This window comes from Eschrichtius robustus, unplaced genomic scaffold (genome assembly GCF_028021215.1).
Source record: "Eschrichtius robustus isolate mEscRob2 unplaced genomic scaffold, mEscRob2.pri scaffold_350, whole genome shotgun sequence".
Classification (NCBI taxonomy): domain Eukaryota; kingdom Metazoa; phylum Chordata; class Mammalia; order Artiodactyla; family Eschrichtiidae; genus Eschrichtius; species Eschrichtius robustus.
Window position 1 is genome coordinate 80,400 of NW_027175301.1, and position 72,089 is coordinate 152,488.

The 72,089-nt window shown below is 35.7% G+C and overlaps 1 protein-coding gene across 1 annotated transcript; it reads right to left on the reverse strand.

The window, feature by feature from the left end:
* Window positions 1-33,128: 33,128 nt before the first annotated feature.
* Window positions 33,129-36,012, reverse strand: LOC137757776 (heat shock transcription factor, Y-linked-like). Its single transcript, XM_068534367.1, is given in 4 exon segments — window positions 33,129-33,237; window positions 33,239-33,325; window positions 33,489-33,796; window positions 35,947-36,012. Coding segments are annotated over 4 exon segments (570 nt in total).
* Between the last annotated feature and the right edge of the window lie 36,077 nt (window positions 36,013-72,089).

Here is a 72,089-nt window from a genome sequence, read left to right on the forward strand (position 1 = left end):
TGTGTATGTTTCTTTACGTGATTTATCTGTATACCTTTGTTTTTGCTATTTGTCCTAGGGTTCTGTCTGTCTGTTTTTTGTTTGTTTGTTTTTTAGTAGAGTTTTCAGTGTTTGTTTTCATTGGTAGATTTGTTTCTTGGTTTGGTTGCTCTCTTCTTTCTTTTTTTTCCTTATTTTATTATTTTTTATTCTTAATAATTATTTTTATTTGAATAACTTTATTTTATTTTTTCTTTCTTTCTCCCTTTTTTTCTGAGCCATATGACTGACAGCGTTTTGTGCTCTGGCTGGGAGTTAGGCCTGTGCCTCTGAGGTTGGAGAGACTAGATCAGGACATTGGTCCAACAGAGACTTCCTGTCTCCATGTAATATTAAATGGTGAAAGCTCTCCCAAAGATCTCCATCACAACGCTTATACCCAGCTCCACTCATGACCAGCAAGCTACAGTGATGGACACCCTATGCCAAACAACTAGCAAGATAGGAACACAACCCCACCCATTAGCAGAGAGGTTGCCAAAAATGATAAGGTCCAGACACCCCAAAACTCACCACCAAACGTGGTGATGGACACGAGAAATACAACATCAAACCTTGTTCATTAGAACATGGGCCTGTTCCCGTACACCAGGAAGGCTACAAAACCCAGTGAATTAAGCTCAGCCACTGGGGGCAGACTCCAAAACAATGGAAATTATGTACTGCAGCCTGCAAAGAAAGACCCCAAAGACAGTAATTTAAGCAAAATGAGAAACAGAGAAACCAAAAGCAGATGAAGGAACAAAGAAAAAACCCACCAGATCAAAGATATAAAATGGAAAATGTGAGTCTACCTGAAAAAAGAAGTCAGAGTATTTATAGTAAACATGAGCCAAAATCTTGGAAATAGAATGGAGAAAATACAAGAAATGTTTAACAAGGACCTAGAAGAACTAAAGAGCAAACAAACAATGATGAACAACACAATAAATGAAATTACAAATTCTCTAGAAGGAATCAATAGCAGAATAACAGACAAAAGAACGGAGAAGTGACCTGGAAGATAAAACAGTGGAAATAACTACTGCAGAGCACAATAAAGAAAAAAGAATGAAAAGAATTGAGAACAATCTCAGAGATCTCTGGGACAATATTAAACACACCAACATTCAAAATACAGGGGTCCCAAAAGAAGAAGAGAAAAACAAACGGACTGAGAAAATATTTGAAGAGATTATAGTTGAAAACTTCACTAATATAGGAAAGAAAATAGTTAATCAAGTCCTGGAACGCAGAGAGTCCCATACAGGATAAATCCAAGGAGAAACACGACAAGACATCTATTAATCAAACTATCAAAAATTAAACACAAAGACAAAATTTTAAAAACAGGAAGGGAAAAGGAACAAATAACATACAAGGGAATCCCCATAAGAATAGCAACTGATCTATCAGCAGGAAGTCTGCAAGCAAGATGGGAGTGGTAGGACATAATTAAAGTGATGAAAGGGAAGAAAATAAAACAAAGATTACTCTACCCAGCAAGGATCTCATTCAGATTCGACAGAAAAATTAAATCCTGTACAGACAAGCAAAAGGTAAGAGATTTCAGCACAACCAAAACCAGTTTTACAAAAAATGCTAAAGGAACCTCTCTAGGCAGCAAACACCAGAGAAGTAAAAGACCTAAAATAACAAAAACAAAAGAATTAAGAAAACCATAATAGTAAATATATACTGATAATTACCTTAAATGTAATGGAACAAATGCTCCAACCAAAAGAGGTAAATGGGTGGAATAGATATAAAAGCAAGATTTATATATATGCTGTCTACAAGAGGGCCACTTCAGACCTAGAGACACATACAGACTGAAAATGAGGGGATGGAAAAAGATATTCCATGCAAATGGAAATCGAAGAAACCTGGAGTACCAATTCTCATATCAAAAAAAGAGACTTTAAAATAAATGCTCTTACTAGAGACAAAGAAGGATACTACATAATGATCAAGGGATAAATCCAAGAAGAATGTATAACAATTGTAAATATTTATGCACCCAACATAGGAGCACCTCAATACATAAGGCAAATGCTAACAGCCATAAAAGGGGAAATCAACAGTAACACAATCATATCATGGGAATTTAATACCCCACTTTTGCCAAGGGACAGATCATCCAAAATGAAAATAAATAAGGAAACACAAGCTTTAAATGACACACTAAACAAGATGGACTTCATTGATATTTATACAACATCCCATCTAAACACAACAGAATACACTTTCTTCTCAAGTGCTCATGGAACATTATCCAGGATAGATCATACCTAGGGTCACAAATCAAGCCTTGGTAAATTTATGAAAAATAAAATTGAATCTAGTATCTTTTCCAAAAACCATGCTATGAGATTAGACTTCAATTACAGGAAAATAAATTGTAAGAAAATAACACATGGAGGCTAAACAATAAACTACTTTATAACAAAGAGATCACTGAAGAAATCAAAGATGAAATCAAAATATACTTAGAAACAAATGACAATGAAAACACAATGACCAAAATCCTATGGGATGCAACAAGAGCAGTTCTAAGATATAAGATTATACCCAAACACTCCAAACTCATGAAAAAATAAACCTCTCAAATAAACGAACTAACATTACACCTAAAACAATTAGAGAAAGAAGAACAAAAAAATCCTAAAGTTAGCAGAAGAAAAGAAATCATAAAGATGAGACTAGAAATAAATGAAAAAAAAAAGAAAAAAAGGAATCCAAATCAGAGAAGACGTAAAACTGTCACTTTTTGCAGATGAGATGATATTATACATAGAGAATCCTAAAGACGCTACCAGAAAACTACTAGAGCTAAACAATGAATTTGGTAAATCAGTAGTATACAAAATTAATGCACAGAAATCTCTTGAATACCTATATTCTAAAGATAAAAACTCCAAAAAAGAAATTAATGAAACACCCCCATTTATCATGGCAAAAAATATATATAATAACTAGAAATGAACCAGGCTAAGGAGACAAAAGACTCTATGCAAAAAACTATGAGACTGATGAAAGAACTTAAAGATGATACAAACAGATGGAGAGATATACCATATTCTAGGATTGGAAGAACAAAATAGTGAAAATAACTATACTAACGAAAGCAATCTACATACTCAATGCAATCCCTATCAATCTACCAATGGAATTTTTCACAGGAGTAGAACAAAATATTACCCAATTTGTATGGAAACACAAAGGACCCCAAATAGCCAAAGCATACTGAGAGAGAAAAACAGAGTTGGATGGTGAGACCTTCAAGGTGGCAGAAGAGTGAGATGTGGAGCTTGCCTTCCTCCCCACAAATACAACACAAATACATCTACCTGTGGAACAACTCCTATAGAACACCTACTGAAGACTGGTAGATGACCTCAGAAGTCCCAAAAGACTAGAAACTCCTCACGTACCTGGGTAGGGCAAAAGAAAAAAGAAAAAAAAAAACCTAGACAAAAGAATAGGGATGGGACCTGTACCATTGGGAGGGAGCTGTGAAGTAGGAAAAGTTTCCACACGTAGGAAACCCCTTCACTGGCGGAGACGGGTGTGGCAGTGGGGAAGCTTCAGAAACTCAGAGGAGAGTGCAGAAAAAGGAGTGCAGAGGGTAAAGTGGAGAGATCCCCTCACAGAAGTTCTGTGCTGACCAGCACTCACCAGCCTGAGAGGCTTGTCTGCTCACCCAATGGCTGGGACATTTGGGGGCTACGAGCTGAGGCTTGGGCTTTGGATGTCAGATCCCAGGGACTGGACTGGGTTTGGCTGTATGAACAAGACTGAGAGGGCTAGTGTGCCACAGCTAGGTGCACAGGAGTCCAGGAAAAATTCTGGAACAAGCTAAGAGTAAAGAGACCATTGCTTTGTGTGCATGAGGAGAGGGGATTCAGAACACTGAGTAAACAAGCTCCAGATACGTGCACAAGCCGTAACTATCAATGCGGACACCAGAGCAAGGCATGAGACCCTAAGGTTGCTGTTGCAGCCACCAAGAACCCTGTGTGCAAGCACAGGATACTATCCAGGTCCCACTCCTGGTATCCTGTGCAACCTGCCACTGCCAGTGTCCTGTGATCCAGGGACAAATTCCCTGGGAGAAAACACTGCACACCTTAGGCTGTTGCAACATCATGGTGGCCTCTGCCTCTGCAGGCTCACCCCGCATTTTGTACCCCTCCCTCCCTCCAGCCTGAGTAGCCAGAACCCCCTAATCAGCTCTACTTTTGCCCCGTCCTCTCTGAGTGAATAACAGACACGCTTAGGGGACCTACATGCAGAGGCAGAGCCAAATCCAAAGCTGAACCCCAGGATCTGGGCAAACAAAAAATAGAAAGGGAAATCTCTCTCAGCAGCCACAGCAGCAGTAGATTAAATCTCCTCACTCAAATTAATGTACCCTCCATTTATGCAAAACCTGAATAGACAATGAATTTTCCCAAAATTGAGGTGGTGGGCTTTGAGAGGAAAGATACATATATATATATATATATATATATATATATATATATATATATATATATATATATATATATATATATATATATATATATATATATATTTTTTTTTTTTTTTCCTTCTCTTCTTATGAGTGTGTATGCATATGCTTCTTTATGTGATTTGTCTGTATAGCTTTGCCTTTACCATTTGTCCTGGGTTCTGTCTGTCTGTTTTATTTTATTTTATTTTATTATTTTATTTTATTTAGTATAGATTTAAGTGCTTATCATTGGTCAATTTGTTTTTTTGGCTGGGTTGTTCTCTTCTTTCTTTTTTTATTACTTTAAATTTTTTTATATTTTTAGTAATTATTTATATTTTTTTTATTATAATAAGTTTATTTTATTTACTGTATTTTTCGTTCTTTTTTTCTGCCTTTTCTTATGAGCTGTGTGACTGACAGTGTCTTGGTGTTCCAGCCTGGTGTCAGGCCTGTGCTTCTGAGGTTGGAGAGTGGAGTTCAAGACATTGGTCACCCAGGGACATCCGAGCTCCACATTATATTAAATAGTGAGAGCTGTGTCAGAGATTTCCAACTCAAAGCTAAGACCCAGCTCCACTCATGACCAGCAAGCTACTGTGCTGGACACCCTATACCAAACAACTAACAAGACAGGAACAAAAAGTGACCCATTAGCAGAGAGGCTGCCTAAAATCATAATAATGTCACAGATACCCTAATAAAAACAACTAGATGTGGCCTTGCCCACCAGAAAGACAAGAACCAGCCTCATGCATCGGAATGGAACTAAAAAGCAAACAAACAATGATGAACAACACAATAAATGAAACTAAAACTTCTGTAGAAGTAATCAATAACAGGATAAATGAGGCAGAAGAACGGAGAAGTGACCTGGAAGACAAAATAGAGGAAATAACTTTTTCAGAGTAGAGTAAAGAAAAAAGGATGAAAAGAATTGAGGACAGTTTCAGAGACCTCTAGGACAACATTAAAAGCACCAACATCGAAATATAAGGGTCCAAGATGAAAAAGAGTAAAAGAAAGGGATTAAGAAAATATTTGAAGAGATTATAGTTGAAATCTTCCCTAATATGAAAAAGGAAATAATTAATCAAGTCCAGCAGCACAGAGAGTACTATATGAGATAAATCCAAGGAGAAATATACTGACACATATTAATCACAAGATCAAAAATTAAACACACAAAAAATATTAAAAGCAGTAAGGAAAAAATCATCAAATAACATAAAAAGGAATCCACATAAGTTTAACAGATGGTCTTTGAGGAGAAACGCTATAAGCCAGAAAGGATTGGCAGTATATAATTAAAGTTATAAAAGGGAAGAACCTCCAACAAAGATGACTCTATCCAGCAAGGATCTCATTGAGATTTGTCATGGAAATTAAAACCTTTGCAGACAAGCAAAAGCTAGGGGAATTTAGCACTAACAAAATAGCTTAACAACAAATGTTAAAGGAACTTCTCTAGGCAGAAAACACAAGAGAAGGAAAATCCCTACAATAACAAACAGAAAACAATTAAGCAAATTGTAATAGGAACATATATATTGATAGTTACCTAAAATATAAATGGATCAAATGCTCCAACCAAAAGACATACACTAGCTGAATGGATATAAAAACAAGATCTGTATATATGCTGTCTACAAGAGACCCAGTTCGTACCTAGGGACTCATACAAACTGAAAATGATGGGATGGCAAAAGATATCCCATGCAAATGGAAATCAAAAGAATTAGGCAAATCAAATCAAATTAAATCATAAGGAAAATGTTAACAGCCATAAAAGGGGAAATCGACAGTAACACAAACATAGTAGAGGACTTTAACAACCCACTTTCACAAATGGACTGATCATCCAAAATGAAAATGAATAAGGAAACACAAGCTTTAAATGACAGATTAAACAAGATGTACTTAATTGATATTTAAAAGGCATTCCATCCAAAAACAACATAATACAATTTCTTTTCAAGTGCTCATGGAAGATTCTTCAGGATAGATCATATATTGGGTCACAAATCAAGGCTTGGTAAATTTTAAAAAATTGAAATTGCATCAAGTATCTTTTCTGACCACAACCCTATGAGACAAGATTTCAATTACAGGAAAACATCTGTAAAAAATACAAATCCATGGAGGCTAACAATACACTACTTAATAACCAAGAGATCACTGAAGAAATCAAAGAGGAAATCAAAATACTCCTAGAATCAAATGACAATGACACTTCGACGACCCAAACCATTGGGATGCAGCAGAAGCATTTCTAAGAGGGAAGATTATAGCAATACATTCTTAACTCAATACACAAGAAACATCTCAAATAAACAACCTAATATTACACCTAAAGCAATTAGAGGAAGAAGAACAAAAAAAATCCCAAAGTTAGCAGAAGGAAAGAAATCATAAAGGTCAAATCAGAAATAAATGAAAAAGAAATGAAGGAAAGAATACCAAAGATCAACCAAATTAAAAGCTGGTTCTTTGAGAAGATAAAATTGATAAACCATTAGCCCCACTCGACAGGAAAAAAGGGAGAAAACTCAAATCAATGGAATTAGAGACTCCCTCTTGCGAGAACCCTGGAATCAAATCCACGTGCTGAAGAATCATCAACAGGTGGACACTGGAACAGACAATAAAAGATACCCCACATCCAAAAACAAAGGAGAAGCCACGTGAGTTGGTAGGAAGGGCACAATCACAATAAAATCAAAACCTGTTAATGCTAGCTGGGTGATGCAAAAACTGGAGAACACTTATACCACAGAAGTTCACCCACTGGAGTAAAGGATCTGACCCCACGTCAGACTTCCCAACTTGGGGTTTGGTAACAGCAGGAGGAATTCCTAGAGAATCAGACTTTGAAGGCTAGCAGGATTTGATTGCTGGACTTTGACAGGACTGGGGTAAACAGAGACTCCACTCTTGGAGGGCACACACAAAGTAGTGTCTGTATCAGGACCCAGAAGAAGGAGTGGTGATCCCATAGGAGACAGAACCAGACCTACCTGCTGGTGTTGGAGGGTCTCCTGCAGATGCCAGTGGTGGATGTGGCTCACTGTGAGGACAAGGACACCGGCAGCAGAAGTTCTGGGAAGTACACCTTGGCATGAGCACTCCTAGTGTTGCCATTAGCCCCACCTAAGAGCCCAGGTAGGCTCCAGTGTTGGGTTGCCTCCAGCTAAACAACCAACAGGGAGGGAACCCAGCCCCACCCATCAGCAGACAAGCAGATTAAAGTTTTACTGAGCTCTGGCCAACAGAGCACCACCCCGCTATACCCACCACCAGACCTTCCCATCAGGAAACTTGCACAAACGTTTTAGATAGCCTCATCCACCAGAGAGCAGAGAGCAGAAGGAAGACAAACTAAAATCCTGCAGCCTGTGGAACAAAAGCTATATTCATAGAAAGACAGACAAAATGAAAAGTCAGAGGACTATGTACCAGATGAGGGAACAAGATAAAACCCAGAAAAACAATTAAATGAAGTGGGAATAGGCTACCTTCCAGAAACAGAATTCAGAATAATGATAATGAAGATGATCTAGGATCTCGGAAAAAGAATGGAGACAAATATCGAGAAGATGCAAAGAATGTTTAACAGAGAACTAGTAGAATTAAAGAACAAGCAAACAGAGATGAACAATAAAATAACTGTAATGAAAAATACAATAGAAGAAATCAGTAACAGAATAACTAAGGCAGAATAACGGATAAGTGACCTGGAAGACACAATGCTGGAATTCACTGCCACGGAACAGAATAAAGAAAAAGGAATGAAAGAAATGAAGACAGCATAAGAGACCTCTGGGACAACATTAAATGCACAACATTTACATTAAAGAAGTCCCAGAAAAAGAAGAGAGAGAGGAAAGACCCGAGAAAATATTTGAAGAGATTATACACGAAAACGTACCTAACATGGGAAAGGAAATAGCCACCCAAGTCCAAGAAATGCAGAGAGTCCCAGGCAGGATAATGCCAATGAGAGACATGCTGAGACACATAGTAATCAAATTGACAAAAATTGAAGACAAAGAAAAATTATTGAAAGCAACAAGGGGGAAAATGACCAATAACATACAAGGGAACTCTCTTAAGGTTAAGAGCTGATTTCTCAGCAGAAACCTTACAAGCCAGGTGGGAGTAGCATGATATATTTAAAATGATGCAAGGAAAAACCCTACAGCTACGATTATTCTACATGTTAATGATATTCAGATTCGACGGAGAAATCAAAATCTTTACAGACAAGCAATAGCTAAGAGAATCCAGCACCACCAAACTAGCTCTACAACAAATGCTAAAGGAACTCCTCTAAGTGGGAAACATAAGAGAAGGAAGGACCTACAAATTAAAACCCATTACACTTAAGAAAATGATAATAGGAACATACATATCAATAATTACCTTAAATGTGATTGGATTAAATGATCCATCAAAAAGACAAATGTTCACTGAATGGATACAAAAAGAAGACCCATATATATGCTGTCAAAAAGAGACCCACCACAGACCCATTGACACATACAGATTGAAAGTGATGGGATGGAAAAGGATATTCCATGCAAATGGAAATCAAAAGAAAGGTGAAGTAGCAATAGTCATATCAGATGAAATAGACTTTAAAGTTAAAAAATGTTACAAGAGACAAGGAAGGACAATACATAATGATCAGGGGATCAATCCAAGAAGAAGGTATAACAGTTATAAATATAAATGCACCCAACATAGATGCACCTAAATACATAAGGTTAATGCTAACAGCTATAAAAGGGGAAATCGACAGTAACAAAATATTATTGGTGGACTTTAACATCTCACATACACCAATGGACAGATCATCCAAACAGAAACTTAATAAGGTAACACAAGCTTTACATGAAACAAGAGACCAGATAGATTTAACTGATATTATAGGACATTCCATCCTAAAACAACAGATTACATTTTCTTCTCAAATGTCCATGGAACATTCTCCAGGATAGACTACATCTTGGGTCACAAATCAAGCCTCAGTAGGCTTGATTGTAAAACACAAACACATGGGGGCTAAACAATACGTTACTAAATAACCAAGTGACCACGGAAGAAATCAAAGAGGAAAACAAAAAATACCCAAAGACAAATGACAACAAAAACACGATGATGCAAAACATATGGGATGCAGCAAAAGCAGTTCCAAGAGTGAAGTTTAAAGCAATACAAACCTATGTCAAGAAACCAGAAAACTCTCAAATAAGCAATCTAACCTTACACCTAAAGGAACAAGAGAAAGAAGAAAAAACAGAACCCAAAGTTAGCAGAAGGAAAGAAATCATAAAGATCTGAGCAGAAATAAATGGAAACAAAGAAAATGATATCAAAGATCAATAAAAATAAAGCCAGGTTTTTTGAGACGATAAACAAACTTGATAAACCATTAGCCAGACTCATCAAGAAAAAGAGGGAGAGTACTCAAATCAATAAAATTACAAGTGAAAAAGGAAAAGTTACAACAGACACCACAGGAATACAAAGCTTCCCAAGAGACTACTACAAGCAACACTATGCCAATAAAATGCACACCCTGGAAGAAATGGACAAACTCTTAGAAAGGTATAACCTTCCAAGATTTAATCAGGAAGAAATGGAAAATATGAACAGACCAATCAAAAGTAATGAAATTGAAACTGTGATTAAAAATCTTCCAAAAAACAAAAGTCCAGGACCAGATGGCTTCACAGGTGAAATCTATCAAACTTTTAGAGAAGAGTTAACCTCCATCCATCTCAACTCTTCCAAAAAATTGCACAAGAAGAAACACAGCCATACTCATTCTATGAGGTAAGCATCACCCTGATACCAAAGTCACACAAAGATACTATAAGAAAAGAAAATTACAGAGCAATGCCACTGGTGAATATAGATGCAAAAATCCTCAACAAAACACTAGCAAACAGAATCCAACAACATATAAAAAGAATAATACACCATGATCAAGTGGGGTTTATCCCAGGTATGCCAGGATTCTTCAATATATGCAAAGCAACCAATGTGATACACCATACTAATAAATAGAAGAGGATAAACCATATCATCATCTCAACGATGCAGAAAAAGCTTTTGACAAAATTCAACACCCAATTATGATAAAAATTTTTCAGAAAGTGGGCATACAGGGAACCTAACTCAACCTAATAAAAGTCATATATGATAAACCCACAGCAAACATCATTATCAATGGTGAAAACTGAAAGCATTTCTTCTAAGATCAGGAAAAAGACAAGGATGTCCACTCTCACCACTATTATTCAACATAGTTTTGGAAGTCGTAACCATGGCAATCAGAGAAAACAGAAACAAAAGGAATACAAACTGGAAAAGAAGAAGAAAAACTGTCACTGTTTGCAGATGTCATGATACTCTACATAGAGAATCCTAAAAATGTCACCAGAAAAATACTACAGCTAATCAATGAATTTGGTAAAGTTGCAGAATACAAAATTAATGTACAGAAATCTCTTGCATTCCTATACACTAATGATGAAAAATCTGAAAGTAAAATTACGAAAACACTCCCATTTACCATTGCAACAAAAAGAATAAAATATCTAGGAATAAACATACCTAAGGAGACAAAAGATCTATATGCAGAAAACTATAAGACACTGATGAAAGAAATGAAAGATGATACAAATAGATGGAGAGATATACCATGTTCTTGGATTGGAAGAAATAATATTTTGAAAATGACTACACTGCCAAAAGCAATCTACAGATTCCATGCAATCCCTGTCAAACTACCACTGTCATTTTCCACAGAACTAGAACAAAAAATTTCACAATTTGTATGGAAGCACAAAAGACCCCGAATAGAAAGCAATCTTGAGAACGAAAAGTGGAGCTGGAGGAATCAGACTAGCTGACTTCAGACTATACTACAAAGCTACAGTAATCAAGACAGTATGGTACTGGCACAAAAACAGAAACATAGATCAATGCAACAGGATAGAAAGCCCAGAGATAAGCCCACTCACCTTTAGTCACCTAATACATGACAAAGGAGACAAGGATATACAATGGAAAAAAGACACTCTCTTCAATAAGTGGTTCAAGGAAAATTGGACAGCTACATGTAAAAGAATGAAATTAGAACACTCCCTAACACCATACACAAAAATAAACTCAAAATGGATTAGAAACCTAAAGGCAAGACTGGACACTATAAAACTCTTACAGGAAAACACAGTAAGAACACCCTTTGAAATAAATCACAGCAAGATCTTCTTTGATCCACCTCCAAGACTAATGGAAATGAAAAAATTAAATAACAAATGGGACCTAATGAAACTTAAAATCTTTTGCAAAGCAAAGGAAACTACAAACAAGATGAAGAGTTAACCCTCAGAATGAGAGAAAATATTTGCAATGAATCAACAGACAAAGGATTAATCTCCAAATTACATAAGCAGCTCATGCAGTTTAATATTAAAAAACAAAATATATACACTACCAAACGTAAAATAGATAGCTAGTGGGAAGCAACCACATAGCACAGGAAGATCAGCTCTTTGTGACCACCTAGAGGGGTGGGATAGGGAGGGTGGGAGGGAGGGAGATGTAAGAGGGAAGAGCTATGGGAACATATGTATATGCATAACTGATTCACTTTGCTATAAAGAAGAAACTAACACACCATTGTAAAGCAATTATACTCCAATAAAGGTGTTAAAAACAAAACAAAACAAGAAGGAAAATGTATAATGTGATATGACAAAAGATGGGAGGGGAGACATGGGAGAATACTATTAACAAGGCAAAAACAAGAGAGGCGGTTGGAATTAACTCTCGCCACCCCAATAACCTCAACCACCAGAGGACAGACAGCTGAAGCAAGAAAAACTACAATCCTGAAACCTGTGGACCAAAAACCACATTCACAGAAAGACAGACAAGATGAAAAGGCAGATAACTATATACCAGATGAAGGAAAAAGATAAAACCCCAGAAAAACAACTAAATGAAGTGGAGATAGACAGCCTTCCAGAAAAAGAATTCAGAATAATGATAGTGAAGATGATCCACGACCTCGGAATAAGAATGGAGGCAAAGATCGAGAAGATGCAAGAAATGTTTAACAAAGACCTAGAAGAATTAAAGAAAAAACAGAGATGAACAATACAATCACTGAAATGAAAACTACATTAGAAGGAATTAATAGCAGAATAACTGAGGGAGAAGAAAGGATAAGTGACCTGGAAGACAGAATGATGGAATTCACTGCTGCGGAACAGACTAAAGGAAAAAGAATGAAAAGAAATGAAGACAGAGTAAGTGACCTCTGGGACAACATTAAACGCAACAACATTCACATTACAGGGGTCCCAGAAGGAGAAGAGAGAGAGAAAAGACCCAAGAAAATATTTGAAGAGATTATAGTTAAAAATTTCCCTAACATGGGGAAGGAAATAGCCACCCAAGTCCAGGAAACGAAGAGAGTCCCATACAGGATAAACCCAAGGAGAAACACACTGAGACACATATTAATCAATTTGGCAAAAATTAAAGACAAAGAAAAATTATTGAAAGCAGCAAGAGAAAAACGACAAATAACATACAAGGGAACTCCCATAAGGTTAACAGCTGATTTCTCAGCAGAAACTCTACAAGCCAGAAGGGAGTGGCATGATATTCTTAAAGTGATGAAGGGAAGAACTTACAACCAAGATTACTCTACCCGGCAAGGATCTCATTTAGATTTGATGGAGAAACCAAACCTTTACAGACAAGCAAAAGCTAAGAGAATTCAGCACCACCAAAGAAGTTCTACAACAAATGCTAAAGGAACTTCTCTAAGTGGGAAACACAAGAGAAGAAAAGGACCTACAAAAACAAACCCAAAACAATTAAGAAAATGGTCATAGGAACATACATATCGATAATTACCTTAAACGTGACTGGATTAAATGTTCCAACCAAAAGACATAGGCTTGCTGAATGGATACAAAAAACAATACCCATATATATGCTGTGTACAAGAGACCCACTTCAGAGTTAGGGACACATACAGACTGAAAGTGAGGGTATGGAAAAAGAAATTCCATGCAAATTGAAATCAAAAGAAAGCTGGAGTAGCTATACTCATATCAGATAAAATAGACTTTAAAATAAAGAATGTTACAAGAGACAAGGAAGGACACTACATAATGATCAAGAGATCAATCCAAGAAGAAGATATAACAACTATAAATATATATGCACCCAACATAGGAGCACCTCAGTACATAAGGCAACTGCTAACAGCTATAAAAGAGGAAATCGACAGTAACACAATAATAGTAGGGGACTTTAACAACTCACTTACACCAATGGACAGATCATCCGAAATGAAAATAAATAAGGAAAGAAAAGCTTTAAATGACACAATAGAGCAGATAGATTTAATTGATATTTATAGGACATTCCATCCAAAAACAGCAGATTACACATTCTTCTCAAGTGCGCATGGAACATTCTCCAGGATAGATCACATCTTGGGTCACAAATCAAGCCTCGGTAAATTTAAGAAAATTGAAATCATATCAAGCTTCTTTTCTGACCACAACACTATGAGGTTAGAAATGAATTAGAGAGGAAAAGAAAGTAAAAAACAGAAGTACATGGAGGTTAAACAATATGTTACTAAAGAACAAAGAGATCACTGAAGAAATCAAAGAGGAAATCAAAAAATACCTAGAGACAAATGAGAATGAAAACACGATGATGCAAAACATATGGGATGCAGCAAAAGCAGTTATACGAGGGAAGTTTATAGCTATACAAGCCTACTTAAAGAAACAAGAAAAATCTCAAATAAACAATCTAACCTTACACCTAAAGAAACTAGAGAAAGAAGAACAAACAAAACCCAAAGTTAGCAGAAAGAAAGAAATCATAATGATCAGAGCAGAAATAAATGAAATAGAAACAAAGAAAACAATAGCAAAGATCAATAAAACTAAAAGCTGGTTCTTTGAGAAGACAAACAAAATTCATAAGCCATTAGCCAGACTCATCAAGAAGAAGAGGGAGAGTACTCAAATCAATAAAATTAGAGAAGTAATAAATAGGAGATTAATAAGAAGAGAAGTTACAACAGACACTGCAGAAATATAAAGGATCCTAAGAGACTACTACAAGCAATTCTATGCCAATAAAATGGATATCCTGGAAGAAATGGACAAATTCTTAGAAAGGTATAACCTTCCAAGACTGAACCAGGAAGAAACAGAAAATATGAAAAGACCAATCACAATTAATGAAATTGAAACTGTGATTAAAAATCTTCCAACAAACAAAGTCCAGGACCAGATGGCTTCACCAGTGAATTCTATCAAACATTTAGAGAAAAAATAACACCCATCCTTCTGAAACTCTTCCAAAAATTGCAGAGTAAGGAACACTCCCAAACTCATTCTATGAGGCCACAATCACCCTGACACCAAAACCAGACAAAGATACTACAAAAAAAGGAAAAGTACAGACCAATATCACTGATAAATATACATGCAAAAATCCTCAGCAAAACACTAGCAAACAGAATCCAACAACATATAAAAATAATACTACACCATGATCAAGTGGGATTTATCCCAGGGATGCAAGGATTCTTCAATATATGCAAATCAATCAATGTGATTCACCATATTAAAAATTTGAAGAATAAAATCCATATGATCATCTCAATAGATGCAGAAAAAACATTTGAAAAAATTCAACACCCATGTATGATAAAAACTCTCCAGAAAGTGGGCATAGAGGGAACCTACCTCAACATAATAAAGGCCATATACAACAAAACTCACAACAAACATCATTCTCAATGGTGAAAAACTGAAAGCATTTCCTCTAAGATCAGGAATGAGACAAGGATGTCCACTCTCACCACTATTATTCAACATAGTTTTGGAAGCCCTAGCCATGGTAATCAAAGAAGAAAAAGAAATAAAAGGAATACAAATTGGAAAAGAAGAAGTAAAACTCTCACTGTTTGCAGATGGCATGATACTATGCATAGAGAATCCTAAAAATGCCACCAGAAAACTACTAGAGCTAATCAATGAATTTGGTAAAGTTGCAGGATGCAAAATTAATGCACAGAAATCTCTTGCATTCCTATACACTAATGATGAAAAATCTGAAAGACAAATTATGGAAACACTCCCATTTACCACTGCAACAAAAAGAATAAAATACCTAGGAATAAACCTACCTAGGGAGATAAAAGACCTGTTTGCAGAAAACTATAAGACACTGATGAAAGAAATTAAAGATGATACCAACAGATGGAGAGATTTACCATGTTCTTGGATTGGAAGAATCAATATTGTGAAAATGATTATACTACCCGAAGCAATCTACAGATTCAATGCAATCCTTATCAAATTACCAATGACATTTTTTACCGAACTAGAACAAATCATCTTAAAATTTGTGTGGAGACACAAAAGATCCCGAATAGCCAAAGCAGTCTTCAGGGAAAAAAACAGAGCTGGAGGAATCAGACTCCCTGACTTCAGACTATACTACAAAGCTACAGTAATCCAGACAATATGGTACTGGCGTAAAAACAGAAAAATAGATCTATGGAACAAGATAGAAAGCCCAGAGATAAACCCACGCACCTGCGGTCAACTAATCTATGACAAAGGAGGCAAAGATATACAATGGAGAAAAAGCAGTCTCTTCAATAAGTGGTGCTGGGAAAACTGGACAGCTACATGTAAAAGAATGAAATTAGAATACTCCCTAACACCATACACAAAAATAAACGCAAAATGGATTTGAGACCTAAATGTAAGACCGGACACTATAAAACTCTTAGTGGAAAATATAGGAAGAACATTCTTTGACATAAATCACAGCAAGATCCTTTTTTGATCCACCTACTAGAGTAATGGAAATAAAAACAAAAATAAACAAATGGGACCTAACGAAACTTCAAAGTTTTTGCACAACAAAGGAAACCATAAACAAGATGAAAAGCCAACCCACAGAATGGGAGAAAATATTTGTAAAAGAATCAACGGACAAAGGATTAAGCTCCAAAATATATAAAAAGCTCATTCAGCTCAATATTAAAGAAACAAACAACCCAATCCAAAAATGGGCAGAAGACCTAAATAGACATTTCTCCAAAGAAGACATACAGGTGGCCAAGAAGCACATGAAAAGCTGCTCAACATCACTAATTATTAGAGAAATGCAAATCAAAACTACAATGAGGTATCACCTCACACCAGTTAGAATGGGCAACATCAGAAAATCTACAAACAACAAATGCTGGAGAGGGTGTGGAGAAAAGGGAACACTCTTGCACTGCTGGTGGGAATATAAATTGATACAGCCACTATGGAGAACAATATGGAGGTTCCTTAAAGAACTAAAAATAGAATTACCATATGACCCAGCAATCCCACTACTGGGCATATACCCAGAGAAAACCGTAATTCAAAATCACACATGCACCCCAATATTCATTGCATCACTATTTACAATAGCCAGGTCATGGAAGCTACCTAAATGTCTATCGACAGATGAATGGATAAAGAAGTTGTGGTACATATATACAATGGAATATTATTCAACCCTAAAAAGGAACGAAATTGAGTCACTTTTTGAGACGTGGATGGATCTAAAGACTGTCATATAGAGTGAAGTAAGTCAGAAAGAGAAAAACAAATATCGTATATTAACACATGTATGTGGAACCTAGAAAAATGGTACAGATGAACAAGTTTGCATAGCAGAAGTTGAGACACGGATGTATAGAACAAACGTATGGACACCAAGGGGGAATAACCATGGTGGAGTGGGGATGGTGGTGTGCTGAACTGGGCAATTGGGATTGACATGTATACACTGATGTGTACAAAATTGATGAGTGATTAAAAACAAAAAACAAAAAACAAAAAGACAAAACAAAGGAAGAAAAACTTATTGCCAAACTCCCCCCCCCCCAACAAAGGCGGCAAAAACATGAATAGACACTTCCTAAAAGAATATATATATATAAATATAAATATAAATATATATATATATATATATATATATATATATATATATATATATATATATATATATATATATATATATATAATTTATCACAAGAAACAGTGCTGAATATCATTAGTCATCAGGGATATGCAAAAAAAAAAAAAAAAAAAAAAAATGGGCTTCTGCCCATTTCTCCAAAGAAGACATACAGGTGGCCAAGAAACACATGATAAGCTTCTCAACATTACTAATTATTAGAGAAATGCAAATCAAAATTACAATGAGGTATCACCTCATACTAGTTGTAATGGTTATCATCAGAAAATCTACATACAGCAAATGCTGGAGAGGGTGTGGGGAAAAGGGAACCGTCTTGAACCGTGAGTGGGAATGTAAACTGATACAGCCACTATGGAGAACAGTATGGAGGTTCCTTAAAAAAATAAAAATAGAATTACTATACGCCCCAGCAATCCCACTACTGGACATATACCCAGAGAAAAACATAATTCAAATAGACACATGCACCCCAATGTTCATTGCAGCAATATTTACAATAGCCAGGTCATGGAATCAAACTAAATGCTCATCGACAGACAAATGGATAAAGAAGATGTGGTACACATATACAATGGAATATTACTCAGCCATAAGAAGGAACGAAGTTGAGTCATTTGTAGAGATGTGGATGGATCTAGAGACTGTCATACAGAGAGAAGTAAGTCAGAGAGAGAAAAACAAATATCATATATTAATGCATATATGTGGAACCTAGAAAAGTGGTACAGATTAACTGGTTTTCAGGGCAGAAAGAGACACTGATGTAGAGAACAAACATATTGACACCAAGGGGGGAAAGTAGAGGGGGGTTGGTGGTGTGATGAACTGGTTGATTGGAACTGACATATATACACTAATACATACAAAATGGATGACTAATAAGAAACTGCTGTATAAAAAATAAATAAAATGAAATTCAAAAAGTATTAAAAATAGAAATGAAAAAGGAGAAGTAACAACTGTCACTGCAGAGATAAAAAGAATCATGAGAGATTACTACAAACAACTATATGCCAATAAAATGGACAAGTTGGAAGAAATGAACAAATTCTTAGATAAACATCACTTCCCGAGACGGAACGAGGAAAAAATAAAAAAATATAAACAGATGGATCACAAGCACTGAAATTGAGAGTGTGATTAAAAATCTTCCAAAAAACAAAAGCCCAGGACCAGAAGACTTCACAGGGGAATACTATCAAACATTTAGAGTAGAGCTGACACCTATCCTCCTCAAACTTTTCCAAAATATCACAGAGGGAGGAATTCTCCAAAACTCATTCCATGAGACCACCATTACGCTGATAGCAAAACCAGACAAAGATGTCACAAAGAAAACAACAGGCCAATTTGACTGATGAACATAGATGCAAAAATCCTGAACAAAACACTAGCAAACAAAACCCAACAGCACATTAAAACCATCACACAACATGATAAATAGGGGTTTATCACAGGATTTCAAGGATTCTTCAATATACGCAAATCAATCAATGTGATAAACCATACTAAAAAGTTGAAGGACGAAAACTATTTGATCATCTCAATAGATACAGAAAAAGCTTTCAGTAAAATTCAACAACCATTTAGTATAAAAACTCTCTAGAAAGTAGGCATAGAAGGAACATACCTCAACAAAATAAGGGTCATATATGAAAAAGCCACTGCCAACATCATTCTCAGTGGTGAAAAACTGAAAACATTTCCAATAAATCAGGAACAAGACAAGGTTGCCCACTCCCAACACTATTATTCAGCAGAGTTTTGGAAGTTTTTGTCTCAGCAATCAGAGAAGAAAAAGGAATAAAAGGAATCCAAATTGGAAAAGAAGAAGAAAAACTGTCACTGTTTGGAGATGACATGATATTATACGTAGAGAATCCTAAAGATGATACCAGAAAACTACTGGAGCTAATCAATGAATTTTGTAATGTAGTAGGATACAAAATTAATGCACAAAGATATCTTACATTCCTAAACAACAATGATGTAAAATCTGAAAGTGAAATTAAGGAAACACTTCCATTTACCATTGCAAAAAAAAAAAAAAAAAAACAAAATAAAATACCTAGGAATAAACCTACCTAAGGAGACAAAGACTTTATGCAGAAAACTATAAGAGCCTGATGAAAAAAATTAAAGAAGATACAAACAGATGGAGAGATATACCATGTTCTTGGATTGGAAGAATCAACATTTTGAAAAAGACTATAATAGCTAAAGCAATCTACAGAATCAATGCAATCCCTAACAAACTATCAATGACATTTTTCACAGAAGTAGCACAAAAAAATTCACAATTTGTATGGAAACACAAAAGAACCCTAATAGCCAAAGCAAACTTGAGAGTGAAAAACGGATCTAGAAGGGGAGACTTTCAAGATGGCAGAGGAGTGAGACGTGGATATAGCCTTTCTCCCCACAAATAGATCAGAAATACATCTACATGTGGAACAACTCCTACAGAAATCCTACTGAACGCTGGCAGAAAACCTCACACTTACCAAAAGGCAAAAAACTCCACATGTACCTGGTAGAGCAAAAAAAAAAAAAAAAAATGAAAAGTAAAAACAGAGACAAAAAATAGGGATGGGACCTGCACCACGGATGGCGAGCTGTGAAGGAGGAAAAGTTTCCACACACTAGGAACCCCATATTGGGCAGAGACAGGGGTGGAGAGGGAAGCTTCGGAGCCATGGAAGAGAGCGCAGCAACAGGGGTGTCTAGGGCAAAATTGAGAGATTCCCACACAGAAGATCAGTACCGACTAACATTGACAATCCTGAGAGCCTTGTCAGCTCACCCGCTGACCAGGATGGGTGGGGGTTGGGAGCTGAGGCTTGGACTTCGGAGGTCAGATCCGAGAGAGATTACTGGGTTTAGCTGCATGAACAAATCCTGAGGGGAAGCACAGGTTACTATCTACACCTCCCTTTCCAGGAGCCTGGGGAGCACGCCACTGCCAGGGTCCTGTGAACCAGGGACAACTTCCCCTAGAAAAAACACGGCATGGCTCAGGCTGTTGCAATGTGATATTGGCCTCTGCAGCAGCAGGCTAGCCCCAAATTCCATACCCTTCCCTCCCAGTGGCCTTAGTGAGCCAAGCTACCTAATCAGCTGCTACTTTAACCCGGTCCTGTCTAAGCAAAAAACAGATGCCCTCAGTGGACGTACACCTAGAGACGGGGCCAAATCCAAAGCTGAACCCCAGGAGCTGTACAAACAAAGGAGAGAAAGACAAGTCTCTCCCAGCAGTTTCAGGAGCAGCGGATTAAGTCTCCACAATCTACTTGATGTTCCCTGCATCTGTGGAAACTCTGAATAAACAAAGAATTATACCAAAATTGAGGTAGTGGACTTTGGGAAAAATGTTATGCATGTTTTTATTTCCCTTTTCTCTTTTTGTGACTCTGTAAGTGTATGCTTTCTTATGTGATTTGTCTGTATAGCTTTGATTTTACCATTTGTCCTAGTGTACTGTCTTTCCATTTTATTTTTTGTTTGTTTGTTTTTTTACTGTAGTTTTTAACACTTTTTACCATTGGTGTATATGTTTTTTTGCTCAGGTTGCTCTCTCCTTTCTTTTTTCTTTTTAAATTATTTTTTCATTGTTTTTGTTTTTAATAATTATTTGTATTTATTATTGTAATAAATTTATTTTGTTTTATTTTTTCTGTCTTTTTTCTGACTTTTCTTCTGAGCCTTGTGATTGACAGGGTCTTGGTGTTCCAGCAGGGTGTCAGCCCTCTGCCTCTGAGGTTGGAGCACCAAGTTCAGGACACTGGCTCACCAGATACTCCAAGCTCCTGTAGTATTAAATGGCGAAATTTCTCCAAGACATCTTCATCTCAATATTAAGACCCAGCTCTACTCATGACCAGCAAGATACAGTGCTGGAAACCCTATTCTAAACCACTAGCAAGACAGGCACACAACCCAACCCATCAGAACTGAGGGAGCCTAAAGTCATAATAAGGTCACAGACATCCAAATCACATCACCAGACATGGTCGTACACAACAGAAAGACAAATTCCAGCCTCATCCATCAGAACACAGGCACCCGTCCCATCCACCAGGAAACCTAAACAGCTCACTGAACCAACCTTAGCCACTGTTGGCAGACAGCCAAACAACAGGTACTACAAGACTGCAGGCTTGAAAAGAAGACCCCAAACACGGGAACTTAAGCAAAATGAGAAGATGGAGAGAAAAAAGCACATGAGGTAGCAAGGAAAAACACACCAGACCAAAGAAATGAAGGGAATTAGTCTGTCTAACTGAAGATGAGTTCAGAGTAATGATAGTAAAGATGATCCAAACACTAGGAAATAGACTGGAGAAATACAAGAAACGTTTAACAAGTACATAGAAGAATTAAAGAGCCAACAAACAATGATGGACAGCACAATAATTTAAATTAAAATTTCTCTAGAAGGAAGCAATAGCAGAATAACTATTCTGCTGGTATTGGAATAACTATTCTGCTAGAATAGCAGAAGAACAGAAAGTTACCTGGAAGATAAAATATTGGAAATAACTATCAGAGCAGAAAAAGAATAAGAAAGAGTGAAAAGAATGAGGACAGTCTCAGAGACATCTGGGACAACATTAAATGCACCAATATTTGATATATAAAGGTCCCAGTATAAGAAGAGGAAAAAGAAAGGGACTGAAAAATATTTGATGAGATTATATTTGAAAACATACCTAATATGGGAAAGGAGATAGTGTATCAAGTCCAATAATGCAGAGAGCCCCATACAGATAAATCCAATGAGAAACACGCCAAGACACATATTAATCAAACTATAAAAATTAAACACAGAGAAAAAATATTAAGAGCAGAAAGGGAAAAACAACAAATAACATAGAAGGGAATCCCTATAAGGTTAACAACTCTTCTTTCAGCAGAAATTCTGCAAGTTAGAAGGAAGTGGCAGTTTATAATTAAAGTGAGGAGAGGGAAAAAAACTACAACCAAGATTACTCTACCCAGAAAGGATCACATTAAGACTTGACAGGGAAATTAAAACCTTTAAAGGCAAGTGAAAACTAAGAGAATTCAGCACCACAATACTAGCTTTATAACAAATGCTAATGGAACGTTTCTAGGCAGGAAACATAAAAGGAAAAGACCTACAACAACAACCAAAAAACAAGTATGAAGATGGTAATAGGAACATATGTATTGATAATTACCAAAAATGTAAATGAATCAAATACTCCAACCAAAAGATATAGACTGGCTGAATGGATATAAAAACAAGATCCGTATATATGTGGTCTACAAGAGACCCACTTTAGAACGAGGGATACATACAGATTGAAAGTGAGGGGATGGAAAATTATATTCCATACAAATGGAAATCAAAAGAAAGCTGGAGTAACAATTCTCACAGCAGAAAAAATAGACTTTAAAATAAAGATTATTAAAAGAGACAAAGAAGGACACTACATAATGATCAGAGGATAAATCCAAGAAGAAGATATAAGATGTAACAATTATAAATATCTATGCACCCAATATAGGAGCACGTCAATACATAAGGGAACTGTTAACAGCCACAGAAGGGGAAATCGACTGTAACACAATCATAGTAGGGGATTTTAACACCCCATTTTCACCAATGGACAGATCATCCAAAATGAACATAAATAGGAAACACAAGCTTTAAATGACACATTACAGAAGATGGACTTAATTGATATTTATAGGACATTCCATCCAAAAACAAAACAATACACTTTCTTTTCAAGGGCTCATGGAACATTCACCAGGAAAGATCATATCTTGGGTCACAAATCAACTTTGGTAAGTTTAAGGAAATGGAAATTGTTTCAACTATCTTTTCTGACCACAAAGCTTTGAGACCAGATTTCAATGACAGGAAAAAACATTTGTAAAACATAAATATCCATGGAGGATACACAATACTGTACTTAATAATCAAGAGATCACAGAAGAAACCAAAGAGGAAATCAAAATATACATAGAAACAAATGACTATGAAAACACGAAGAACCAAAACCTATGGGATGAAGCTAAAGGAGTTCTAAGAGGGAAGTTTACAACAATAAAATCCTAAATCAAGAAACAAAAAAACATCTCAAATAAACAGCCTAACATTACACCTAAACAATTAGAAAAAGAATAAACAAATATCAAAGTGAGCAGAAGGGAATAAATCATAAAGATCAGATCAGAAATAAATGAAAAAGAAATGAAGGAAACAAAGCAAATATCAATAAACATAAACGTTGGTTCTTTGAGAAGATAAACAAAATTGATAAACTATTAGCCAGACTCCTCAAGAAAAAAAGGGGGAAGACTCAAATCCATACAATTAGAAATGAAAAATTAGAAGTAACAACTGACACTGCAGAAATAAAAAGGATCATGAGAGATTACTACAAGCAATTATATGCCAATAAAAGGGACAACCTGGAATAAATGGATAAATTCATAGAAAAACACAAGCTCCTGAGACTGAACCAGAAAGAAATAGAAAACATAAACAGACTGATCACAAGCACTGAAATTGACATTGTGATTAAAAGTGATTCAACAAACAAAAACCCAGGACCAGAAGGCTTCACAGGAGAATTCTTTCAAACATTTAGAGAAGAGCTAACACCTATCCTTCTCAAAGTCTTCCAAAACGTAACAGAGGGAAGAAACTCCCAAACTCATTCTATGAGACCACCATCAGCATGACAACAACACCAGACAAAGATGTCACAAAGAAAGATAACTACAGGCTAATATCACTGATGTATATAGATGTAAAAATCCTCAACCAAATACTAGCAAACAGAATCCAACAGCACATTAAAAGGATCATGCTTCATGATCAAGTGGGATTTATCTCAGAGATGTAAGGATTCTTCAATATATGCAAAGCAATCATTGTGATACACCATATTAACAAACTGAAAGATAAAATAAATATGATCATCTCAATAGATGCAGAGAAAGTTTTCAACAAAATTCAACACTGATTTATGATAAAAACCCTCCAGAAAGTTGGCATAGAAGGAAATTATCTTAACATAATAAAGGCCATATATGACAGAGCCACAGGCAACACCATTCTCAATGGTAAAATACTGAAAACATTTCCACTAAGATCAGTAAAGAGACAAGGTTGCCCACTCTCACCACTATTAGTCAACATAGTTTTGGAAATTTTAGCCACAACAATCAGAGAAGAAATAGAAATAAATGAATCCAAATCGGAAAAGAAGAAGTAAAGCTGTCACTCTTTGCAGATGAGAGGATACTATACATAGAGAATACTAAAGATGTTACCAGAAAATTATTACAGCTAATCAATGAATTTGGAAAAGTAATAGCATAAAAAATTAATGCACAGCAATCTCTTGCATTCCTATACACAAATTTTGAAAAATCTGTAAGAGAAATTAAGGAAAAACTGCCATTTACTACTGCAACAGAAACAATAAAATATCTAAGAATAAACCTACCTAAGAAGGCAAACGACTTGTATGCAGAAAACTATGACACTGATGAAAGAAAATAAACGTGGTACAAACAGAAGGGGAGATATACCATGTTCCCAGAGTGGAAGAATCAACATTGTGAAAATGACTCTACTACCCAAAGCAATCAACAGATTCAATGCAATCCCTATTAAACAACCAACGGTATTTTCACAGAACTAGAACAAAAAATTTCACAATTTGTGTAGAAACACAAAAGACACCTAATAGCCAAAGTAATCTTGAGAAAGCAAATCAGAGCTGGAGGAATCAGGTTTCCTGTTTTCAGACTGTACTACAAATCTACAGTTATCAAGACAGTATGATACTGGCACAAAAACAGAAATATAGATAAATTGAACAGAATAGAAAGCCTAGAGATAAACCCATGCACATGTAGTCAACTTATCCTTGTTAAAGGAGAATATACAATGGAGAAAAGACAACCTCTTTAATAAGTGGTGCTGGGAAAACTGTACAGTTACATGTAAAAAAATGAAATTAGAACACTCCCTAACACCATAGAGAAAATAAACTCAAAATGGAGTAAACACCAAAATGTAAGAAGAGACACTGTTAAACTCTTGAAGAAAAACATAGGGAGAGCACTCTATGATATAAATCACAGCAAGATCCTTTTTGACCCACCTCCTAGAGAAATGGAAATAAAAACAAAAATTAAAAAATTGGACCTAATTAAACTTAAAAGCTTTTGCACGGCAAAGAAAACCATAAACAAGACGAAAAGACAACCCACAGAATGGGAGAAAATATTTTCAAATAAAGCAACTGACAAAGGATTAATCTCAAAAGTTTACAAGCAGCTCATGAAGCTCAATATCAAAAACAAACAAAGAACCCAATACATAAATGGACAGAAGACTTAAGTACGCATTTCTAGAAAGAAGATATACAGATAGCCAACAAACACATGAAAGGATGATCCACATCACTAATCATTAGAGAAATGCAAATCAAAACTACAATGAGGTATCATCTCGCCACAGTCAAACTGACCATCATCAGAAATCTACAAACAATAAATTGTGGAGAGGGTGTGGAGAAAAGGGAACCCTGTTGCACTGTTGGTGGGATTGTAAATTGATACAGCCACTATGGAGAACAGTACGGAGGTTCCTTAAAAAACTCAAAATAGAACTACCATACGACCCTGCAATCCCACTACTAGGCATATACCCTGAGAAAACCATAATTGAAAAAGAGTCATGTATGACAATGTTCATTGAAGCTATATTTATGATAACCAGGACACGAAAGCAACCTAGGTGTCCATTGAGAAATGAATGGATCAAGAAGATGTGGCACATATATGCAATAGAATATTACTCAGCCATAAAAAGAAACGAAATTGAGTTATCTGTAAAGAGGTGGATGTAAATAGATACTGTCATACACAGTGAGGTAAGTCAGAAAGAGAAAAACAAATACTGTATGCTAACACATACGTATGGAACCTAAAATAAATAAATAAAAAGTAAGTAAATAAGTAAGTAAATAAATAAATTAATAAATAAATAATTCTGAAGAACCTTGGCACATGACAGGAATAAAGACACAGACGTAGAGGATGGACTTGAGGACACGGGAAGGGGGAAGGGTAAGCTGGGAAGAAGTGAGAGAGTGGCATGGACTTATATACCCTCCCAAATTAAAATAGATACCTAGTGGCAAGCAGCAGCATAGCACAGGCGATCAGATTGGTGCCTTGTGACCCCCTAGAGGGGTGGGATTTGGAGGGTGGGAGGGAGACACAAGAGGGAAAAGATATGGGAATATATGTATATGTATAACTAATTCACTTTGTTATAGAGCAGAAAGTAAAACAACATTGTAAAGAAATTATACTCCAATAAAGATGTTAAAAAAGGAAAAAAAAATCAGTGAATGGCACGTGACAATTATGCATATGGTGGCAAGTTTTATAGTGGCCAGTGAGTTGATATACTTCAATTGTACAGATGCATCTGTTTGCAGGTTTTAAGTCACAACCCGACACTTATTTAATCCATGCATGGTCCGCCCTGTATTTTATTTACCACTACCATCCATGTCTCTTTCCCACACTGTGCAGTTGTCTCAGTCACAGTTTTGGTAAGATCACAAGCTAACCCTAATCAAAATGAGTAAAAAACAAATGTCGCTGGAGAGCTTCTCTGAAAAGATGGAAAGGCCCAATTTTGAGACAGCAGAAGATTCAAAGACTGCCCACAAAAAGAAAGCTGAATTTAAAATAAAAAGCCAAGAATCCTCCTTAAATTACGGGTTCATTGCAATAGGTGATTCACACTCTCCAGCCGCTTTATATAATACTGGTGGCCGGCTATCCAACAAAGCCATGAAACCTTCAAAACTGCTTTGCTATAAGGAGACAAATCATCCGCATCAAAAGACATGCTTGTGGAATTTTTCAAACAAAAAAAGCAAACACAAAGAACAGAAGCAATTATTGAAAGCCACCACTTCATCAAATGTGTCTGCACTGAAAGCAACATTCTTAGTGGCTAACTGCATTGCTAAAGCTAAGAAGCCTTTTACTATTTTTGAAGAGTAGATCTTGCCTGCTGCTAAGGACATTTGTCATGAACTTTTAGGAGAGGCTGCAGTTCAGATGGTGGCACGTGTTCTTGTTTCAGCTAGCAACATAACTAGACGAATTGATGTAATAACAGAGAATACTGAGGCACAATTGTTAGAGAACATTAATGAGTCACTGTGGTACACAGTCCAGGTTGACGAGTCTACTGATGTTGACAACAAGGCAACAATGCTTGTTTTTCTGTGATATAATTTCCAGGAGGATGTCCATGAGAATATATTATGTGCAGTTTTGTTGCCAACCAACACTACAGCTGCAGAACTATTGAAGTTTTTGAATTATTACATATCAGGAAAACTGATTTGATTATTTTGTGTCAGTATATGCATGGATGGAGTGGCTGACATGACTAGATGGCTTTCTGGTTTCACTATTCGGGTCAAAGCGGTCACTTCTTAATGTGAGTCTATGCACTCTGTCATCCATAGAGAAATGCTGGCTAGCTGAAAAACATCACCTGAACTTAGTAACGTTTTGCAGGATGTGATTAAAATTATCAACTACATTAAATTACATGCCCATAACTCATGTTATGTGCAGCTCTGTGAGGCATGGAGCAGAGCACACACGTCTTTTCATATACTCAGAAGTGAGATGGATTTCTAAAGGTAGATCACTGGCCAGATTTTTGAGTTATGAGAGCCACTCCAGAGATTTTTCCTAGAAAAACAATCACCACTAGCAGCACATTTCTGTGACACACAATGGGTCAAAAAACTTCCTTGCTTGTGTGACATATTCAACCTGCTCAATGAACTCAGTTTGTCACTACATGGGAGAAGGACAACTGTGTTCAAGTCTGTGGATAAAATGCCCGTGTTCAAAGCCAGACTGGAATTATGGAGGTGATGGGGGAACACTGAGATTTTTGATGTGTTTCAACCATTAGCAGAAAAGTTGAAAGAGACTAAGCCAGTGCCTTATTTCTCCCACCTCGTGAATGATCACCTATCTCAGCTTTCAGAAAAGTTTGAGCATTATTTCCCAAACATATATGACCCCTGATCCGGGAAGCGATGGATCTGTGAGCCATTTGTGAACAAGCCAGGTGAATCAACTTTGTCCATGCTACAGGAGGATCAACTGCTTGAGATTGCAAATGATGGGGGCTTTAAAATTATGTTTGAGACAATTTCAAATCTCTATACATTTTGGATTAAAGTCAAGGTGGAATATACTGTGATTGCCACAAAAGCACTGAAAAGCTTGCTATAAGTTCCAACATGCTATCTTTGTGAAACAGGGTTTTCTGCAGTGACAGCAACCCAAATGAGATTATGGAGTAGACTGGACATAAACCAACACACTTTGTGTGTCACTGTCTTGAATCAAAACCAGATGGAAACATCTATTTGCAGGAAAATAAGTTCAGGCTCCCACTGATTCTGTGTTATGGTGAGTTGTATAATAATTTCATCATATATTACAATGTAATAATAAAAGAAGTAAAGTGCACAATAAGTGTAATGCACTTGAGTCATCCTGAAACCATCCCCCGCCCCTATGTGGAAAAATTGTCCACAAAACTGGTCCCTGGTGTTAAAAAGTTGGGGACCACTCGTTCGCATCTTCTATCACCTTACTGATTTGTTGTCTAGATATTTGATCCATTAGTGAAACTACTGTATTGAATTCTCCAGCTATTATTTTAGAACTGTACATTTCCTTCTTCAATTCCATTTGATTTTTTTCTATAACACTGATGTCGGTATTATATTCTCTGTTTGGTAAGACATTGTTCTCATGATTTACTTTAGTTCTTTTTCCATTTTATTTATTTATCTGAAAACACTTTTAGAATTAAAAAAAAAAAAAAACCTGAAATATAGTTGATTTACAATTAGTTGCTGGTGTACAGCATAGTGATTCAATATTTTTTATAGATTATTTTCCATTAAAAGTTATTAAAGATAATGGTTACAATTCCCTGTGGTATAAAATATTCCCTGCTTGTTTACTCCTTTTATATGTAGTAGTTTGTATCTCTTACTCCTATATCACTATTTGCCCATCCCCTTTCCTCTGCCCCTTTGGAAACCACAAGTCTGTTTTGTATATCTCTGTATCTGTTCTGTTTTGTATGTGTGGATTTTTTTTTGGTTTTTTTGCTTACACATGTAAGTGATATTATAGAGTATTTGCCTTGTTTTATTCTACTAAGAATAATATTCTCTAGGGTCCACCCACATTGCTGCAAATGGAAAAATTTAGTTCTTTTTTATGACTGAGTAATATTCTATTATATGTTTATGTATGTGTATCATATGTCCTTCATCCATTTATCCATTGATGAGCTTTTGGGTTGCTTCCGTATCTTGGTTACCATAAATAGTGCTGCTATGCTAGTGCATTGGGACACAAGTATTTTTTGGAAACTAGTGTTTTTGGTTTCTACATATGTAAGTTCTAGTTTTAATTATTTTGAGGAATCTCTATACTATTTCCATAATGATTGAACCAAATTACGTTTACATTATGAGTGTAACAGGGTTCCCTTTTCTCCTCATCCTTGCCAATATTTGTTATCTGTAGACTTTTTAATGACAGCCATTCTGACAGGTGTGAGGTCATTTTGATTTGCATTTCTGTAATACTCAGGAATGAAGAACATCATTTCATATATCTGTTACCATTGGTATGTTATTCTTTGGGAAATATCTATTCAGATCTTCTGCCAATTTGTTGATTGGATTGTTTATTTTTTTGATATTGAGTTCGTTGAGCTATTTATCTCTTTTGGAGCTGTTTATTTTTAACCCCTCATCAGTCATTTCATTTGCAAAAATTTTTCTTATTCTGCAGAGTGTCTTTTTTTTTCCCTATGGTTTTCTTGCTGACCCAAGGCTTTTGAGTTTAATTAGGTCCCATTGTTTATTTTTGCTTATTTCTTTTGCCTTAGGAAACAGATTATTAGAAAATAATATGATTTATGACAAATTTATGTTTACTTTTTCTTCTAGGAGTTTTATAATTTCAGGTCTTACATTATGGTCTTTAGTTTGAGGTTTTGTGTGTGTGTGTGTGTGATTTTAGGGATTGTTGTAATTTCATTCTTTTACATATAGCTGTTCAGTTTTCCCAGCACCACTGTTGAAGAGACTGTTTTTTCTCTCCATTGTCTTTTCTTGGCTTACGTGGTTTTATTTCTGGGCTCTCTATTCTATTCCATCTGCTTTTTGCTATGGTATCCATTGTTATTTCCCCTCTTTCATTCTCATTTTGTTTATTTAAGTCCTGTCTCTTTTCCTCTTCGTGAGGCTGGTTAATGTTTTATCAATTTTGTTTATCTTCAACAAAAACTGTTCTTGGTTTCATTGATCATTTTACTGTATTTTATATCTCAATTTTACTTATTTCCTTTAACTTTTACTATATCTTTTACTCTGTTCTTTGTTTTCTTATTGTTGTTCTTCCTCTTTTCTTAAATATTTTAGGTACAGCTTTTGTTGCTTTTTGAGATTTTTTTGGTTTTTGAGGTAGGCCTACATTGCTATAAGCTTTCTTAGAATTGCTTTTTCTGCATCTCACAGATTTTGGAATGTTGTATATTCAATTTTCATTTGTCTTGATGTATTTTCTGCTTTCTTCTTTGGTTTCTCCATTGACCCATTGGTTTTTTAGTAGCATGTTGTTTAGTCCCCAGGTATTTGGAGTTTTTTCCCATTTTTCTTTCTGTATTTGATTTCTACCCTCATTTCATTGTGGTCAGAAAACAATGTTTGATATAATTTCTATCTTATTAAATATTTTGAGGATTGTTTTGTGGCTTAGCATATAATCTTAGAGAATGTTCCATGTGCATTTGAACAGAGTGTGATTCTGCCATTTTGGATGTAATGTCCTGTAGATATCTATTTAGTCCAACTAGTCTATTATTTCATTTAAGGCCACAGTTGTCTTATTAATTTTCTGTCTGGATGATCTGTCCATTAATGTTGGAGAGGTGTTAAAATTCCCTACTCTTATTGTATTATTGTGAATTACTCTCTTTACAACCATTACTATTTGCTTTACATATTTTGTTGCTCCTGTATTGGGTGCATATATGTTAACAAATGTAACATCCTCTTATTTTATTGATCCTTTTGTCATTATATAATGATCATTTTTGTGTTTTGTGATGGCCTTTGATTCAAAGTCCATTTTTTCTGATAAGTGTATTGCTAACCCTGCTTTCTTGTCACTTCCATTTATAGTGACTTGTAGACAACACATTGAAAAATATATTTAATCCAATGAGACACTTTATGTGTTTTGATTGAAGCATTTAGTCCATTGACTTTTTCTTCTTCTTTAAACAATTTTAAACATTACATTCTATTTTCAGTTATTACAAAATATTAATATATTCCCTGTGCTGTGCAATATATCCCAGTAGCCTGTCTTATACCGAATAGTTTCTATCTCCCACTAACACACCCTTACGTTGCCCCTCCCTTCCACTGATAGAAAATAGTTTCTACTATAACTCTCTGAGTTTGCTTCTTTTTGTGGTATTCCCTAGTTTGTTGTATTTTTTTAGATTCCACATGTAAATTACCTTATTTAGTATTTGTATTTCTCTGCCTTGCATAGTTCATTTAACATAATGCCCTCAAAGTCCATCCATGTTGCTGTAAATGGCAAAATTTCATTCTTTTCTATTTCTGAGTCATGTATGTGTATATATATATATATATATATATATATATATATATATATATATATATATATGCAATTTACAAAATTGGTGCTATGAGTATTGGGGTGCATGCATTTTTTGAATTAATGTTTTTGTTTGTTTGTTTGTTTTCTCAGATATATACCCAGGAGTGGGGTTGCTGGGTTATGTGATGGTTCTATTTTTAATGTTTTGGGAAAACTCCATACTGTTTTCCATGATGTCTTCACCAATTTACCTTCCCTCTAACAGTATATGAGGGTTCCCTTTCCTCCTCATTCTCACCAACATTTGTTATTTTTGCTCTTTTTTATAGTCATTCTGACAGGTGTGAGGTAATATCTTATTGTGGTTTTGATTTGCATTTACCTGAATTAGAGATTTTGAAATCTTTACTTTGCCTTTTGGTCATCTGCATTTCCTCTTTGGAACAATGTCTTTAAATATTAAAGTCCTCAAGTTTAAAATTATACATACAGTAACAGTGAATATCACTTCTAAAGTGGTTTCAGCGCCTTTAGAGTACTGATTAGATTCAAATTTCTAGCAAAATTTCTCAATAACTTGAAACTTTAATACCCAAACTGTCTTATTATTTTGAAAAAATTAAATAATTTTAGTCTTAGTAGTTTCATATAATTTTCAAAAGTCTATTTTTACATATATATTACTCTATATTGCCTGATATACCTAATAAAATTATGTGTATATAACATTCATAAGTGCTAATTTTTAAAAATACCTTGCTTAATATGGAGAATTGTTTTCTTCTTTAAGAAAGTCAGCCAAAGTAGCAGATTTTTGAAAGTTCTGTCGCACTTTACTAAACCCATAAAAGTGAAGCTGTTGAAATAAACTTCATACTCCCAGTATCAAATATTCTGAAAGGGGCCTTTCTACCCAAAACTTCTTTCTTGAAGAGTTCTTCATTAATCACTATAGAATGCAGGTATTTTGTTATTTGCCCATGTCAGTTTTACTTTGTTATCTTGAATAATCTGATAGTCCATTGGTAGTTCTGTTGTAATTAGGGTAATTAGGGTAATGTTCACATAATGAAGATAGCTGATGAGGTTATCTAGGAAGAGAGGCAGAAAATGGATTAGCGATCCATGTTCATCCCACGAAATGGACATATATTGATCACGTCCAACTATTTTCCAAAGCTTTCTGGGAATGGTGAGAGAAAGAAAATCATTATCTTCATCGAGTTCAGAGACACAAAATATGTAATGTGGTCTTTTAATCAAGAATCCTTCATACAAAGCCTGAAATTCATATTCTTCAATCATAGATCTTAAGACCGAATACCCAGTGAATGTGTGATCAAACCATGGAGATCTAATGGAAGTTTCTGAACCAGCTGGTACATCTCTAGGAGACACATATTGAATTTCTGAAGAAATATGTGCCACCTCAAATAAAATTTTCTTCAGTTACTTTTCTCACCTGCATGGTTTTCAACCCCACAGGTTCAAAGGCTGCTTTGGCAGGCCTACACAGATAAACTGTCCAGACCATCACTATGGTTCTCAACCTGAGTAGCTGTGACACCACAAGATGACTTGTCTCCTAACAACTAAAATGTAACATTCAGCCAGGGTTTACTTCTCATTTATTCACTTAAAATATAAATTCTGCTTATTTTTATGATGAAACATGCACAAGTTCATTCCACAAAATCTTTTAAATAAAAGAATTTCTTGGGAAATTAAAGGAATTCTCAGGAAATAATGATTATTTCTCAGGAAATAATGATTTCCTCCCTTTTACAGAGATATTTATATCAATTTGGTGAACATAGAATAATACCTGGTAAGCAATGCATAAAATTTTTTCAAAAACATGTCATTTTGAAAATTTTGGAACTTGACACTAAAATTTGTATAAAACCTGTACAAAAAAGGCAAAGGTTTGTCATCATTATTTATGAATAAAATAAAGCATAATTGAATCCTTAAAAAATGTTTACCTGTGTATTTTACATAAGTAGCTCTGCATTCAAAACATTTTTACAGTCATATTTGAGTGGAATAATATTATTTTATTTAGTATTTTTGTACATAAATGGTAAATACTCATAAAGTAAAATTTGATTTTAAAAGAAAGCAGATCTACTTTAAGGAAATCCCAAAGAGAGGGAAATTTAAAAATAACATTTATATCATGCTTTTATAAATAAAATAATATGATGATGTCCTACTTTAAGTTTACACAAATAGAATATCTTCATTATATATTTATAAATAGATATTTTGTCTTTCTTTTAATTATAGATTTGTCATTTTGAAGGAGGAATACATTTGGTAGGCATTTTTATAATCCAGACTCTTGTGGTGTTTGTTAAGTGTTCCAAGGCTGCGTTGGTAAATATTAAATTTTAGTAGGCAGACTCTTTCATTCCTGGAAATCAGTGACATTGTAAGTACAGTGTTTTTTTGTTTTGATTTGTTTTGTTTTGCTTTAACTTTGTATTTTGTACATAAACAGTAAATAATAGACATGTTCTGTATTAGTAAACTGTAGTAAATACAATTCTACCTAAAGCCCTCTTATTTTATTGAATGAAAGATGCTTTAAATTGTATAGTGGTTTAAAATTTTCAAAAGATTTACACACATGATTTCATACAATCAAATGATAACCAGTTTTCCCCCATACCTACATTTACCCTCCTCCCTTTTCTCTCCTCACTGTAATCCTTTGTTTGCTCTCTATATCAATGATTCTGTTTCTTTTTTGATACATTCATTTGTTTGTTGTATTGTTTAGATTCTACTTATAAGTGATGTCAGTGTTTGTCTTTCTCTGTCTACCTTATATCATTTACCATAATGCCCTTCAAATCTGTCCATGTTGCTGCAAATGACATTTCATTCTTTTTTATACTTGAGTAGTATTCAGTTTTAAACATACATATACATACCACATCTTCTATATCAATTAATCTATTGATGAGCAATTAGTTTGCCTTCAAACCTTGGCAATTGTAAATAGAGCTGCTACAAACATTAGGGTGCATGTATCTTTTCAAATTAGTGGGTTTGTGGTTTTTTTTGTTTGGTTTTTTTTAAGATATATACCAAGGAGTAGAATTGCTGGGCCATATGGTAGTTCTATTTTTAGTTTTATATAAACCTCCATACTGTTTTCCATACTGGTTGCAACAATTTGAATTCCAACCAAGAGTGTACTAGGGTTCCCATTTCTCCACATCTTCTCTAATACTTATCTGTATTCTTTTGATAATAGCCATTTTGACTGGTATGAAGTGAAATCTCATTTGTAGTTTTGATGTGCATTTCCCTAATTATTAGTGATGTTGAATATCTTTTCATGTGCCTGTTGGCTATCTGCATGTCATCTTTGGAAAAAGTCTCTTCAGTACTTCTGCCCATTATTAATCTAGGTTATTTCTTTATGTTGAGTTGTATGAGCTATCTATAGATGCTGGATATTAACCATCTGAACATCGGTATCAGAACCACCATCTACAGATCTGAAGCAGACCTTGGTCTCAGGGCCAGACTATAGAGCAAGGTCTTGAATTGACCAAGGTACATACCTGTCCAAGGTGCTGGTAACAGGTGTGCCAGCTAACCTCACTGCAGGCCCAGCAGCAGCCAACCATTCTAGACTGCAATCCCAGCAGTAAAACCATTCAGCCAGGGACCCACAGGAGTTCCTTTCCTCCAAAATCAGTCAATAAAGGCTGAAAGAGGTGTCTGTTCCTTCAAATCCACCAACACCAACACAAGGTTACATGGATCATGAGGAGTCAGGCAGCCATGACACCACCAAAGAAAATTAACAAAATTCCATTAAACAATCCCAAAGAAATGAAGACCTATGTCCCAACTGACAATTTAATCAAAAGAAGCTTGATGAGATGGAAAAGAACACAGACAACTAAATGAATCCAGGAAAACAATGCATGAAGAAAAATGAAAATTTTAATAAAGAAAAGCAAACCATAAAAAAACAAACGCAAATCATGAAGTCACAACATCATGGAGGCATAACACATCTCTCCCTATTATCCCCCTCTAACAAGTAAATTTCAGCATCTATTCATGAACAAAAATACTGATTTGGAAGTTGAGAGATCAAGCACCATACACCAGAGAACTTACAAGGAGTTTCATCCATCTATGCATCATCAAATAAGGATACAGATATCACTAAGAGCTGGGAAACCATCAGGGGCCTGCCAATCAGCTTCTGTCCCTCTTTGCCATGATTTGAGAACGCAGAACTTGGCAGACACTCAAGAATGAAAGAGCCTTGGTAGAGTCCAGATTTCCAAAACAACTCCACCTCTCCCATGCAGCAAGAAAAAAAACCAAAAAACAAAACTGACTTTGAATGCAATTAAGTGGCTAAAAGGAACTTCACTAGATCACCCCTACACACCAGGGCACAGCTAAGAGGTAGACGCAGACAACAATCTGTACCATAGGGGAAAGCGAGACTGGTGAGTGAGTGCCCACTTTCTCCAGGTTCATGGGACTCTGTTTCTCTCCTACAGCACCCAATGTATTAAATCAGGACCACCATGATAGGAGAGGAATGAGATCAGAAAAGAGGCAGATAGGAGCACCATAGGGCAGTAAAAGGATTTGGTTCACTGCTGACTGCATTCTGGCCTCCCACTAGATGACCATTCACAGGGTACTAGGAAAACCTTACACAGAGAAATCATCCCAAGTGGATTACTGACACCCATAATGCACTGAATTCCAAACTTACACATCCCCAAATTCTTGTGCATGCTTCTGAGCATGGCACCAAAAAAGCCTGGGTAAAAAGTAAACATGTGGAGAAAATAAGCCACTTCTGTGGGAAAGGGACAAAGAACAATCTTGACCTATATTGACACCTCTAGGAAAACATAAATTGAGTTTCAGGCAGATGGCTTAGTGCATTGTAAGATGGAGAAAAGACATACCATTTTAAGAAATCTTCCACAAAAAGAAGCAAAAATCATGAGCATGTATATTTAAAAGGGCCAATAAAAGCATCAGAATATACAGCACAACCACAGAAATGTATCTCTCAACTGAAAGTCACTGGCAAAGTTCGGAGGAGGTGACTACTACTTCAAATGTGGAACTGCAATATAAAACTCCAAGGACCATGAAGAATCAAGGACACATGACATCACCAGAGATCAGGATAATCACACAGGAACCAAGTACAAAGACGGAGAAAACTGTGATGGTTCAGATAAAGATACAAAACTGATGAAGAAACCCAATAAGCTACAAGAAAACACAAGGAAAATTCAGCAAAATCAGGAAAAGAATAAATGATGAAACTGAGAAAATTTTAAACAGGTAAAAATCATTATAATCAACCAGAACTAAAAATTCAATGAATGAAATGAGGAATACAATAGATGGCATCAACAACAGAATAGAGAAGGCATGAGATAGAATCAGTGAATTAGAGGACAAAACCTTTGACATAAGCCAGTGAGAGGAAAAAACAAAAGAAAAAAATAGAACAAAAAAGAAACAACAACAAAAAGAAAAAAAGAGAAAGCCCACTTAATCCATGGGGTGCCACAAAGAGAAAAAAATATCAGAACCATGAGAGTACAGAGTGGAAGAGATGGCAGAAAAATTGTTTTAAAAATAATTTCTAAAAACTTCCCACACCTTGGAAGTGATAAACAAAAACAATCCTCTACAAGACACAGTAGGATTAACTGTCAAAAATCAATTGCAAAGAGAGAATTCCAAAAGCATCAAGAGAAATAAAGAGAGAAACTGACACGGGAAACCTCATTAGGCTCTTAGCAGACCTGTCAGGTGAAAACTTACAAGCTTGGAGACTGTGGGATGATATATTCAAATTGCTGGAAAAACCTGAAACGCTTCTGACCAAGTTGTCCTTCAAAAAGATAAGAGAAATTTCCCAAGCAAGCAAAAGTTAAGGATTTCATCACCATTCAGACTTGCATTACAAGAAATCCTGAAAGAAGTTCTCAAAGCTGAATTTTAATTGGTATCATGAAAACATATAAAATATACAACACACTGGTAAAGGTAAATACACAGGCAGATTGGGAAAGTGCTAAGTTTGTAATATGTTGCTGTCTTAAATTCTTGAACATAATACAAACATTAAAGGGAAAGAATGCTAAAAATAATTATAGATACTATAATTTGATAATGAATACACAATTAGTAGGTAACTTTGACAAAAAAATAGAGTAGGAGGCAGAGTTTCAGCATGCAATCAAGTTTAAGTTACTATCAATGTAAAATGCACTGTTACATCTATAAGATGCTATCTGTAAGTATCACAATGATTGCAAAGTAAATTCCAAAATAGAATTACAAAAGAAAAAGACAAGAGCATAAGAGTATATCAACGGAAAACCACAAAGCCAAGAAAACAGACAAGAAGAGAGGAAAGTAACAATGAGACTACAAAAGAGTCAGAAGCAATAAATAATATGGCATTACTAAGGTATTACATAGAAGTAAATCCAGACAGAAAATTAATAAGGAAACCCAAGCCTTAAATGACACAGTAGACAAGACAGACTTAATTGATTTTTTATAGGACATTCTATTCAAAAGCAACAAAATACCCTTTTTTTTCCCCTCACATGCACAGGGAACATGTGATATACAGATTTCCAACAAACACTTGAAAAGATGCTCAACATCGCTAATCATTAGAGAAATGCAACTCAAATCTACAGTGAGGTATCCCCTCACACCATTCAGAATGGCCATCATCAAAAAATCTACAAACAGTAAATGCTAGAGAGGGTGTGGAGAAAAGGGAACCTTCTTGCACTATTGGTGGGAACGTAAATTCATACAGCCAATATGGAGAAGAGTATGGAGGTTCCTTAAAAAACTAAAAATAGAATTGCCATAAGACCCAGTAATCCCACTACTGTGCATATACACTGAGAAAACCATAATACAAAAGGAGTCATGTAACACAATGTTCATTGCAGCTCTATTTAAAATAGCCAGGACATGGAAACAATCTAAGGGTCCATCGACAGATGAATGGATAAAGAAAATGTCGCACATATATACAATGGAATATTAGGCATAAAACAAATGAAATTGAATTATTTGCAGTGAGGTGGATAGACCTAGAGAATGTCATACAGAGTGAAGTAAGTCAGAAAGAGAAAAACTCATACCGAAAGCTAACACATATATATGGAATCTAAAAAAAAAAAAAAAGTTGTGAAGAACCTAGTGGTAGGACAGGAATAAAGACACAGAAGTAGAGAATGGACTTGAGGACAAGGGGGAAGGGTAATCTGGGAAAAAGTGAGAGAGTGGCATGGACATTTATGGCATACATGGCATAGACTATTATATACCAAGAAGTTGGATAACCATGAAGAAATAGATACATTTCTGGAAACATACAACCTAAAAATTAAATCATGGGCAAATAAAATATGAACAGAAAATAAGTAAGAAGATTGAATCAGTAATCAAATACTAAAAAAAAAAAAAAAAAAAAAAAAAAAATCAGGAAGAGATGGCTTTCCTAGCAAATTCTATGAAATATTTAAATAATTAACACCAGTCCTTTTCACACTTTCCCAAAAAACTGAAAAAGAACGATCATGCCCAAACTCAGTTTTGAGGCTATATTAATTTGATATTATCATCTGATAAGGATACTACAAAAAAAATCATATACTTGATGAATACATGTGCAAAAATTCAAAACACAATACCAGCAAACCAAATTCAGTAGCATGTTAAAAAAATCATTTCCTATGATTAAGGGGGATTGAGCCCTGAGATCAAAGATGTTGCTCAATGCACAAAGCAGTACATATGGTACTTTACATTAATAGAATGGGAGGGAAAAAATCATATGATCATTTCCTTAAGATGCAGGAAAAGACATTTGGCAAATTAAATATACATTCGTGATAAAAACTCTCAACAAATTACTGAACAACATACTGTAACATTAAAATGCCATATATGACAAGCAAACAGCATTCACAATTGTTAAAGTTTGAAAGGTTTTCTTCCAAGATAAATAAAAATAAAGGTGCCAATCTCACCACCCTTATTCAAAACAGAATTGGAAGTCCTAGCTAGAGCAATCAAATAAAATAAAAAGTATCCAAGTTACAAATAAAGAAGTAAAATCATCTTCATTTGCAGATGACATTATCTAGTATACAGGAAATACTAAATACCCAACAAAAAACTGCTAGAACTAATCTACAAATTAAGTAAAATTACAGTATATGTAGTCAGTACAGGTATACATGAAACAAGTCTACTGGAACCAATTTTTTCCAGTAGCACTTACTCACTTTGTGCCTCTATGTCACATTTTTGGTAATTCTCACAATAATTCACTTTTTCCATCTTATTATACTTGTTATAGTGATCTGTGATTAGTGATCTTTGATGTTATTATTGCAAAAAGATTATGACTCACTGACGGTTCAGATGATGGTTACCATTTTTTAGCTATAAATTATTTTTAAATTAAGGTACATACATTGGTTTATTTAAGCATAATGTTATTGTGCACTACAATATAGTGTAAGTACAACTTTTATATGTCCTGGAAACGAAAAAGATATTGTGGTTTGCTTTATTTCAATATTCACTTTACTATGGTGGTCTGCAATTAAAACTACAGTATCTCTGAGACATGACTGTATATAGAGAAGAGTTGTATCATTCTACACTAAAAATGAAATACCTAAAAATGAATTAAAGGAAACAGTCTCAATATTTGCACCAAAGACAATGAAAACCTTAGGAATAAATTTAACCAATTAAGTGAAAGATCTGTAAAAAAACCTATGAGATTTTAGTGAAATAAACTGAAGAAGACACAAATGGAAAGACCATGTTCATGAATCAGAAAAATTATATTGTTATAACGTTCATATCACAGAAGCCATCTACACATTTAATGCAAACCCTACCAAAATCCTAAGGGCATATTTCAGAAATTAGGAAGAACAATCCCCAAATTCTTTAGAGCCCCCAAAGACCCCAAATAACCAAAACAATTAAGAGAAAAAAGAAAAGAGCTACAGGCATCAGACATCCTGGTCTCAGAGAATACTACAAAATTATGGTAATGAAAGCATTGTGGTACTGGACTTAAAAGAGACAAAGTAGGCAGAATTAAGATCACAGATAAACATCTACATGTCTGATCAACCAATATTTGATACGGGATCCAGGAACTCTCATGGGAAAGAACACTTTCTCATAAGTAATGTAGGGAAAATGGGATAACCTCATAAGATGAATGAAATTAGAACCACTGTTTTAGAACACTCACAAAAGTGAACTTGAAATGGATTAAACACTTAAATGTAAGACCTAAATCTGTAAAACTCCAAGACAAAAATAAAAGGAAAACACTCTTTTACATTGGACTTAGCAACGTTTTTTTATATGAAATCCAAAGAATGTGAAACAGCAGGTATGGCCAAGATGACAGAGTAAAAGACCATGAGCTCACCCCCTGCCACAGGAACAACAAAATTATTATTTACAAAGCAATTATCTCTGAAAATAACATGAAGATTAGCAGAAAACATATTTTTCACGTGAAGATGTAAAGAAGAAACCACAGTGAGAAGCGTAGACGAGGAGGGGACACAGTATAGTCAAGACCCATATCCCCAGGTAGATGACCCACAAACAGGAGAAAAATAACAATTGCAGAGGTTGTCCCCAATAAGAAAGGGATCTGAGCCATTGATAGGGCTCCCCAATCCAAGGATCTGGAACCAGGAAGATGCCCCAACCCCAACGTCCAGAGTGGCTGGGCTTGAAGTCCACCTCTTGCATCTGGAGAGGTGGAAGGCTGAGGGAAAAAAAAGGACTCAGCTCTTAAACAGCAGTACAAATTCACACATGCTCCAAGTCCCACAACAAAGGCAGTAATTTGAAAGAACTCTGGCTCAGACCCACTTGCCGATCCTGGAGAAACTCCTGGAGAGGCAGGAGACAACTGGGACACCACCTAAGGACAGAGACAATGGCAGCAGCCATTTTTAGAAACACATATATAAGGACAGTGGTGTTGACAAACACCATTTTGGAGTCCTCCCTGTAGTCTATTAGCACTAGGGTTTACCTACCCTCCAGTGGGACCGTAGCAGCCTAAGGCTACCCCAGGGAAAGTTGTTCACTTGCTTGGGAAACAGATTTACACCTGATGTCCAAGGTATACCACTTGATCACCTGGCTCTAGTGGCTACTGTGACTGACACTAGTGGTCTTAGAGAACTATTTTGCATTCATTACAAGTTCTTGCCTAAGAGCGTGACTTGCAATCTACATGAACTTGGTGCTGACTGAGCTGCTCTTCTTTGAGAAACTGAGAGGTCTGGGCACTCTCTCAATTACTGGAAGCCATTAAAAATTAAAATACGTTGCTGGGACAACTGCATAGGTGTGAGAGAAACCCAAGACTTTGTGCAGGACTGAAAAATAAGTTTCATATCCTAAAAGAATACCTAAATGTATACAGGAATATTAACAGCCGTAAAATAAGAAATAGAGAGCAATACAATAATATAGTGGCGAACTCTAGTACTCAACATTCATCAATGACATCTCCACAGAAAATCAATAAGGAAATGTAAGCCTCCTATGATATAATAATCCAGATAGCCTTAACAGATATATACAGAACATTCTATCTGAAAGCAACAGAATACACATCCTTATTAAGTGCACATGTAAGAGTCTGCAAGATACATCATATGTTAGGCGACAAAACAAAGTCTTAATACATAAAACTCTAAAAACAATCAAGTATCTTTGCTGAGTAAAATGGTATAAAACCAGAAATCAACTGCAAGTAGAAAACTGGAAAATTCATAAATATGTGAATATTTTAAATCATGCTATTGAACAACCAATAGGTCAAAGAAGAAAGCAAAACAAATTTAAAAGTACATTGTGACATATAAAGATAGAAATACAACATACCAAAATTCATGGGGTGCAGTAAAAGAAGTCAAATGAACACAGTTATGGGGAAAAGAATACTTACATCAAAAACCACAAAAATTCTCAAATAAACAATATAACAACACCAAAGTAACTTTAAATAGCAGAACAAAAGAAGCCAGAAGTTTATAGACAATAATAGCCAATAATTAGAACTGAATTAAATGAAAGACAATAATAAGACAACACAAAGAAACAATGAAAATGAGAGCTGGTTCTCTGAAAAAAACAATCTTACAAATTTTTATAAGCTTAACAAAAATAGAGAGAAAGGACTAAGAAATAAAATCAGATGAAGTAGGAAGCATTCATTACATCCTATAAGACGAAACTTTCACAAGGGACTACTATCAACAATAAAACACCAATAAATTTGACAACTTAGAAGAAATGGATAAATTCTTAGAAACAAACAAACAAACAAACAAAAAATCTAAACAGACCAACAACTAGGAAGAACACTGAAGAAGTAATCAAAAACTTCCCAAGAAACAAAAGTCCAGGAAAAGAAGGCTTCAGAAGGGAATTACAGCAAATACTTAAAAAAGTAATACCAATCCTTCTCAAAATTCATCCAAAACACAGAAGAGAAAGGAGCACTCCCATATCATTTTATGAGGCCAGTATTAGCCATATACCAAAACTAGATGACATTACAAAATATAAAATTGATAGGCCAACATCCCTGATGAATACAGACACAAAATCCTGAACAATACTAGAGAACTGAATTCAACAATACATTAAAAAGATCACAAACAATGGTCAAGTGGGATATATTCCAGTTAGGCAAGACTGGTTCAACAACTAGTTACCATCACTGTGGTATAGACATTAACAAAAATGAAGGATAGAAACCATATGATCATCTCACAGATGCAGAAAAATAAAAAATAGAAAACTGGACAAAATTCAAAATTCATGTATGATTAAAACTCTCAATAAAGTGAGTACAGAAGAAATGTACCTCAACATAATAAAGGCAATATATATGAGTAACCCACATCTAACATTATAATTGTGAAAAGTTCAAAGCTTTTCTTCTAAAATCAGGAACAAGAGAAGAAATACCCACTTGCAGTACTTTATTCAACATGATATTGGAAGTCCTATCCAGGACAACTAGAGAAGTAACAGAAATAAACAGTATTCTAATTAAAAATGAAGATTTAAAACTGTCAGTATTTTTAGCTAACAAAATATCATAGAGATAAAACCCTAAAACTACGACCAAAAAAACTATTAGTACTAGAAAACAAATCCATTAAAAAATTTTAAGGACACAGTATCAATGCACAAAAATCTGTTGCATTTATATACCCTAGTTACAAACAATCAGGAAAAGAAATTTAGAGAACAATCTCACTTACAATTGCATCAAAGAGAATAAAATACCTATAAGTACATATAATGAAGGATATCAAAGATACTTACACTGAAAAGAAACATTAATGAAAGAAACTGAAAATACAAAGCAGATGGAAAGGTATTCCACGCTTATGGATTAGAAGAATATTATTAAAACATCCATACTACCCAAAGAAATCTGTGGCCTCAGTGGCATCAACATATATTCCAAAGGCATTTTTCAGAAACACAAAAAAATCCTAAAATTTGCATGAAACCACAAAAGACCCCAAGTGACCAAATAAATAGTAAGAAAGAAAAAAGTGGGATGCATTTTGTTCCCTGATCTTAATTACAAGCTATAGTAATCTAAACAGTATGGTATTGGCAACAAAAACATAGATAGATGTAACAGAATACCAAGCCCAGAAAAAAAAAATCCATGCATAGATGTTTAATTAATTTATGACAAAGGACCAAAAAATATACACTAGGGAAAGACAGTCTTTAATAAATTGTGTTTGGCAACTAGACTGCCATTTGCCAAAAGTGAAACTGAACCACATTCTCACACTCTACACAAATATTAATTCAAAATCAATAAAAGACTGAATGTAATATCTGATAAAATTACACTCCTAGAATACATAGGTCCTCAAAACCAAGAAACAGGTCTTGGTGGTGATTTTTTGGATTTAATACAAAAAGCAAAGGCAACAAAAGAAAAAATAACTATATACCAAACTAAAAATTCAGCACTGCAAAGGAAATCATCAACAAAACAAAAAGGCAACCTACTAAATGACAGAATATATATGCAAATTATTAATCTCTTATCTAATAAAAGACTAATGTCCAAACTATAAAGAACTCTTCAATTTTTAAAATCTTTTTAAAAATGTAAGAGTCAAACAGACATTTTTCCAAATAGGCCATACAGATGGCCAATAGGTTCAAGAAAAGATGCTGAACATCCACTAAGTATCAGGCAAAGACAAATCAAAATTATGAGATATACCCTCACATGTTTTAGAACAGTATTATCAAAAAGACAAGATACAACAAAAGTTGGCAAGGACATGGAAAAGAAGGAAGTTTTCTGCACTGCTGGTGAGAATGTAAATTCATGCAACTACCTGGGAAAACAATAAGAAGTGTGATGAATAAATTAAAAATAGAAGTACCAGCAATTTGCCTTCTGGGTATTCATCCAAAGAAAATGTTAAATACTCTCTTGAAAAGATACATTCACCCATGTTCACTCTGGAAGTATCTACAATTTCCAAGGCCTGGAAATCATCTTAAGTGTCTATCAATGTCTATCAATTGACAATCATAAAGGCGGCCAGGAAAAAAAAAAGAACAATCATTAGGCTATCAGTGGGAGTTCTCAACAAAAACGACAGGCCAGGAGGTAGTGGAATGACATATTCAAAATGTCTAAAGATGAAAAATGCCAGCCAACAATACTTTATCCCACAAAGTTATTCTTCAGATAGGAAGTAGAAATAAAGACATCCTGAGATAAACAAAAGCTGAGGTGTGTGTGGTTTATCACCCTCAGTAATACTGAAAGGAATCCTTTAAGTTGAAATGAAAAACACTACTTAGTAGCACAAAAGCATAGGCAAGTACTTAGTACTCTGGTAAATGTAAAACTCAGAATTTAAAAACTATAACTCCATATTAGAATTAATTATGGGATATAACAAAAGCAGTTGTAAGAAAATCTTATAGTGATACATTCATACATTAAGAAATTAGAAAGATGCATGTAAAACCATAAAAGACTACTATGAACAATGCCAACAAACTAGACAACATAGAAGAAATAAATAATTCCCTAGAAACATAAAACCTACGAGGCCTGAATCAGGAAAAGATAGAAAATCTAAACAGAACAATACTAAGTAAAGACATTGAATTAATAATCAAAAACTTCCAAACAGAGAAAACCCCAGACCATATAGCTTCTCAGGGAAATTCTATCACATTTAAAAAATAACTCATATCAAACCTTCTCAACCCTTACAAAAAATGAGGATTAGGGAACATTTCCACACGCGATTATGAGGGCAGCATTACCCTGATACTAAGGCATATAAGAAAACAATGAGAAGAACAATAGACAATAACACTGATGAATAGAGATGAAATACTTAAAACAAAATATTATGAAACCACATTGAAAAAACACACTAAAAGGATTATTACGTTGACCAGGTTACTTTTAACTCTGACATGCAAGGATGGTTCAACAGACACTAATCAATGAAAGTAATGCCTATATTAATAAAATGAAAGGTAAGAGGGAGGTCAAGAAGGCAGAGTAAAAGGACACAAAGCTCACTTCCTGCCAGGAACACATCAAAAATACATCCATATTTTGAACAATTCTCACTGAAATCTATTTGGGAACTGACAGAAGACTCCTATAAAACCAAGGCTAAAAGAAAGATACACATGTAATAGAGTAGCACACAAAGAAAACTAATTAGGTTGGATATGTACCCCTAGCAGTGGACTCAGAGGAAAAGCACGACTGCACAGGTGGACACCCACCCTGGGGAGTGAACAGGCTGAGCCACAGACTACATGTCAAGACATGCACCCTTGGCTGGTTAGAAAACTACAGGAACAGACAGAAAGACTGGAGAAGCTTGGACTTGCTCATGAAGAGCATGCAGGTGCTGGCTTGACCACAGGTAGGGCAGAGACCAGACTACTCTAGTGGCAGCCAAGTTTCCCATAACCACCTCAGCATACTTCCAGACCTGAGCCACACTCATACCACACCATAGGCTGGCACTGTATCTCAGGTAGCCAGGACCTGGGAAAAGATTCAACCTTGAGAGGCAGAGGTGACCCAGTCTCAAGGCAAATCCTAGTTGGGGCTGCAGTGGCTATTATTGGCACTGACTCAAGAGGCATCCAGAAGCAGCCCAGACTTCTGATGGCAGCATAGCAACCAGATTGCCACAACTACCTGGCCTTGCTCCCCTGCTCAAGTCAAGTGGATGTCCCAGCCCTGCTCTCTTCATGCCACAGATCAGCACTGGATCTAGAGGTGGCAGAACCTGGGAGAAGTTTCAGCCTGGAAATGTGGAAGCAACTCAGTACCAGGGTGGAGCCCAGGTGGGGCAGAGACAGCCATTGTTGGTGCTTACTCAAGCAGCGCTCTGGAAGCAGCCCACAGTTCTGATGGCAGCATGGCTACCACGTTTCCTGTGACCACCTCACTGTACACCCAAGCCCAAGTTGAGTAAACTCTCAGACGAGCTCACTCCATGTACAAACACAGCACTAGATTTAGGGCAAAACAGGAGAAAAGATGTAATCATCATCTTCATTGATTAGAACTACACATACACATAGGCAGAGCATCAGACCTCTGTAGGCTCATGAGTCCCACTTGCCTCAGCACTCCTCTCCTTTGGAAAAAGTGAAAGGAGAAGAAACACACACACACACACACACACACCCACACTTAAAGGGAACAGAGCTAGCACGCATCAAAACATAAGAGCTTCTGTTCCAGCAACTTGGGATCAGACTCCACCCATAAATGAGCAGTGATGGCCACAAAGCAGACAAGAAGCCCTGCCTACACCTGAGCAGGCTTGAGCCCCTCCATCTCCAGCCACAGCCCTACAAAGTGAAAGCTGCCAGCACACCCTGAGGAAAGATGTGACAGCCCTCCGCCAAAGGCTTTCAGCACAAGCAGTCAACATAGGGACACTTCAACATAAGAATACCCTTTCAAGACCGTAATGCGTAATTGCTTCACCTAAATTCATACCATAGAGAAAATTAAGTAAATGAAAAGGCAGAGGAACTACCCCTAATTAAAGAGCAATTTAAAAAAACACCTGAAGAAGTAAATAATGAAGCAGAAAATAAAACAATTTACCAGATAAATAATTGAAAATTGGTTATCAATTGGTTATCAAAACACTGACAACCAAACTAAAAGAAGGAGGGAAAATAATAGATAGAAAGACAGAGCATTTTAACGAGGAACCAAAAAAAAATATTTTTAAAAGCCCAAGTGAAAAATAAATACTTCAGTGTCTGAAATCAAAAACACTCTAGAAGGAATGAATAGCAGACTAAGTGATACATAAGTACACATATGTGGTCTGGAAGATAGAATAACAAATCACCCAATTAGAACAGCAGAGAAAAATAAAAATGGAAAAAAAAATCAATAGCAATGTACAAGATCTCACAGATAACATTAAGCATTCCAATATTCACGTTATAGGGGTTCCAGAAGACGAAGAGAGACAAAAAGGGATCAATGATATATTTGAAGAAATTATGGCTGAAAAATTCCCAAACCTGAAGAAGAAAACAGATATCCAAGTACAGGATGCATGGAGAATAGCAAACAAACTGAATCCAGGGAGACCTACACCAAGACATATCATAATTAAAGAGACAAAGTTAAAAATAACGAGAAAATTCCAAACGCAGCAAGAGGAAAACAAAGAGTCATAGTCCAGTGAATCCCCACAAGGCCATCAGCTCATTTTTTGGCACAAACTTTGTAGGCTAGGAGAAAGTGGCATGATATATGCAAAGTGCTATAAGGCAAAAATCTGCAACCTATAATAATCTACCCAGCAAGATTATCATTAGGTGTAAGAGATTACTTCTCAGACAATCAAAAGTTTAAAGAATGCATCATTACTAAACCTACCACAAAAGAAATGTTTAAGAGTCTGCTCTAAATGGAAAACAAGAAGACATATGAAAGACAAAGCTGCACTAGCAAAGGTAGATAGATAGTAAGAGTTAAAGGCTACTTAAGTAAAGCAGTATGTGGATTAAAAGACAAAATAGCATAAAAGCTGTAATAAACAGTAAAGGAATAAGCATGAAGATGTAAAATATGACATCAAAAACACAAAATGTGGGGGGAGGGAGTAAAAAAGGCAGATCATTTAAAATGTTTTTAAAGTTAGCTATCTGTAGTTTAAAACAAATAGATAATTATAAGTAAACGTATATGAAACCCCATGGTAACCACAAATCAAAACCCAGAAATAGATAGACGAAACATTAATAACAAATGGAAAAGAATTCAAGCATACTATAAATAAAATCATAAAACCCCAATTGTAGAAACAAAGACAGAAGAAAAGCACAGAGAACTATGAAAACAACTGGAAAACATGTAACAGAAGAGCAATGAGTACAAACGTATCAATAATTACCTTAAATGTCAGTATTCTCACAAAGTATTTGGATAAAGACTACTCTGATAAAGACAAAGCATGGCTGAATTGGTAAACAGCAAGACCCTTCAATATGCTGCCTACAAGACACTAACTTCAGGCTTAAATACACTCATAGACTGAAAGTGAGGGGACAGAAAACACTTTTCAAGAAAATGGAAATGACAAGAAAGCGGTGGTAACATTATTCACAACAGGCAAAATAGTCTTTAAAACAAAGTTTATAATGAAGACAAAGAGGGCATTATGTGATGATAAAGTAATTAATACAAGAAGAAAATACTGTAATCAAGAACATATATGTACCCAAACTGGAACACCTAAATATTCAAAGAAAATATAAATAGACATAAAGAGTGAAACTGACCATAATACCATAAGAGTAGGAGACTCTTAACATCTATGAACTGACATCAATGGAGATATAATACACACAGGAAATCAATAAAGCAAGAGTCATCTCCAAAGACAAAATAGACCAGCAATTGAAACTAACACATATCTACAGAACATTAGACCCCCAAACACAGAATAAATATTATTTTTCTAGTGGGCATGTAATACTCTACAGGATAGATCACATACTTGTCCACAAAACAAGGCTCAAACTTTTAAGAGGATACATATTAAATCAAGCTTCTTTTCCTAACCTAAAAGGTATAAAATTAAAAATCAAGTAAAAAAATAATATGGTTAAAGAACAAACATGTAAAGACTAAACAACATGTTACTAAATAGCCAACAGGTCAATGAATAAAAAAATCAAAGAGAAAATTAGAAAATACCTCAAGACAAATGAAATGCAACAGCAGTACTAATAAGGAAGTTTATAGCAAAACAGGCCTTCCTCCTCAAGAAAGAAGAAAAATCTGTAATAATCAATCTAGCCTATGACATAAAAGAACTAGAAAAACTAAAAAATAAAGCACAATGTTATCAGAAGGAAAGAAAGATCAGATAGAAAACAGAAAATATAGAGATAAAAAAATATAAAGGTCAATAAGCTGACCTTTTTTAATTCATTTTATTTTATTTTTATTACCATCTTTACTGGAGTATAACTGCTTTACAAAGCTGTGTTAGTTTCTCCTTTATAACAAAGTGAATCACTTATACATATACACATATCCTCATATCCCTTCCCTCTTGCGTCTCCCTCCCTCCCACTGTCCATATCCCACCCCTCTAGGTGGTCACAAAGAACTGAGCTGATCTCCCTGTGCTACGCGGCTGCTTCCCACTAGCTATCTCTTTTACGTTTGGTAGTGTATATATGTCCATGCCACTCTCTCACTTTGTCCCAGCTTACCATTCCCCCTCCCCATATTCTCAAGTCCATGCTCTAGTAGGACTCCGAATTTATTCCCATTTTGTTCCTAGGTTATTCATGACCTTCTCTTTTTCTTTTCTTTTTTTAGATTCCATATATATCTGCTAGCATACAGTATTTGTTTTCCTCTTTCTGGCTTTCTTCGTTCTGTATGACAGACTCTATGTCCATCCACCTTACTACAAAAAATTCAATTTCGTTTCTTTTTATGGCTGAGTAATATTCCATTGTATATATGTGCCACATCTTCTTTATCCTTTCATCTGTTCATGGACACTTAGGTGGCTTCCATGTCCTGGCTATTGTAAATAGAGCTTCAATGCACACTGTGGTACATCACTCTTTTTGAATTATGGTTTTCTCAGGGTATATGCCCAGTAGAGGGATTGCTGGGTCTTATACTAGTTCCATTTTTAGTTTTTTAAGGAACCCCAATACTGTTCTCCACAGTGTCTGTATCAATTTACAATCCCACCAACAGTGCAAGAGGATTCCGCTTTCTCCACACCCTGTCCAGCATTCAATGATCCTAGATTTTTTGATGATGGTCATTCTAATCGATGTGATATGATTTCTCATTGTAGTTTTGATTTGCATTTCTCTAATGATTAAAGATATTGAGCATTCTTTTATGTGTTTGTTGGCAATCTCTATATATTCTTTGGAGAAATGTCTACTTAATTCTTCTGCCCATTTTTGGATCGAGTTGTTTGTTTTTTTTGATATTGAGCTGCATGAGCTGCTTGTAAAATTTGGAAATTAATCCTTTGTCAGTTGCTTCATTTGCAAATATTTTCTCCCATTCTGAGGGTTGTCTTTTGGTCTTGTTTATTGTTTCCTTTGCTGTGCAAAAGCTTTTAAGTTTCATTAGGTCCCATTTGTTTGTGTTTTTATTTCCATTTCTCTAGGAGGTGGGTCAAAAAGGATCTTGCTGTGATTTATGTCATAGAGTGTTCTGCCTAAGTTTTCCTCTGGGAGTTTGATAGTGTCTGGGCTTACATTTAGGTCTTAAATCAATTTTGAGTTTATTTTTGTGTATGGTGTTTGGGAGTGTTCTAATTTCATTCTTTTACATATAGCTGTCCAGTTTTCCCAGCACCACTTATTGAAGAGGCTCTCTTTTCTCCACTGTATATTCTTGCCAACTTTATCAAAGATAAGGTGACCATATGTGGTTGGGTTTATATCTGGATTTTCTATCCTGTTCCACTGATCTATATTTCTGTTTTTGTGCCCACACCATACTGTCTTGATTACTGTAGCTTTGTAGTAAAGGCTGATGTCTGGGTGCCTGATTCCTCCAGCTCCATTTCTCTTTATAAAGATTGCTTTGGCTATTCGGGGTCTTTTCTGTTTCCATACAAATTATGAAATTTTTTGTTCTAGTTCTGTGAAAAATGACAGTGATAATTTAATAGGGATTGCATTGAATATGTTGATTACTTTGGGTAGTATATTCATTTTCACAATGTTGATTCTTCCAATCCAAGAACATGGTATATCTCTGCATCTATTTGTATCATCTTTAATTTCTTTCATCAGTGTCTTATAATTTTCTGCATACAGGTCTTTTGATTCCTTAGGTAGGTTTATTCCTGGGTATTTTACTCTTTTTGTTGCAATGGTAAATGGGAGTGTTTTCTTAATTTCACTTTCAGATTTTTCATCATTAGTGTATAGGAATGCAAGAGATTTATGTGCATTAATTTTGTATCCTGCTACTTTACCGAATTCATCAATTAAATCTACTAGTTTTCTAGTAGCTTCTTTAGGATTCTCTATGTATGGTATCATGTCATCTGCAAACAGTGACAGCTTTTATTCTTCTTTTCCAACTTGGATTCTTTTATTACTTTTTCTTCTCTGATTGCTGTTGCTAAAATTTCCAAAACTATGTTGAATAATAGTGGTGAGAGTGGGAAACCTTGTCTTGTTCCTGATCTTAGTGGAAATGGTTTGTTTTTCACCTTTGAGTACGAAGTTGGCTGTTGGTTTGTCATATATGTCCTTTATTTTGTTGAGGTAAGTTCCCTCTTTGCCTACTCTCTGGAGGGTTTTTATCATAAATGGGTGTTGAATTTTGTTGAACACTTTCTCTGCATATATTCAATGATCATATGGTTTTGTTCCTTCAATTTGGTAATATCATGTATCACAGTGATTGATTTGTGTATATTGAAGAATCCTTGCATTCCTGGAATAAAACCCACTTGATCACGGTGTATGATCCTTTTAATGTGCTGTTGGATTCTGTTTGTTAGTATTTGGTTGAGGATTTTTGCATCTATGTTCATCAATGATATTTGCCTATAGTTTTCTTTCTTTGTGACATCTTTGTCTGCTTTTGGAATCAGGGTGATGGTGGCCTTGTAGAATGTGTTCGGGAGTATTCCTCCCACTTCTATATTTCAGAAGAGTTTGAGAAGGATAGGTGTTAGCTGTTCTCTAAATATTTGATAGAATCACCTGTGAAGCCATTTGGTCCTGGGATTTTATTTTGGAAGATTGTCATTCACAGTTTCAATTTCAGTGCCTGTGTTTGGTTTGTTACATATTTTCTATTATTTAATTTATTTATTATTATTATTTTCTATTTCTTTTTGGTTCAGTCTCGGAACGTTGTGCATTTCTAAGAATTTGTTCATTTCTTTCAGGTTGTCCATTTTGTTGGCATATAGCTACTTGTAGTAATCTCTCATGATCCTTTGTATTTCTTCAGTGTCAGTTGTTACTTCTCTTTTTTTCATTTCTAATTCTATTGATTTGAGCCTTCTCCCTTTATATTTTTGATGAGTCTGGCTAATGGTTTATCAATTTTTTGTATCTTCTCAAAGAACCATCTTTCAGTTTTGTTGATCTTTGCTATCATTTCCTTCATTTCTTCTTCATTTATTTGTCATCTGGTCTTTATGATTACTTTCTTTCTGCTAACTTTGGGGTTATTTTTTCCCTTCTTTCTATAATTGCTTTAGGTGTAAGGTTAGTTTGTTTATTTCAAATGTTTCTTGTTTCTTAAAGTAGGATTGTATTGCTGTAAAAGTCCCTCTTAGAACTGTTTTTGCTGTATCCCATAGGTTTGGGTCATGTTTTCATTGTCATTTGTTTCCAGGTATATATTTTTTAAAATTTTCTCTTTGATTTCTTCAGAGATCTCTTGGTTATTAAGTAGTGTATTGTTTAGCCTACAGGTGTTTGGATTTTTTGCAGATTTTTCCTGTAATTGATATGTAGTCTTATAGCGTTGTGGTCGGAAATCATACTTTATACGATTTCAATTTTCTTAAATTTACCAAGGCTTGATTTGTGAGCCACGATATGATCTACCCTGGTGAATGTTCCATGAGAACTTGAGAAGAAATTTTTTTTCTGTTGTTTTTGGATGGAATATCCTATAAATATCAATTAAGTCCTTCTGGTTAAATGTGTCATTTAAAGCTTGTGTTTCCTTATTTATTTTCATTTTGGATGATGTGTCCATGGGTGAAAGTGGGGTGTTAAGGTCCCCTACTATGATTGTGTTACTGTCGATTTCCCCTTTTATGGCTGTTAGTATTTGCTTTATGTATTGAGGTGCTCCTATGTTGGGTGTATAAATAATTACAATTGTTATATTTTCGTTTTGGATTGATCCCTTGATCATTATGTACTGTCCTTCTTTGTCTCTTGTAATAGTCTTTGTTTAAAGTCTATTTTTTCTGATATGAAAATTGCTACAGCAGCTTTCATTTGATTTTCATTTGCATGGAATGTCTTTTTCCATCCCCTCACTTTCAGTCTGTATGAGTCCCTAGGTCTGAAGTGGGTCTCTTGTAGCCAGCATATATATGTGTCTTGTTTTTGATTCCATTCAGCCAGTCTAAGTCTTTTGGTTGAAGTATTTAATCCGTTTACATTTAAGGTAATTATTGATATGTATGTTCCTATTACCGTTTTCTTAATTGTTGTGGGATTGTTATGATAGGTCTTTTCTTTCTCTTGTGTTTCCTGCCTAGAGAAGTTCCTTTAGCATTTGTTGTAAAGCTTGTTTGGTGGTGCTGAATTCTCCTAGCTTTTGCTTGTTTGTAAAGGTTTCAATTTCTCTGTCAAATCTGAATGAGATCCTTGCTGGGCAATTTTGGTTGTAGTTTTACCCCCTTAATCACTTTAAATATGTACTGTCACTCCCTTCTGGTTTGTAGAGTTTCGGCTGAAAGATCAGCTGTTAACCTCATGGAGATTTCCTTGTGTGTTATTTGTTATTTTTCCCTTGCTGCTTTTAATATTTTTTCTTAGTATTTAAATTTTGATAGTTTGATTAATGTGTGTCTTGGTGTGTTTCTCCTTGAATTTATCCTGTATGGGACTCTCTGTGCTTCCTGGACTTGAATAATTATTTCCTTTCCCATATTAGGGATATTTTCAGATATAATCTCTTCAAATATTTTCCCAGGTCCTTTCTTTTTCTCTTCTCTTCTTCTGGGACCCCTATAATTCAAATGTTAGTGCATTTAATGTCGAGACTGTCCTCAATTCTCTTCATTCTTTTTTCTTTATTCTGTTCTGCAGTAGTTATTTCTATGCTTTTATCTTCCAGGTCACTTATCCGTTTTTCTGCTTCAGTTATTCTGCTATTGATCCCTTCTAGTGAATTTTTAATTTCATTTATTGTGTTGTTCTTCTAGGTCCTTGTTAAACTTTTGTATTTTCTCCATTCTCTTTCCAAGTGTTTGGATCATCTTTACTATCATTACTCTGAATTCCTTTTTAGGTAGGCTGCCTATTTCCTCTTCATTTGCTTGATCTGGTGGGCTTTTGCCTTGCTCCTTCATCTGATGTGTGTTTCTTTGTTTTCTCATTTTGCTTAACGTACTGTGTTTGGGATCTCCTTTTCACAGGCTGCAGGTTCATAGTTCCCATTGTTTTTCGTGTCTGTCCCCATTGGCTAAGTTTGGTTCAGTGGGTTATGTTGGCTTCCTTCTGGAGGGGACGATTGCCTGTGTTCTGGTGAATGAGGCTGGATCTTGTATTTCTTGTAGGCATGTTCATGTCTGGTGGTGTTTTTTTGACTGTCTTTGGCCTTATTTTGATTTTAGGCAGCCTCTCTGCTAGTGGGTGGGGTTGTGTTCCTGTCATACTGGTTGTTTGGCATATAGTGTCCAGCATTGTAGCTTGCTGGTCTTTGAGTAGATATGGGTCTTGGCATTGAGGTGGAGATCTCTGGAAGATTTTCACCTTCTGGTAGTATGTTGAACTGGGGGGTCTCTTGTGGACCAGTGTTCTGAACCTGACTCTCCAACCTCAGAGGCACAGCCCTGACCCCTGGATGGAGCACCAAGAACCTGTCATCCATGCTGCCCAGAATAAAAGGGAGAAAAAATAGAAAGAAGAATATAAAATAAAATAAAGTAAAATAAAATAATGTTATTAAAATAAAAAATAAATATTAAAAAAAACTTTCTAAAAAGTAATTGAAAAGAAAGAAGAGAGCAACCAAACCAAAAAACATATCTATGAATGATAACACGTGCTGAAAACTATACTAAAAACAAACAAAAAATGAAAAAAAAGAAAAAAGATAAAATGGACAAAGAGGACCCTAAGAAAAATGGTAAAAGCAAAGCTATACAGACAAATCACACATAGAAGCACCCACATACACACTCACAAAAAGAGAAAAGGGAAAAAAAAAAAATATATATATATATATATATATATAATTGCTGCCAAGTTCCACCTCCTCAATTTGGGATGATTTGTTGTCTATTCAGGTATTCCACAGATTCAGTGTGCATCAAGTTGATTCTGGAGATTTAATCCACTGCTCCTGAGGCTGCTGAGAGAAATCTTCCTTTCTCTTCTTTGTTCACACAGCTGCTGTGTTTCAGCTTTGGATTTGGACCTTCCTCTGGGTGTAGGTCACCTGAGGGTGTCTGTTCTGCCCTCAGACATGATGGGGTTAAAGGAGCAGCTGCTTCAGGGGCTCTGGCACAATCAGGCTGGGAGGTCGGAAGGGTATGGAGTGTGGAGTGAGCCTCCAGTGGCAGAAGCCAGCATGACCTTGCAACAGCTTGAGGTTGGCCATGTGTTCTCCAGGGGAACTTGTCCCTGGATCACAGGACACTGGTAGTGGTGGGCTGCCTATGCCCCCAGGTGGGGAGGTGTGGATAGTGACCTGTACTTGCACACAGGCTTCTTGGTTCCTGAGCAGCAGCCTGGGTATCTCGTGCCCATCTCTTGGGTCCATGCTGGTAGCCACAGCTCACGCCCATCTCTGGAGCTCCTTTAAGCTGCACTCTTAATCTCCTCTCTTTGTGCACCAGGAAGCAAAGAGGCATGAAAAAGCCTCTTGCATCTTCAGCAGCTCCAGACTTTTTCCCAGACTCCCTCCTGGCTAGCCATGGTGCACTAGCTCCCTTCATGCTGTGTTCATGCAGCAAACCCCAGTCCTTTCCCTGGGATCCAACTGAAGCTGGAACCTCAGTTCCCAGTCCCCACCCACCCCATTGGGTGAGCAGACAAGCCTCTCGGGCTGGTGAGTGCTGGTCAGCACTGATTCTCTGTGCAGGAATCTCTCCACTTTGCCCTCTGTACCCTTGTTGCTGCACTCTCCTCCATAGCTCCGAAGTTTCCCCCTCCACCACCTGCAGTCTCTGCCCACAAAGGGGCTTCTAGTGTGTGGACACCTTTCCTCCTTCACAGCTCCCTCCTACTTGTGCAGGTCCCATCCCTATTTTTTTGTCTCTATTTTTTATTTTTTCTTTTGCCCTCCCCAGGTACATAGGGGGGTTTCTTGCCTTTTGGGAATTCTGATGTCTTCTGCCAGTGTTCAGTAGGTGTTCTTCCACATGTAGATGTTTTTCTGATATGTTTGTGGGGAGGAAGGTGATCTCTATGTCTTACCCTTCCACCATCTTGAAGCTCCTCTCAAGAGCTCACTTTTTAGAAGATAAAGTAAACAACACTGATAAACTACCCATGATCACCGTGAAGAAAAGTGATAGGACCTAAATAAACAAAATAAGAAAAAAATAGGAAGAAATAACAGGATACCACAAAGATGCAAAATATCATGAGAATACCATGAACACTTATATGCCAACAAACTGGAAAACCTAGAAGAAATGGACAAATTTCTGGAAAGTTACACCTTCCTAAGGCTGAATAAACCAAAAACATATAATTTCAACAGACCTATCATTAGAAGAGGAAGTAAATTTTTAAAAAACAAACTCAAGACCTTGTCCAGATGGCTTTACAGGATAATTCAACTAAACGTATAAAGAAGAATTGCTACCTATTCTTAAACTATATCAAAATTTGAAGAGGATGAAACACTCGCAAATTCAGTCTTTGGGGTCACAATTACCCTGATAGCAAATGTGGACAAAGACACAACCAAAAAAGAAAATTATAAACCAGTATCTTTCATGAATATATATGTAAATATCCTCAAAAAATATCAGCCAACCAAATCCAACAATATATTAAAAGGTCACAAACTATGATGATTTGGGATTTATTCCATGGGTCACAAGACAGGTTGAACATTCACAAATCAATCAATGAGACACACCACAATTAAAGAGAAAGAATGAATATCACATGACCATCTCAGTAGACACAGAAAAGCACTTGACAAAATCCACCATCCATTTGTAATAAACTCTCATCAAAATGGGTAGATAAAAAAGATATCTCAACATAATTAAAGCTGTTTATGACAAATGCACAGATAAACATCATACTCAACTGTGAAAAGATGAAATCCTTTCCTCTTAATTTAGGTACAAGACAAGGATGTCCACTTTGTTACTTATATTGAACACAGTTTGGGAAGTCCTATCTACAGCAGCCAGACACACCACACACACACACACACACACACATATACACAACAATAAACCAAAACAAAACAGAACAAAATACAACAAGAAATAAAAGGTATCCAAATTGGAAAAGGAATAGTAAAACTGTCACCATTTTCAGATGATGTGCTACATTATATAAAAAATCCTGGGGAGGAGCTTCAAGATAGTGGAAGTGTAAGACGTGGAGATCACCTTCCTCTCCATAAATACATCAGAAATACATCTACATGTGGAACAACTCCTATAGAACACCTACTGAATGCTGGCAGAAGACCTCAGACCTCCCAAAAGGCAAGAAACTCCCCACGTACCTGGGTAGAGAAAAAGAAAAAGAAAAAGAAAACAGAGACAAAAGAATAAGGATGGGGCCTGCATGACTGGGAAGGAGCTGTGAAGGAGGAAATGTTTCCACACAATAGGAAGCCCCTTCGCTGTTGGAGACTGAGGGTGGTGGAGGGGGTAATCTTCAGAGCCATGGAGGAGAGCACAGCAATAGGGGTGGAGAGGGCAAGGCAGAGAGTTTCCTGCACAGAAGATTGGTGCCAACAAGCACTCACCAGCCCGAGAGGCTTGTCTGCTCAACCGCCAGGACAGGTGGTGGCTGGGAGCTGAGGCTCTGGTTGTGGTCAGATCCCAGGGAGAGGACTGGGGTTGGCTCTGTGAACACAGCCTGAAGGGGGCTAGTGGGCCATGGCTAGTCAGGAGGGAGTCCAGGAAAAGGTCTGGAACTGACAAAGAGGCAAGAGACTTTTTATTGCCTCTTTATTTGCCAGTGCACGAGGAGAAGAGATTAAGAATGCTACTTAAAGGAGATCCAGAGATGGGAGCGAGCCACGGGCATCAGTGTGGACCCCAGAGATGGGCATGAGACTCTAAGGCTGCTGCTGCAATCACCAAGAAGCCTGTGTGTAAGCACAGGTCACTATCTACACCTCCCTTCCAGGGAGGCTGTGCAGACTGCCACTGCCAGGGTCCCGTGATCCAGGGACAACCTCTCCTGGAGAACACATGGCACACCTCAGGCTGGTGCAACATCACGCTGGATTCTGCCACCACAGGGTCTCCCCACATTCTGTACCCCTCACTCCCCCTGGATTGAGTGAGCCAGAGCCCCTGAAGCAGCTGCTTCTTTAACCCCATCCTGTCTGAGTGAAGAACAGACACCCTCAGGAGACAAACACCCAGAGACAGGGCAAAATCCAAACCTGAATTCCAGGAGCTTTGCGAACAAAGAAGAGAAAGGGAAGTCTCTCACAGCAGCCTCAGAAAAGTGGATTAAATTTCCACAGTAAATTTGATGTACCCTGCATCTGTGGAATACTTGAGTAGACAACGAGTCATCCCAAATTGAGGAGGTGGACTTTTGGAGAAACAACATATATTTTTTTCCTTTTTTCACTTTTTGTGAGTGTGTATGCGTATGCTTCTCTTCGTGATTTTGCCTGTATAATTTTGCTTTTACCATTTGTCCTAAGGTTCTGTCTGCCCGTTTTTTTGTTGTTGTTTTGTTTTGTTTTTTAGTATAGTTTATAGAGATTGTTATCATTGGTGGATTTGTTTTCTGGTTTAGTGAGCTCTTCTTTCTTTTTTATTTTAATAACTATATTATATTATTTTATTTTCGCCCTTTCTTTCTTTCTTTCTTTCTTTCTTTCTTTCTTTCTTTCTTTCTTTCTTTCTTTCTTTCTCCCTTTTCTTCTGAGTCGTGTGATAACAGGTTCTTGTTGCTCCACTGAGGGGTCAGGGCTGTACATCTGAGGTGGGAGAGCCAAGTTCAGGGCATTGGTCCACCAGAGACCTACAGCTCCATGTAATATCAAACAGTGAAAATCTCTCAGAGATCTCCATCTCAACGCCAATACCAAGCTCCACTCATCGACCACAAAGTTACAGTGCTGTACACCTTATGCCAAACAACTACCAAGACACAAACACAACCTCACCCATTAGCAGAGAGGCTCTCTATAATCATTATAAATCAGAGGTACCCAGAAAACGCCACCAGACTTGGGCCTCCTCATCAGAAAGACAAGATCCAGCCTCATCCACCAGAACACGGACACTACTCCCCTCAACCAGTAATCTTACACAACCCACTGATCCAACCTTAACCACTAGGGGCAGACACCAAAAACAACGGGAACTATGAACCTGCAGCCTGTGAAAAGGAGACCCCAAACCCAGTAAGTTAACCACAATGAGAAGACAAAGAAACACACAGCAGAAGAAAGAGCAAGGTAAACACCCACCAAACTTAACAAATGAAGAGGTTATAGGCAGTGTACCCAAAAAAGAATTTAGAATAATGAAAGTAAAGAGGGTCCAAAATCTTGGAAATGGAATGGAGAAAATACAAGATATGTCTAACAAGGACCTAAAAGAAATAAAGAGCAAACAAACAACCATGAACAACACAAAATGAAATTAAAAGTTCTCTAGAAGGGATCAATAACAGAATAACTGAGATAGAATAATGGTTAAGTGACCTGGAAGATAAAATAGGGGAAATAACTACTGCAGAGCAGAATAAAGAAAAAAATTATGAAGAGAATTGAAAACAGTCTCAGACATTTCTGGGATAATAGTTAATGCACCAACATTCGAATTATAAGGGTCCCAGAAGAGGAAGAGTAAAAGAAAGGGACTGAGAAAATATTTGAAGAGATTACAGATGGAAACGTCCCTAATATGGGAAAGGAAATAGTTAATCAAGTCCAGAAAAACAGAGAGAGTCCCATACAGGATAAATCCAAGGAAAACAAACCAGGACACATATTAATCAAAGTAAGAAAACTTAAATACAAAGAAAAAATATTAAAAGCAACAAGGGAAAGACTACAAATAACACACAAGGAAATCCCCATAAGGTTAACAGCCAAACTTTCAGCAGAAACTCTGCAAGCCAGAAGGGAGTGACAGGACATATTTAAAGTGATGAAAGGGAAAAACCTACAACAAAGATTACTATACACAGCAAGGATATCATGCAAATTTGATGGAGAAATTAAAAACTTTATAGACAAGCAAGAGCTAAGAGAATTCAGCACCACCAAAACAGCTTTACAACATATGCTAAAGGAACTACTCTGGCAGGAAACACAAAAGAAGGAAAAGACCTAATATAACAAACCCAAAACAATTAAGGAAATGGTAATAGGAACATACATATTGATAATTACCTTAAGTGTAAATGGATTAAATGCTCCAACCAAAAGATATACACTGGCTGAATGGATACAAAACCAAGACCCGTATATATGCTGTCTACAAGAGATCCACTTCAGACCTAAGGACTCATACAGACTGAAAGTGAGAGGAAAGAAAAAGATATTACATGCAAATGGAATCTAAAGAAAGCTGGAGTAGCAATTCTCATATCAGAAAAAAATAGACTTTAAACAAAGACTATTATAAGAGACAAAGGAGGACATTACATAATGATCAAGGGGTCAATCCAAGAAGAAGATATAACAATTGTAAATATTCATGCACCCAACATAGGAGCACCTTAATATATGAGACAATGCTAACAGCCGTAAGAGGGGAAATTGACAGTAACACAATCATAGTAGGGGACATTAACACCTCACATTCATTTCAAATAGATCATCCAAAATGAAAATAAATGACACACCTATGGTCAACTAATCTATGACAAAGGAGGCAAAGATATACAATGGAGAAAAGACAGTCTCTTCAATAAGTGGTGCTGGGAAAACTGGACAGCTACATGTAAAAGAATGAAATTAGAATACTCCCTAACACCATACACAAAAATAAACTCAAAATAGATTAGAGACCTAAATATAAGACTGGACACTATAAAACTCTTAGAGGAAAACATAGGAAGAACACTCTTTGACATAAATCACAGCAAGATCTTTTTTGATCCACCTCCTAGAGTAATGGAAATAAAACAAAAATAAACAAATGAGACCTAATGAAACTTCAAAGCTTTTGCACAGCAAAGGAAACCATAAACAAGACGAAAAGACAACCCTCAGAATGGGAGAAAATATTTGCAAATGAATCAATGGAGAAAGGATTAATCTCCAAAATATATAAACAGCTCATTCAGCTCAATATTAAAGAAACAAACACCCCAATCCAAAAATGGACAGAAGACCTAAATAGACATTTCTCCAAAGAAGATATACAGACGGCCACGAAGCACATGAAAAGCTGCTCAACATCACTAATTATTAGAGAAATGCAAATCAAAACTACAATGAGGTATCACCTCACTCCTGTTAGAATGGGCATCATCAGAAAATCTACAAACAACAAATGCTGGAGAGGGTGTGGAGAAAAGGGAACCCTCTTGCACTGTTGGTGGGAATGTAAATTGATACAGCCACTATGGAGAACAATATGGAGGTTCCTTAAAGAACTAAAAATAGAATTACCATATGACCCAGCAATCCCACTACTGGACATAAACCCAGAGAAAACCGTAATTCAAAAAGACACATGCACCCGAATGTTCATTGCAGCACTATTTACAATAGCCAGGTCATGGAAGCAACCTAAATGCCCATCAACAGACGAGTGGATAAAGAAGTAGTGGTACATATATACAATGGAATATTACTCGGCCATAAAAAGGAACAAAATTGAGTCATTTGTTGAGAAGTGGATGGATCTAGAGACTGTCATACAGAGTGAAGTAAGTCAGAAAGAGAAAAACAAATATCGTATATTAACACATGTATGTGGAACCTAGAAAAATGGTACAGGTGAGCCGGTTTGCAGGGCAGAAGTTGAGACACAGATGTAGAGAATGGACATATGGACACCAAGGGGGGAAAACTGCGGTGGGGCGGGGATGGTGGTGTGCTGAATTGGGCGATTGGGATTGACATGTATACACTGATGTGTATAAAATTGATGCCTAATAAGAACCTGCAGTATAAACAAACAAACAAACAAAACAACTAATACTAAACTTTCATTGGGTTATTTGTATGGAAATATGTTAATATAAATGTTTCAGGCATTACATGAAATTTCTAAAAATCTTATATATTCTGGTATAATGTTATAAGTCATAATCCTAGTTATTACTTTAAAATGTATATCTCAGAAATAACTAATTTTCTTGTCAACTGCATTATTATGAACTTTCATAAAATCTTTAACAGTGGTCATTTTTAAGTCTTTTGTCATTTACAGACAGTTCTGGGTGTACTCTGATGCTTTTGCAAATATGTTCCTATAAAAGGCTTTCATCTTCAAGAAATTCATGGAAAAGACTCTGACAAGTACAGGTTTCTGGTAACTGACTGTACTGCTGAACTGAATGAATAAACATTTTCAGAACTCTAATGAAAAACTTATGAACTCATAAAAGTGCTAACAAAAGATCAAGATGAAAAAAAAATTAATTACATGGGACTGAGTGAACTGATGAGGATGAGTATAATTTTTGTGACTTTCTGTCTGAATTAAAAAAAAAATCCCACAAGGACTCAGAGGCAAAGAATATACAAATCAATTTTCACTGCAAAGTAAAGGAGCTGTTACAGTGGAGGATTACTGGACTGAATCTCAATATTATGACATAGTATGAGTGTGTTTCATGTTTGGTAATTGCAATCATTGTTGCTTTTGTTGTGGTCATCCATGTACAATGCTTGGTGTCAGTCTATTTATCTCTTGTAAAAATAAAATACAGTGTGTGTGTGTGTGAAAAAAAAAAAAAAGATTAACTTAGATGGCCAGGCAAAAATATGCTTTTTATTACTATTAGTTGTTTATAGAACAATCATTAAAATTAACATTAATCATTAAAAAAAAAAGAATTAAGATGAGAAAAGTAGAACAAAAGGAAGACTAGAGAATCAGAAATGGAAGTTTATGATGTCTAAAGAAGAAATCAGAAAAGGAGCATAAGCATATTACATCCATAGAGATAAATACTAGAAGAAAGTATCTGAAAAAGATGAAACGTGAAGGGCTCAGCAAAAGTGGCAAGAAGGGAAACATAAAACTCCATTTCCTTGCATTAAAACAATGATTAAGCTACCAAAAACTGTCAGTATCAATTTTTTGGTATTCTAGAATTCAATGAGAAAGTTACAAAAACCAGGTTAATGGTGAATGAAACTGAAATTAAAATATGAGAACATCCTGACACTTCTTGACTACCATCTCCCTCTCAACAGCTCAAATAGTATTAAAAGCAGTAAGGGAGAAGGAATTCATATACAATGGATCCTCACTAATATTAAAAGTCATCAAAAATATGGAAGTGAAAAATTTTGTAGAAAAAACTGTACCCAAAATTTTATATCCAGCAAAACCATTCTTCAAAAGGAAGTAAAATTAAGAAATCACCAGATAAACTCTGAGAGAATTCTTTGCCAGTACACCTGCCCTGCAAGAAATACTCAAGGGGTCTTTGGGGTTTAAATAAAAGGAAAAGGACATTATGAAATTTGAAGCTATATTCAAAAAAACAAACCACTAGTAAATATATTTACATAGGTAAATATAAAGGTGAATATACTTTGCAGTTTATAGCTCCTTTAATCATATATGATTTAAGAAATGAAGCATTAAACAATAAATATAAATCTATATTATTGGACACATATGGATAAAGATGTTAATGTGTGACTAAAACATAAAAGAAAAAAAAATGGAATTAAACAGAAGCAGAACTTCTATATACGTTGTACCTAGCTTGTTATTAATTCATACTCTGTTTCTATAAACTGACATTTCAATTGCAATCTCAAAGTTAATCACTAACAAAATAATTTTTAAATTACGGAAAACAAGATGAGGTGGGAACACAAGGAGTATACTATAAAACAAACAAACAAAAATAACTACAAATGATGACAGGAATGAAAAAGAAATGGAGGAAGAATAAACATATAAGACATATAAAAAATAAAGTGTAAAATGGCAGAAGTCTCGTCAATCATTACTTTAAGTTTACATGGAATAAACTATCCAACTGAAAGGCAGAGAGTGGCAGAATAAATTTAAAAAAAACACGATCCACCTCTTTGGACTCACATTTGATCCAGTGACACAAATAATTATAACCAAAAATAACTGCAGGGGCTAAACCATCAGACAAACCAACCTTTGTTACAAGAGAAAAAGAAAAGCACTATATATTTAAAAGAGACAATTCACCAAGAAGATTTAGCAATTATAAACATGGACACCTAAAAAAGAACCTTTAAAGATACGAGGCAAAAAGTAACAAAAATGAGGGGAGAATGAGACAGTTCTGTACTAACAGTTGGATATTTAAACAGCCCAATTTAAATTATCAATATAACAAAGAGACCGAGATTAAAAAGAAAACAGAAAACCTGAACAACATTATCAACGATAATATATATAAACTTTCCACTCCACAATATCAGAATACATATTTTCCTTAAATGTCAGTGAAACTTTCCCAGGATGGACTATATTTTAGGTCACAAAACTAATCTCAATAAACTTCAAACGTCAGAAATCATATAAAGTACATTATCCGAGCAAAATGGAAAGAAACAAGGAGTATTTTCAGAAAAAATTACCTAGAAAATCACAAACATGTAAAAATTAACACACTCAAACAGGCAATGGGTCAAAGAAAAAAAAATCACGTGGGAAATCTGAATCTATTTAGATACAAAGGCAAATGAAAACAATATACAAAAACATAAAATGACACAAGAGCAGGCTCAAAGGGGAATTTACAGTTGTACAAAAGAGGATCTTAAATACAAAACCTAACTTCACAACACAAGACATAGAAAAGAATAAACTAAAGAAGAGCTAACACATAAAGGAATTAGAAAAGATCAGAGAGGAAACACAGAAAATACAGACAACAGAAAAATCCAAAGACTCAATGAAACCAAATGTGTCATAGACCAACAAAACTGACAAAAAAGTGACATCAGAAAGAATGAAATATGTTATCCAGGTCTCTAGTACCCATCCTCAAAACTATGGATTAGCAACCATCCATAGATAACACTGTTTTTGTGAAAACCCCAAAACCCCTGATATGGGGCTGAAGATCCCCTTGGGGCACAAAAACTGAAAAATGACCCATTAGAATGATAAAACCAGCAATCTCACACTGATTGCATCACCTGTTCCCCAGACCCACAAGGCACAAACTGAGAGGGTTACCTGGGACTACAGTTTCTCCAGTGGAAAAAAAAGAGAGACTAAAGACAGACATCTAGCTTTCCAAAAGTACCAAGGTATCCCCAGGAAGACACTTCTTTCTGTCACCTCACTGTTGTGATGTCAGTGACACTGCATCCCTGCCAGCAATGTTGTCCAGTCAGAAACCCAACCAGCACTTCCACCCAAGTACAGAAACTAGTCGGTGGCTCCACCGGACCAGAAAGCAGGATTGGCAGTTCTCTGCTCAGCTCAGGTCACCAACCAGTGGTACAGCCCGGGTGGAGAAGCCCAGCCTGTAGCTCACCTGGGCAAAATTTTGCCAGCAGTCCCACACAACCAGGAAGCCTGACCACACAGCACAGCCTCTGCCTCTATGCAATTACAAACCCCAGCCAGCAACCCCAGCCTGACCCCCTGGTTAGGGAGTCAGGCTAGCAACTTTGCCCAAGAATAGTCAGCAGCCCCAACTCAGAGCATCCAAGTGCAGGGCACAGCCTGCAGTGGTACCACCAAGCCAGGCAACATAGCTTGAGGCCCCAACAAACCAAAGGCAGTTGTAAGTCCCATCTGGCTATAGATCTCACCCAGTGGTCTTCCTATTCACGGAGCCCAGTATGCTGTCCCATCCAAACACACAATCCAGTCAGTAGCATGTTCTAACAAAAGACCCCACACTATGTTCTGTCCAGGAAGCCTACCCAGCAGGTCAGCTAGAACACACAGTCAGTGGTCCTGCCCTGCTTCATATCCATGCTGCAACCTCACTTGAATTCAGAGTGTGGCAAATGACCTTGCCCAATCAGTGACCCCAGCAGCAAGCCCTTCCCACCCATGGACACTACCAGCTAGTCTGCCCAGAAACCCAGCCTGGGCTGACTGGCGATGTTCTTCCTCTGCAAAATTGTAAACTCTGGAAGACATAACCACATATTCAAATATGCAGGCATCATGCAAGGATAAAAGGATCAGAAGATATCAAGGGCACACAATAGCACAAAAAAAAATTAATAAAGCTACAATAGTCACTGTAAAGAAAGGGAGAACTATGAACTAACTGTAGGAGAATTCAGAATAATATTCCTGGAGTGTTCAGTGAACAAGAAGAAAACATAGTAAACAAATATTGGAAAAATTACATGAGCAACATGAGAAATTCAACACAGATACAGAAACATTAAAACAAACAAACAAACAAACAAACAAACAAACAGAATTCCTGAAACTGAAGAACATAGTATCCGATGTGAAAAATTCATTAGAGAGCTTCACTACAGAGTCAATCAAACATAAGAAAGAATCACTGAACTCAAGACAAGTCATTTGAAATCAATTCAAAGGAGTAAAAAAATAAAAGTTGTATGATACAAATCAACATACAAAAGTCAGTTGCATTTCTATACACAAACAATGAATTATCTGAAAAGGATATGAGAAAACCATCCCATTTACAGTAGCATCAAAAACAAATACTTTGGAATAAATGTAACCTAGGAGGTAAAAATCTACACACTGGACATTATGACATTCGTGAAATAAATTGAAGACACAAATACTGGAAAAATATCTTGTGTTCATCATATGGAAGAATTAATATTATTACCATGTTCATACTACACAGCCATACATAGATTTAATAGACTCCTTATTGAAATTAAAATGGCATTTTCACAGAAACAACATTAATGTTCATGTGGAATTACAAAAACCCTGAGAACCCACACAATCCTGATGAAGAACATAAGTGCAGGTATTACACTTTCTGATTTCAAACCATATTACAAAGATAAAGTAATCAAAACAGTGTACTACTGACATAAAAAAACACCCATATATCAATGGAGCAGAAATAAGATCCCATTAATAAAACCAGCCATACACAATCAACTAACAGAAGACAAGAAACCATAAAAATCCTAGTTGGGTTTGGGGTTAGTGGGAAGATGATAGTCAAAGATTAAGAAATTTCACACCAGCGGTGAGATAATCCAGACAATAAGGACTCATTACAAGAAACAAAACATCTAGCAAACTAAAAAAAAAAAAAAAAACAAAAGAGAGAGATGAAAATACCTGTAACAATTAAAAAGACCAAATCAGTTATGAAAAACCTCCAAGCAAAGAAAAGTACAGAACCAGATGGCTTTACCAACAAAATCCACTGAAGATTTAAAGAAAACTTAATACCAATGTTTTAACTCTTTCAACAAATAGAAGAAAAGGGAACATAGTTCTGGTGGCAATAAAATACAGTGCAGCTCTTTGGAAAATTTGATAAATGCTCAACTACACTATGAGGTAACAATTCACCTACCTAGAGTATGACACCATTCAATTTCTGAGTGTTACTAAAAATAAGTAAAAACAAGTATTCAAAAAAAAACAACTTACATGTAATTTTCATAGCAGAACTATTAACAATACCCCAAAGAAAAGGTGAAAACCAAAAGGTGGGAACAATCCAAGCATGCATCTACTGACAAATGAATAGACCAAATGTGGTAGACTCACCGAATGGAGTATTGTTCAACCAGTAAAAAGAATGAAAGATCTGTGTAAGTGAAACAATTAAGGAACAAAGGACCACGTATTTTATGACTCTATTTGTAGTAAATTTCCACAAGAGACAAACCAATATGCAAAAAAAGTAGATTAGTAGTTGCCAGGCGCTCCAGGGAGAAAATAAAGGGAATGATTAATTACTGGGTACCGTGTTTACTGGGTGGGGTGAGGGGGGCGGTGATGAATATATTCAGAGAAAAGTAGTGAGAACGGCTGTGCAGCTCAGTACCCATTAAGCAATTCTTTTTGTCTTCTCTTCTCAGCCCCTAGCATTCACTAATCTATTGTTGATCTGTCTACCTGTTGGTTTGTTTGCATGTACGTATATAATGAGTGCCACTGAATCGCACACTTTGAAATAGTTAAAATTATAAATTTTATGTACTTTGTATTTACCACTTAGAAATGAATTAATTGGCTTATTATTCATTAAAAAACACTGAGCTGAAGGCTGGTGGAGACACCCTCTCCTCTTCTTCAGAATAAGAAATTGTCCCCTCCTCTCTGCTTCTTTGAGACAATTTGTCTTTGACAGTGTCTATCAATGACAAATTGTTATTGTTAATCAAATAATAAAATGGTGAGGGGGGAAATGAAATGTGAGGTGGGAAAAAAATAAAATGTTACACAAATAAATAATGTCCTCAGCCTTCCTACCCAAAAAAGCAGGTATTACTTGGATTGAAAAGCTTCTAGACACATAGAAGACAAATTAGTTGAAAAAAGGTTTGGAATTTAGATACCTCATGAATTTCAAGTTAATAAACATTTCTTAAATGAGAAAACGGAAAGTTTTAAATAGAAAATATGCTATATATTATTAAATGGAAAAATAAAGCATAAGTTATCTAAGTTGATTTTAATTACCTCTTCTCTAAGTTAATGCCTTTATATAATTAATCCAGTGTTGGAGAACAACTTGAACTCCACATTCTACCCTACTAACCAGTTGGTAGAGCAGAGACAAAACCTCAATTTGGTTTTCATCAGGAAGACAGCTGAAATCTGAATATTAGAAACATGAATGCAAAATGAGCAATACAAATATCTAATAAAAGATATATGTGAAATAATTCACTAAACTGAAATTATTACATTAAGAAATTTACTCTGGATTAAAAGTAGTAAATGCCTGAAGTTTACAAATGATAGTAATAAAAATAAGTTAAAAAAATAATTACATAATTTGAAAAAGGTAATTTATACTTCTGGATTATTTGTTTTTACAAACCATAGTTATTATCTTCATATACCACTGCATATATCAAATTATTTTTTCCAAAAAATATATAATATAATAATTATAATACAGTAACGAAGTTTGTAGTACAGATACTAGTGTGAAGAAAAAATGTCCGTATTAGAAATATTAAAGATCAGATATTTTTTTCTATATGAGAGCAAAACTGAGAAAGATAATGAAGCCCCAAAAGGATACTCTACAATATATCCAAATCTATGTACAAGTTTAATCATTCAATAAATAAACATAAAAACATCTGTGTGCAAAAGGATATGCAGTAATACATTTTTAGGTGTTCAGTATCAGATTACATGGGGAAAATGTTCTGCCTCTAAATCTCATTTTTTTAAAAAGAGGAAAGTCTGAAGACTTTTTAGTTGAAAGTTTAAAAAATTCTGCTTTTATTGCTTTGACATATACAGAGAAGGGAAATGAAAAAAAAAAAACAAAACCTTTTTTATATATAAAAATGACCAACAGTGAAACATAAAAATTTTGATTCCTACTTTCCAACTGCACCCTATCTAAAGGGGAAGACTTAAACACTGAAGGAAAAAAAAAAAAACACAAATCATAGAACTTTCACTAACATCATTTCTAAATCCTTTTAACAAAGTTGAGTATAAACATAAGCACTAGTACTCATGCTGTTAGGAACAAATTTACTGACAGGATCAAGCAATTTTATTCCTGCTCTGTAGAAGATTATGATGAAAACAGAATTTTCAATCCAAATAATTCCTCTACTTTTAAAATACTATTATAGACAATAATAATCAATCAATATTCTTTAAAATATTTAAACCTTATGAATTGTTTTTATAAAAAGAAACAGTGACACCAAAAAAGGGTGAATAAACAGTGTTTAAAATAAATTGTTCAGGTAATAACAATATACAAAACATATATACACACACACACACACACACACATACAAAAGCATGAGCTCCATTAAATTTCTAAATCATACCATTTTCTTAGCAGTTTCAATTCT